The sequence below is a fragment of the Candoia aspera genome, chromosome 4, assembly GCF_035149785.1.
Source record: "Candoia aspera isolate rCanAsp1 chromosome 4, rCanAsp1.hap2, whole genome shotgun sequence".
In the NCBI taxonomy this organism is placed as follows: domain Eukaryota; kingdom Metazoa; phylum Chordata; class Lepidosauria; order Squamata; family Boidae; genus Candoia; species Candoia aspera.
The window spans coordinates 38042870-38103817 of record NC_086156.1 but is presented as its reverse complement, the minus strand read 5'-3'; the positions used below and the strand labels follow the sequence as shown (position 1 = coordinate 38103817).

The following is a 60948-nucleotide window of genomic DNA, read 5'->3' as shown; positions in this document are numbered from 1 at the left end:
GATAGACCTTCTCTAGGATGATCTGTCCCCAACTCTCCCCTTAGATCTCTACACAATGCACCATAATCTGAGTTTCTATCTTTGAAGTCTTTACAGATGTTGTAATACAGTACTGTTTCATATCTCTTCCAACAGTTTTCTGAAACTCTGTTAAGATTTTTTCTGGCTTTGGCTTCTCTTCTCTTCTTGGTAATATTCATGGTTTGTTCTGACATCCAGTCAGCTTATCTTCTGCCATATAGAGCTCAGTTCTCAAAGCAGTCTCAGTTCCCTTAGAAGACAGTTACAGGAATCTTACAATATTTGAGGGCTATCTGGTCTCAGTTGCAGAACTCTAGATAACCAATAGATGGAAACAAAGAGGTAGTGGAGTCTCTAACGTCTTTATTTTTGCAGCCCATGTTTGGTAGCCCTAAAAATTTACAAGGTTAGAGATTGAGGTTCATAATTCACATTCATTCCGACAGACACTGCTTCTATTACTAATTTGCAGCAGGGCTGCCACTATCTTCACATTCTTTATGAAAGCAAGCCAGCTTCCCTTATTTCTCCCTCTTTCTCTCTTTTAGTTTGGTCTCAATCTGTTTCTGTCTCCAGAATATTACAGAAACTGGCTGGCCTTGTGTTTAGATACTTGTAAGGCATTAATGGTTGGTTCATATACCCTTGATTATTGCTATCTTCCTCAAGATTGGTGGAAGGTATGTTGGCTGGAAAACTGCTGCCCCCTCAATATACTTCTTACTGTGCCTTCTTTCTGAGTGGGTTAAGTTAGGGCAGGAGTCTCTCAACAGATGGCATGTTGGAAGGATGAACAGAAGAGACAGGGGGTCAGCAAAGTAGCTGTTGATTCCTCACTGTCAGATTCCTTTAACTGTCAACCTCAGTAACTGAAATTAGTCCTGGTGCAATTCTTTGGTCCCGTTACTTGCTGTTGCTGCCCTTTGCTCTTTCCTCCTCTCTGGGGCTTCACTGGTTCACAGTGCTTGGGCAGCAGCAGGGCCTTGGGTGTCCTGTGTTCTGGCAGGTGACATTGAGTTTTGTGGATCAGGGCAGCTATCTGGGGAGTGGCAGTGTCACTGCTGTTGCTTATGAGCTCCTGGTGTTGCCTTGTTGGCAAGGGCTTTACCAAAGAGAAAGAAGGTTCATATTATCCAACCCAAAAGAACATAGGCATCAGGAGAGGATCTGCTCTTTCCAGCAGCCAGAATAGAAATGACCACCAAGATGCAGAGCCCTGCACTAACATGGGAGAAAGCAGCAAGTCAATTAGGACTCTGCACGTCATTGTTCACATTGTGGAGGGCTTGTTCCATTTTCCAATGGAGAACATAACTACCTGATAGATCGCCCTGATTTGGCTGTGGCCTGCCTCAGTAGCAGACTGGCACCAAGACAGAGTCTCTGTTGTAAGGACATGTCCTCAAGAAATGCTAAGCAGGCCATCTCAGTCCTGGGATATGTAGGGTGTGTGGATAAGTCCTTAAGACTCAACAGTTAACTGATCTCTATCAAGGGACATGCCTATAGGATATTATGTTAAATTAACAGGTTAAAATTATTAACTGTGTTTTTTTTAAAGGACAGTTAAGGACAATCAAACTGGAAAGAGTCCCAAGATTGAGACTAGTTTGGTACATGCATTGCATTAAGCTGTAAGGTGGCTTGCTTAGTATGCTATATGAATCTAGGGATTAAGATACAGTATAAAGTTAGAAGCTTTTTGTGATAACACTTTCTCTGTTAATGCACAGCAGAGAATTTTTACCTGGTACAGGTCCTTTAGTCATATACAATGCAACATGTGCTGTGATGCTTCTTTAAATGCAATTAATTTAATTCTATAAAGGTAACATGATTCATAGTATTGAATAATGATAATAAATGTTTATAGCAATAAGCTAACAACCTTATTGTTTCACTGAATGAATGATTTCTATTTTTATTGATTGTAGAGAAAGCATTAAGAACAGTAAATTCCATATGGGAATAAGCTTAATATTTAATATAATTCATTATTTTGCAATATATGAATGTAATGATGTCTTTTATTTCCATATCACTATTTTCCGACACACCTTCAGGTGTGGCATTAAACTAACTTGGCTAGTTTTCTATCCAAGCCCTAATCAAAGTGGGCAACATTTCTACAACATTTTCTAAGCAGTTCATCTATTTGTTCCATGGCAAATTTACAGGACATGATGCCATCTAGTGGTGAGAATAAAATCTAAGCTTAGAACAAAAGATCTAAGCTTGATTCCTATCCTCTGAACTACCATTAAATTTTAGTACAATTACCCCCCAAATAATGAGTGGCTGAGCTCATATTGTTGGAGTACCTTTATGCAGAAGAATAAGTATGGCAAAGAGAAATAAAAATAACAAAGCAATTCACAGAAGACTTTCTGGAGACTGATGTTCTTTTTTTAGGTCAATCTTTATTATGTTTATTTATTTATTTGACAATATTTAATATTTGCCCCAGTTAAGGAGAATCTGGCAGGAGCAGAACAAAGTGCAAAGAAGTACACTAAAAACTTGGCCTCTGGATAGCCTGTTGGTCTTCAGGAAGGCTGTTTAAAAAATTGGCTTTTTCTTCAGGCATTGGGCCCTGGAAGATTGGAGTCTGGAGGCAGGTAGGAATGTGAGTCCCCGGCCACCTATTAATATATGGTTGGATTTTAATTGAAATTGTTTATCTTGTTGTGTTCTTGTGCTGTCCAGAATCTCAGCACTCAAGTTGGGCTGTCATATAAATTCAATAAATAAGTAAATCTACAAATAATAAAAAGCAACACAAAATATACATCAAGGGTGCCATTCAATTAGTCTAAGAGTCAAATGCCCACGGGTACAACAATGTTTGGCTTATTTTTGGAATATCTGTATAGTAGTGGTCATCAGTACTTCCAGGGAAGAATGTTTCATTAAATGTGGACCAATACTGAAAAAAACCCTATCATTTGGCCCACACTTCATGAACTTCATGAGGAAGGGGGAGCTGCAACAGTCCATCTCTAGGAGATTGGGCAAATTCAATTTTGGCAATTAATAGAAAATTCCATTTAGATAGAAAGTCTAAATGCATTATCCATATTCTAAGTAAAAGAATCAAGAACTAGTCTGCCAGTTGGGAAAAAATCCAAGATGTTATACTTTAGAACAGGGTTTCTCAACCTTAGAACTTTAAGACATGTGGACTTCAATAAATAACAACTGATCCAAATTCATCCAGAGGTTGCATTCAAACATTGCAATCAACCACAGTGTGATCTAGCATCATATATCTTATGGTTTGTACTTACAGATTAGCAGCAGTGTGAACCCAGCCAGTGACCGTTTACAGCCTCAACTTGCTCTGCTCCCAGTGTCTGAGTTAAATCTTGCATTTTGGGGTGTAGTTGCTGCCAAGTATTTCTTTTGAAAGTCCGCAGGAAGTTGGGTTAAGTGTGATATATATTGGGATTGGAAGACCTGGATTCAGATCCCTCTTCTGTCACCAGGCACAAGGGATGACAGTCTCAAACTCTCAATCTTACTGTACCTCACAGGGTTGTTGTGCGAGGGCATTATCAACTGGTGGAGCAAGCCACATTAAATATGCCCAGTATTATCTGGACTGTAAAAATCCGGACAATCAGTAGACGGCAGCAGAGCGCAAAGGTGGTAGCCCGAGGGTTCAGCTTTTGGAGGGAAAGTGGTACAGTGCATGCATGGCTCAAATCGGCGCGCGCCCTGCAAATCTTTCAAGGTAGAAAGTATGTGCGTCCAGGGCTCACCTGCGGGGGCGGGGGAGCGGAGGGGGCGGGGCGGAAAGCTTTCCCGTCGCTAGGTTACCCGAGAAAACATCCTCTTCCGTCATTGGCTAAACTGTTCTCTTTGGCCAGGATGGTGGGCGGGCTGCCGGTTAAGGGGCTGCGCGGAGCCGTTAGGCAGGTGTACCAGGGGAAGTTTATCGACCGGTTTCCTGAGCTACCCACAGTGAGTATTTATGGTTTGTGCTCGTCCCTGCCTCCATCCCGCTGTGGGATTAGTTGCCCCGCACCGCTTTCGCGTGTGACTTGTTACCCAAAAGTCGCCCCTCTCCTGCCCTTTAGACCAGTGGTTCTCGACCTCGGCAACTTTAAGATATGTGGACTTCGACCCCCAGAATTTCCCAGCCAGCCACACATCTTAAAGTTGCCGAGGTTAAGAAGCACTGTTTTGGACGACCTTTCCCGAGGATCATTTCCAGGGATCTGAAGGACTTTCTTATGCGAGGGCAAAATGTATGAGGGGGGTGGGGGAGAGCGGGTGCAAGACCACCAATGCAGCCACTTTATAGCAACAAAAATCTGGATGAGTGGTAGGTAGTCTTGTGAGGTGGGACCCTCCAAACCTTATCAGGACCTAGTGAAAATTTAAAAAAAAATGCTTTCTAAGCAGCTTACTTACCTTGCTGAGCTCTGGAACTGTAATATGAGTGTTTTCTTTCCTGTCATTTTTACCTGTATGGTTTTATTTGTTTGCTTTTTGCAGGCTGGAAAGTTGATACCAATTGGAGAAACTGCTGCCACTTGTCTTATTGATACCCTACCCAGAGTGAGTATCTTGATTCTTCAGTCTACTATCTTTCCATCTAACCATCAAGTGTATGTGTGTGTATTGGCAGATGTTCACAACCCAAAGGTTGCAATAGAAGAGAATATATGAAGCTCAGAGTTGAACTGTGGAGTCCGTGGTGTTCTGAGCTTGGTTGTTTGCTTGCAGATGTTTCACTACCCAACTAGGTAACATCACAGTGCTAGTGAGTGTGGGCTTTGCTCCCTGTTTATATATAGTAGCTTGCCCTGCCAGTGTTTGTGGGGGGGGTGTTTTTTTCCTTGGTAGTTCCTTGATTAGGCATTGTTTTTCATATGATTGTTTGTCTGGTGTTAATCCCTGCTTATCTGTGTGTTGGCTGCTGGAAGGGATGTGTTCTGGGCTTTTTGTTTCCATTTTAGCTTTTTTATTGCCTCTTTTGAATGGTTTGTACAGTAAATATGGTTTATTTCTTTGTGTTTATTGATGACTGACCCAAAGGTTCCAAATATCCCAAACAACCCAGACAACCCAAAGAGAACACAATCCAAACCACCCAACCCAGACAACCCAAGGTTCCAGGTAGCCAGGGAGCTCCTACAAGCCTCCAAAGAGCTTTGCAATCCTTGAAGCCTCAAATGTTGGTACCAAATTGTAATTTTTATTTGACAGCAGGGGAAAAATTATTAAACACATCATAGTTAATCACATTAACTATATTTAATTATACTTGAAAGGTAAATTAAATGAGGCCAAATTAGTTTTGACCTGGACCCTCCCATTACTTTGCGGAGTGTGTCCCCTAGCATGCCAAGGAAGCTGAAAGGTGCTTTTAAAGACATATATAAATGTGAAAAAGTAGTTCATATGAAAAAAAGCAGTTCAGATGGAACATTTAGGACAGATTTAGTAGCTCCAGAATAGCCATTCCACACATTTAAGCTATCTTTTCAATGATTTACCAATGGTTCAGTTAAATCGCCCTCTGGGGAAAAAAATTCCAGAACAGTTTCATTTTCTTTTTAAAAAATATTGTGTCATGTTGTTTGGTACTGTAATGAAAGGTTATGAAGATACAGCTTCATCAAGATCAATCAAGATGTGTAAAATATCTTATTGTATCTTAGAAGATATTCCTGTTTTCACATTGCTAGCAATCCAGATCCTGTGTAGGCCAGCCATCAGTGAGAATGTTAATAACATTACAGACATTACTTCTGCTTGAAATATTTTAGCTATAAGTATGCTGGCTGATAATTATGAGTTGTAGTTTATATACTTGGAGGATACCAGATTGGGGATGACTATTGCAGGACATTAATATCATGTCTGTCTATTTCTCTTTACCTGCCCTTCTAATAACATTCCTCCTGATTAACTGCATTGTAAAACTTGACAACTTAGTGATATTTTAGTTAATTCTAATAAGGATGTTACTATTCTGTGGCTTTGGGGATATACAGTATTAATGAACTAATGCAGTTATCGCTAATTTTTAAATAAAGATATTTACAAGAATGTATATTTTAAAATGGCTTTCATGTTGCTTTACAGTCAGTTACTCCACCTGTTGTAAAAAAGTTTCGAAACACCAGCAATCCTCCTACAGGTAAAGAAAGAGTATTTTATGGCCGAGCAAATGATCCTGATATTGCATCATATCTGACTCATGGAATAAAATCCGACGTTTCAGAGAATGTAAGAATGTTTACATCTTTTCTTTTTTTCTAAGCAAAGAAGTTATATTCGATTTTACTGATGTGAAATATTTCAGCATGTTCACTGAACAATCCTTATTCAGAACTAATCAAGATTCTCAGTGAACATGCTGAAATATGATTTCCTTTTGTAAAACTATAGCTGATATTTCTGTAACATAAATCAGTCAAGTCTCTGCAATATACTGTAAGTGTGATAAACCAAAGTCAGGAGTAGTTTTGTATATACCTTGTTTATTGGAATGATTGGTCCATTAGGCAGCATAAGGAACGTCAAGAAAAATAAGGGTAACAGAAAGAAGAGGAATAAGCTGGGTAGAACCCTAAACTCACAAAATCGTAAGAGTTGGAAGGGGCCACTTAGGCCCTCACTTCCAAAACTTGTTCCATTCATAAATGCAAATGAAAGCATTCCCAAGAAGTGGCTGTCAGCCCTTTTCTCGAATATATCTAATAAACAAAGCCCATGATGTCTTTTACCAGTTGGGTTACAGTCAGAAGGTTGTTCCTAATGTTCAGTCAGAATTTGCTTTCCTGTAACTTAAATCATTATTACTGTGGGATGGCAAATAAAGATGTAACTTTTTTTGTTGTGCACTCTTTCAGGTACTTGATGGGTGCTATTATTTTTCCCTCTTCCCAACTGCTTTTGTTGAAAACTAATATACCCAAGTCCCCCAATTTAGTTTCCAATCCCCTGATCATACTTGTTAGCCTTCTGTGTACCTGTTCCAGTTTGTATGAATAATTTTTAATGAAAGACTCTCTTAAAGTAAAAACACCTGCATATATATCATTCACCTATTCCCCAACTTCTATGTTTGTAACACACATAGGTGAATACAATGGATTTTTTTTTTAAAAAGTGACCTTCTATAAAGTTGTAATACTATACCCATAACACAAATATCTACGCTGTATATTCCATGTCACTGGAGACAACTTTTCAGTCAGCCAGGGACTTATAATAGCTCTTTGCAAAATGGAGCATGGTTGATCCCTCCTCCTGTCTGTAATCATTTTTGAAAAGTAAATGATTGGTAACAACTTAATGGTGTTACAAGACATTATTCCCACTAGATGTTTTTTAATAGTAGCCAGTGTGTCCATGAAATTCTGGTTATTACATCTTTCATTGTATTTAAATGTAAATGTTTACAAAATATTTTGAATAATGCATGCTAAACATAGGAAGTAAGTGATGAACATGTATATGCAATTTCAGGTGTTAGTTTACACAAAGATGACAGTATCTTCAAGAAATCACTTACGCTTTTTCCTGTTCTAAATCACATTAGTAGCAGATACTGTGCCATAAAGTTAATGAAATTGATGTGATAGCGTAACAGAAGGTACTTCAGAACTGATACATTTCATGTGGTGTGAAACTTCTTCAGGCATCATCATTAGCAAATCCACCTCCTAAAACATGCTTTCAGCAAAAAATTAAAGAGAAGAAAGAATCTATCTACTTAAGCAGCCGTGAAGGTCCTCTTGGGAAATCCCATGATCAGTCAGTACGATTGCCTAAAGGATTCAATGTGAATCATACTCGATTTGGAATAGCAATCAAAAGAGGTAGGAAAATTAGTGAGGAAACACACTGTCACTTCATGCTATAATTTAACATGGAATTTAATAATACTGTTCAAATTGTTAGATTGTTTAAAAGCAATATTCTGAGATGAACACTAAACACCAAAAAGCAATGATCTAATTTGCTGTCAGTTATAAAATTCAATTGGATTAACCTCAACCAAGCTGTTGGCTCCAGATGTACTCACAGTCAGGCTGGATTGACATATGCTATCCCATAATTTGTTAACCCTAATTTGTTGAACACATCTTAATGGTATAGTTCATGCACAATGTTAAGCCATAAACAGTGATTTATAAATTACAATGGATGGGTTCACCCATCTTTCAAACCAAACCCAAGAAAGCACATTGTGGTTTAGCATATTCAGCAAATCCAGCTTTAGAGCTGACCTCAAATAAGTAGCCCCAAATGATCCTCAGTCTTTCATATGGCTTAGGTTGTTCCAGTCCTGCTGTGTAATGATTGCCCTAGCCCCAAATACTCAGACTCACAAGAGGCTGCTAAATGAAATCTGATTTATTAGAGTACTAAAGACAAATACAGAGAAAGCTGAGAATGAGCAAAAGCGCGCCAAATACAAACTTAAACCCTTGGTGCAAACGTATCCCGCCTCCCTCGTAACAGCCCCGCCCGGCACAGGTGCTAGCAAACGTCAGAGTTGCTAGCCTGGGAAAGTAACCTTGAGCGCAGTAGATAATACAAATACATTCCAAAGCAAAGCCAAAAGATAACCGTTCCCATCCTCCCCAGAAAGATGAAACACGCATCCAATTAATGACATGCGAAACGTTACGATGCATCAAAGACATTGAAACGGCGAACATGACATACCGCCTCCCTAAAAATACACTTAGGGACCTGGTTTTGTGGGATAAGCAGAGTGGAAGCGGGCCACCAAAACAGGGGAAGCTACATCTGGTGCAGCGACCCACTCTGGATGAGGGAAATGTTTCCAACGAACTAAATATTGCAAAGTATTGCGAAGGCGTCTAGAGTCCAGAATTTCTTTAACTTCGAAGTGTTGCTGACCATCAATCATGATGGGGGTGGGAGGTGGAGGTTGACGATGCCAGCGGTCAGAAGGAATAGTCGGTTTGAGTAAGCTGCAATGAAAAACAGGGTGTAAGCGTTTAAGGTTATGAGGCAAGTCAAGTTTAAAAGTCACAGGGTTAATCTGAGCGATAATCGGGAAAGGACCCACGAACTTAGGCGCAAGTTTCTTTGAAGGTTGTGATGACTTGATAAACTTGGTAGAAAGGTACACCGAGTCCCCAACTTGGAATGCAGGTTGGGGCCCCCGCTTCCGATCCGCATACAATTTATAATCCGCTTGAGCATCAGCCAATGCCTTTTGAATCATTGGCCAGGAGTCAGCCAGTTGTGTTGTCCAATCATCTGGAGTGACTGCAGCTGTTGGAGGTTGCGGTAGATCAGAGATAGGTACAAAGTCTTTACCCTGAGCTACCCGAAATGGGGTTTGGCCAGTGCTTTGATGCACTGCATTGTTGTAAGCCACTTCAGCAAACGGTAGGAGGTCTACCCAATTGTCCTGCTGATAATTCACAAAAGCTCGAAGGTACTGCTCTAAAGTAGAGTTAACCGCCTCAGTGGCCCCGTCCGTCTGAGGATGCCAAGCCGTGGACAGGGCTTGCTTTGTGCCTAACAGCTTGAGAAACGCCCGCCAAAATTGCGAGGTAAATTGTGTACCTCTGTCCGAAATCAAGCGGGAGGGACATCCGTGTAACCTGTACACGTGTACAAGGAATAGGCGAGCCAATTGACGTGCCGACGGAATGGACACGCAAGGGATGAAGTGAGCCTGTTTGGAGAAATAGTCTTTGACCACCCAAATGACCGTTTTGCGTTGGCTGGGCGGTAGCTCGACAATAAAGTCCATGGAGATTTCCTCCCAGGGGGAAGAAGGGGCTGCCACTGGTTGCAGCAGTCCTTGGGGCTTGCCCGCCTTGCGCTTGGACATTGCACAAACAGTGCAGGAGGCAATGTAGTCTTTAACATCTTTACGTAATGTGGGCCACCAGAATTGCCTCCGAACGAGGTGCAAGGTTTTTACAAACCCGAAATGACCTGCGAGTTTGTCATCGTGTGAACGTAGTAACACATCTTTTCTGAGGCTTTCAGGAACGTAGAGGCGGTCGGATTTCCAAGCGAAGCCTCTGTCAAAAGTAACATTGTCTTTATTCGCAAGCAACCAAGTATCCGTTTTTAGTTCTTTGAGAAACTTTTGTTGCAACTGGGAGGGAATTGACAAAGCACTTGGCTGAACAGCGCTGGTGGTGGGCGGCTGCTGCGCGCGCGTTTGGCTTCGCGTCACAGCCTGCATGCCCAATTGGGGCGCCGTCCATAGGGTGCTTACCACATCTGGCGCTGCCCCAGAGTCCTGAGGTTGCCTTGACAAGGCATCAGCCAAGAAGTTCTTTTTCCCTGGAATAAATTTGAACTGAAAATTGAAGCGATTGAAAAATTGAGCCCAACGAACCTGTTTGGGGCTCAGTTTTCGAGGGGTACTAAGAGCCTCCAAGTTTTTATGGTCAGTCCATACTTCAAAGGGATGATTTGCCCCTTCCAACAGATGCCGCCAAGCTTCCAATGCAGCTTTTACGGCAAATGCCTCCTTCTCCCAAACATGCCAACGCCTCTCAGTCTCGGAAAATTTGCGGGATAAGTAGGCACAGGGCTTGAGGCATCCTGCCTCGTCCTTTTGCATCAACAATGCCCCAATAGAATAATCGGAGGCATCTGCCTGTACAACAAACGGCTTTGAGGGATCAGGATGCTGTAAAATGGGCTCCTTGACGAAAGCTGCTTTCAGCTGCTCAAACGCCGTCTGACAAGCAGGCGTCCACCTCAACAGCGCTCCTGGATTCTTGACTCTCCTAGTATCTCCCACCCCTTTGGTTCGCAGCAGCTCAGTTAGGGGCAAGGCAATCTCAGCGAACCCCCTTATGAACAATCTGTAGTAGTTGCTGAACCCCAGGAAACTTTGAAGTTGCCTGCGGGTGCGGGGACTCTCCCAGTCCATGATAGCCTGCACCTTGGCAGGGTCCATTTCTATGCCTTTAGTTGAAATCCTATACCCCAAGTAGTCAATTTGGGTCTGATGAAAGGCACATTTCGACAGCTTGGCATACAATTCAGCAGATCTGAGTTTACACAATACTTGCTTTACCAGAGCTACATGCTCTTTCATGGTTTCAGTATAAATCAACACATCATCCAAATACACTAGTACACCTTTGAACAGATGTTCATGCAAGACTTCATTGATTAATTGCATAAATACCCCAGGGGCCCCAGCCAACCCAAACGGCAACACCTTATACTGGAAAGCTCCCAACGGGCAATTGAATGCAGTTTTCCATTCATCCCCCTCCTTGATTCGTACACGATAGTAGGCTTCTCTTAAATCAAGCTTAGAGAAGATCTTGCCCTTGGCCAGATGTGACAACATGTCCTTTATCAATGGCAAGGGATATTTGTTGGAAATTGAGACGGCATTTAATCCGCGGAAATCCGTACAAAGTCTCAATGTCCCGTCCTTTTTTGGGCGAAAAAGAACCGGCGCCCCCACGGGTGAATTCGCCGGCTCAATAAATCCGCGCGCCAGATTTTTGTCCACAAATTCCCTCAACAGAGTCAGTTCCTTCTGCGTCATGGAATAAATTTTTGGTTTAGGCAATTGGGTGTTGGGCAACAGTTCTATGGCACAGTCCGTCTTTCGATGGGGGGGCAACTGATCAGCTTCCTTTTCACCGAATACATCAGCAAACATCCAGTATTCGGCCGGCAAGCCTTCCAGAGGAGGGGCCGGGTAAGGCGGAGTCGCAGCTGCCGCAACCCCCACCATCTCCTCTGGGGCACCCTTCCCCTCTGCCGCTTGATAAAACCCATCCCTAAACGTGATAGTTCGGTAGACCCAGTTTATTTGGGGGTTTTGCTGCACCAACCAGGGTACCCCCAACACCACCAATGGTCCCCCAACAGGAGCCACGACAAAAGACAACCCTTCCTGGTGACTGCCCAGTTGCAAGGCTACACGCCCTGTAAAATGGGTGACCGGTTTGCCCCCTGCCACGGACCCATCCAATTGAGTAAAAGCGATGGGTCGCTGTAAAGGGAACGTGGGGAGCTCCAAAGCCGCCACCACGTCGGGGTGCATAAGACACCGGGAACACCCCGAATCAATCATGGCCCATACTTCCACAGTCTTGGATTGGGAGCCCAATTTCAATTTCACCATGAGTATGCGGTAAGTGCCACTCACCGATGGAGGCTCGCGCCCGTCCTCTACCACCTGCCCAGCGGCGCCCTTTAGAGCAGGTGGCTGGCGTTTCCCGCCGGCTGCGGGATTTCGGTCTCCCCCTCAATTTCGTAGAACATCACATCGTCTCCCTCGGTTTCAGCCACCGCAGCTTTCTGTTTCCTCGGCAATGCAGGGGACTTTGCTGGCGGTTTTCCGGGCCGTTCCTCTACCTTCGCCTTCGGGCATGCTGCCACTCGATGCCCCTCCTTACCACATCTCAGACACAAGCCTTTTGCGTACCGCTTCTCCCGCTCCTCGTCCCAGGGTCGTTGTCCCGGTTTCCCCCCGGTGGTCGATGGGCGGCTGGGCTTCACCTCCCGCCCCGACTTGGCGGTCTTCCGCTGGGCAAAGATCTCCTGGGCATGTTCAGCCCTCCCCGCCAGCAGGATCCACTCATACAGCGTGTATGGGTCATCCCTCCCCAGGGACCAGCGTAGCACTTCTGTATTCAAACCATCCTTGAAGAGCTTGATAATGGTTGCTTGGGACCAGTCATCCACCTTCCCAGCTAGCGCTTTAAACTCCAAAGCATAATCGGCCACTGATCTGAACCCCTGCTTGAGTTCCTTCAGGGCTCGCTTTGCTCTCTCCTTTGCTAAGGGGTCCTCGAAGTGTTGCTTCAACGCCCCGAGGAACTCCTCGAGACTTTCCAGTTCAGGCGCCTCCGACTGGCACATCTGGACATACCAGTCTGCCGCCCTCCCCTTCAGTTTGGTGGCAATGGTGATGATCCTTGCCTTTTCCGATTGGAAAAACGCCCCCCATTCTTCCATATAGGCTTTCGCGTTCGTCAGGAAGAACGAGAGTTTGGTCGGGTCCCCATCAAACTTGACAGGGAAGTCTCGCATGCCGCCTCCCGCCGCGCTGCGCCCCACCACCGGTGCTGCCGCGGCTTGTGTTTCCCTGGCTCGGGGCGGCACGGGGCCCCGGGGCGATCGCCCTGGCGATGCTGCGATTTCCATCTGGACCGACTGGTCCCCTTCGCGCCTCCGCACCACCCGTCGCCGTTCCGGGGACAGCCCCTGGGAAGAGGGGGTTGAATGCCTCTGGCTTGATTCTTCCCGGACCTCTCGCAACGAGGTCACATCCAAGCTCAGCTGTTTCAATATAGCCTCCAACGAATCCATTTTGGACTCCAACACTCGGATCCGATCCGGAGTGGGTGAGCCCTCCGTTGGCTGCACCTGCACCACGTTGGGGGATAATGGGTATCTCTGCCTCCAGGAGGGACCCCCCGCTGCCGTGGCATCTCCTTGGGTCTCATCCCAGGTGAGCAGCTCGCCCGGAGAATTTACGGTGGTCTCTGGGGCCGTTTTCAGCCCCCCGGCTTCACTCTCCGACTCGGAGCTCGCCTCCTCTCGGATGGCTGACAGCTCCCCCCCTTGGGACGGTCGGCCGGACTGCCTCACGGTCGAGTCCGGTTCCCCTTCCTCCATCATCATGATGTCGGGTTCAGTCATCGCGGGCTCTCTCCCTCACAGGGTTAGACGCTTGTCTTTCCTGGACAGGGGCCAGCGGAGTTAGGAACTTAGATTCTCAGCTTTATGTAATGATTGCCCTAGCCCCAAATACTCAGACTCACAAGAGGCTGCTAAATGAAATCTGATTTATTAGAGTACTAAAGACAAATACAGAGAAAGCTGAGAATGAGCAAAAGCGCGCCAAATACAAACTTAAACCCTTGGTGCAAACGTATCCCGCCTCCCTCGTAACAGCCCCGCCCGGCACAGGTGCTAGCAAACGTCAGAGTTGCTTGCCTGGGAAAGTAACCTTGAGCGCAGTAGATAATACAAATACATTCCAAAGCAAAGCCAAAAGATAACCGTTCCCATCCTCCCCAGAAAGATGAAACACGCATCCAATTAATGACATGCGAAACGTTACGATGCATCAAAGACATTGAAACGGCGAACATGACATGCTGCCTCCACCAAATTAGGAGGAAGATGTATAGAGAGGTATTCCATAGGCCTTCCTGTTCTTGTAAATTGCGTTCCTCTCAGCCCCCAAAAGCTGCCCCCGTAATCTCTTCTAGCTTGATGAATCTGTTCATCTAAATCCTAGCAGGGTTCTTTTAAAGTCAAGATTTTTTTCAGCCTGATGCCTTTCAGATATGTTTGAATCAAAACTTCCAGCTTGAATGGCCAAGTCCTGTTGGAGCTGTTCTATTCAGGTAAGGAAGTTTTCAATATCCTCATCCTTTTTTCCTGATGGACCTGGGGAAGAATAACCATATTCTTCCTGATGGAAGAATAAATAGATAAATACCCCTGCAGTGGTCTGCGAGATAGGGAATGTTGTTTCTTACACATGTTTTCTCAGTTTTTTTCTTTCAAATGGTGGTTGCTTTTGTCTGTCCCTAAATCTATGAGAGCCAGTTTGGTGTAGTGGTTAAGGCATCAGGCTAGAAACCAGGAGACTGTGAGTTCTAGTCCTGCCTTAGGCACAAAGCCAGCTGGATGACCTTGGGCCAGTCACTTCCTCTCAGCCCTAGGAAGGAGGCAATGGCAAACCACTTCTGAAAAACCTTGCTAAGAAAACTGCAAGGATTTGTCCCGGCAGTCTCCAAGAATTGGACAAAATTGAATGGATTTTTTTAAAAAAATCTACTATAGAACTTCTGACAAAAGCATGGATTTCAGAGAATTTTTTATTAACCAGATTCAAAATATAATGAATAATATCAATATTTAATTAGTCACAGACCAGAATTTATAATGAATAATATATATATAATTATTTCTTTATTTTAAAGTGAAGAAAATAAACCAATAGAGGAAATATTTAATTATTCTATATAATGAAACCCACCCAATATTAACATGAAATCTAAGAGCATGAGTCAAGAAAATTCTAGAAAGTGTTCTTGCCATAATGATTGTTGACGTCTATGGTGATTAAGAGCACATGAGCCTCCCCACTTTTTCTCTTTTCGTATTCAGGATTTTACTAATAATGCATTCTAAAAAGGAGTCATTATGATTCATACATACATACTGCATAATATTGCTGCTATTCTATGATAAACAAATGCACTGCACTGATGACTTGGCTATACCTTGTGGTCTTCTATAGCTCTGCAAATACAAAACTCTGGAACCAAATATGTAAATGGTCCTTTAAAATAACCTGTATTTGTAAATACCTATTTATATTAGATTGTTGTATTGATTGATTTTCAGAGACTTCTCCTGGAGACGTTGTAAATCCCCGAAAGACATTTGATGAAGTCCAAAAGGAAGCACAGGAGGGACATGAACTGTATGTTTTGACACACAATGATTATCATGTTGGTGAGTAAAAAGGACAAGTGAGTATCATGAAAAAACTTCTAGGTATAAAAAAAATGATCATATTTTTATTTTGCAAAGACATGCTTATTTTCCACTTTATAATAAAGAGTAAAACTGACACTTTTCTTGCAAGCTCTATTTTGAATTGAAGATTTTGTTAAATTGATACTAATATATTTGATAAATGGTAAGGGAATGGAGAATGGTCACAGGAATGCATAGCTCTGGTACTTCTTTCATAGGAAGATCAATTAAATCTTTTGGAGAAAACTTGATAGTATAAACTTGTGAAGTTGGAGTACAGGGCATGCTTATTTATTCCCTTAGTAAGAATTTTCATACGTTTTTGACTGTCAAAAATGTCAAGTTGTCTACCCTTGACATTACAAATATATTAGAAAACAATAAAAATGTTCTGCAGTCCATTATAAATAGTTGAAAATTACCCTCAGCAACAATTACCCTCAGAAATACACCCTCTCCTTGTTTAGGAACTGCCTCCTGTTCCAATGACTTGATCATTAAACAGAATAGTCACTCAGTGAACATGTGAGGGAGAGAGAGTGTATAATGATATGTGGGAATGACCTTGAGGTGTTCCACAAAGTGAAGGGATGCTGCCTAGGGAATGATCAGATAAAAGGAGGAGAAGCCCGTAGCTACATAATGGGCAAAGAAAGAGACTTTAAAAAGATCCACCCTAACGTATCAGGCTGTTAAAAGTGACAGCAGGAGATTTCTATTTTCAGACTTGCAAGATTCTGTTAATGTAGCCTTACACTAAAGTAGAATTAGTTCATCTGGTCATGTTTCCTGTCTGGTTTACCTGGGAGGGCTGACAGAGAGAGATGCTGAGAAGATCACTGGTTGCTGCCATCTCATTCAGATAAAGTTCTCTCATACAGGGTCCTGTGCCTGACCCATTTTCCCCCTTTTTCTGCCTCTTCGCAGGAGGGAGAGATTGCTTAAACAAGCAATCTCTTCCTGAGCTGCTTTTCTCCTCAGCACAGGGTGTCCCTAAAAAGTGCTAACCACAAGTTGACAAGCTCAGCTGTGGGACCTTAATTAGTTGATTAGAACCTTCCAGCCCACTGGTGCTGGTGGCTGAAACTGACTGCACCTTAATCAGCTTCACACTGAAGGGTTTTGTTGTCAGGTGCATGAAATTTGGTCATAAATGCGCACATTGGTTGGAAAATATTTTTTTTATTACCATTCATTACCGTTATATTTGGGGATGGTCACTAACCAAGGTAGTTGTTTAACGAGGAGTTGCTGTAGCAAATTGTCATTACTTGGTTCTGTTTATCTTCCCTCCATTAAGTTTAGGGTAGTGGTCTCAAGTATGTTGTGAGAGACCCTTCAGGTCTGTGACATATTGAAAAGGAGAACAGTGGTTGAAAAAGGGCACCAACGTGGTGATCTTGGCCAGGTGATATGGATCTTCCAGATAACAAGAAATCAGGATACATTAAGAGGCATCTGCACCTCTATCCCTGTAGTAAGACACCATCACAGCATGGGCTGAGGCCTAACAGCTTGCCACCAATGCAACTGGCAGAAGCCACATCCTTGTTCCTGCCAGTGATGCAAGGATGGCGCTTGCCATCCCTGTTGAAGCAGCAGGAATGAGGATGTTCTCCTGATGGAGCCTCCCCCCATTGTACTGTGTTGCTTAAGGCTAAGTTGAAGAAACTGCTGCAACCTCCACAGACCACTTCCTCTAGGACTCTTCCTAAGCTTTTGCCCAGAAGCTATGCTGGATAGGGGACCCAGCGCAGCCTGTCTCCTCTTTGGCACTAAAATAACCACCCCATGCATCCCCAAAGGTTGTTCCCAGTTTCTGCCCTTGGCTGTCTGCTTTCCACCCCTGGTCACCCAACAAGGGAAATAAAGCTTAGGTTCAAGCCCCAAACTCCCATGCTTTCCATTAATTAAAACTGGAAAATATGCGGCAATTGCTTTTATTCTGTATGATAGAATGTATTCGTTTAATCCATTTTTAGACTGATTTCCATTAAATGTAATCTGAAATTAAGCAAAATTTGCAGAAATTTATGATCTCTTATGAGAGGGAGACACATGCCAAATTGAAGACAAAGCATGCTTTTCTTTTCCTTTGAGAACTGCCAGTATCATTTTCATTTCTTGGCAGAACTGAAAAAATAATTTTCTAGCACAAGTGTCTCTTCTAAGGAAATAACTCCTGACAGGTTTCAGATGAGTAGGTTCAAGCGTTTTATGCTGTTACTGAACAACAACCAAATGAAAGATTTGTATTCTAGTTAATAAAAAATACTCGCAGGTAAGTGGCTCAAGTAAAATGGAGAAAAAGTAGCTGTGTTTTATTATACAGGTTTTTTTTAAAAAAAATTAAAGTAATGTTTAATAGCATACCTTGATCCTCTTAATTTTCTTTATTTTTTGTCTCATCAGACATTTTATATTAATGTATGAAAAGATTTCATTATTGCAGCCTTTGTGACAATCTGAGTTTGAGATTTGAGGCTTAGGGTGATATACATGGTTGTAGGTTATCCTTATCACTTTATCTTAAAATAATTCTCCAACCCAGTACCCTCTAGATTTGTTAGGTGCAATAACTAAGGGAGGAGCTATCTTAACATATTTGGAAGAAGGCTGCATGAAGACATTTGCACTATATGAGGGAAGGTACCCTGATGTCCTTCAGATGTGATTCATAATATTTCTAGGCTGATGATAGTGGGAATCTAAAGCACCAAAGGATCCATATAATGGACTGTCATGGGCACCTTTAGTGATCACCATTAGGTCAGCAATGCATCTACAGTTAACCTTTTTAAGTCTAGGGAATAACTTCCATGACCTTGAGGCTGAATAGTAAAAGAAGAGTTTATTGAAAACTTTTACTGTTTTGAGTTTCTCTGGTTGGCTGGCTGGCTGGCTGTGGGGAAGAAAAAGAAAAAGTCTCTCAAGTTGAGTTGTGAAATCCTCCAGGAGGAATCTAACCTTCCCAGACTTCTAGGTGCAGTGAATAACTAAATAAGAGTAACGTTAGGGTTTGTTTTTATCTTGTATGCGCTCAAGGCAAACCTCACTTGACTTCTTTCAAAGTTAGCATTTTTCTGAGGCCAAATCACCATCTTAGATGGGCCTACCCATTTCTCCTTTGTTTAGACTGCCTCTTTTAAAGCCTAATAATTTTCTTTAAGCCTACAACCCATCTGTGTTTTCTTTGCTGTTGTGTGTGATTAATACACTCTAAAGACTGTTTTCAACAGATATTTTTTATTCTAATTTATGTCTTATTAATAGGGTTGTAATCTGGTGACATGTCAGAAAACCTTGGCCTCTCTAGCTTGGCTACCAGACACTGTATTTAAAATGTCCTCTGTTTTGCAAGCAGCAGAAAGAGGAAGGCAATTTTTGTCCTTGCTCCTACAATCCTACTTGGTGGGCAGCGGGGTGGGGGAGAATGCAGTGGCATCTTCCTATAGCATTTTGGGAAGATCCTAAAACATCCTTAGAATAGTCTGGAACTAGTCTTGGGCCAGAATGTTTGTTTATTTTTGTTAATTTATAGAGTAAAATGCCTTTGCGTGAAACAGTTGAAGCTGGTGAGGTTGGAATCTCATGCCAGGAAAAGCTGGTTTGTAAACAAGGGACAGATGGCAGAATCTTTCAGGGCTAGAGAATGAGTGGCTACATGAATGTTGACTTAAAAAGATGGGAGGGAAAGGCCCCAGATTTAAACCTAAGGACTAGTGTATTTAAAGGGCAGGATTCCAGAATGTAGTTAGGTGGAGAGCTTCCTCATATGTATAGCTTCCTAATTCTCTGGAATAAAGCTGTTTATCTAACCTTACACATTTGGGAATGCTGAATAGGGAGAGGGTTTATTTACCCTACAGATAGAAAGCCTTGACAATAAATGATCATGTCCCATTTTCTTTAGGAGAGGCAGTGAATAGAAAATATAACCCATCTACATTCAACAGATTTAATCTTTACGGTAAAGAAACACCACATTTTAATGATGGTCGGAATATTGGTAGAACATTACGCTGGCTCCATGATCTGCAGATGTAAGTTATGCTTTGAATCCATAACTTTTCTGTTATCAATTAAGCAATAGGGATTCTTAAGACTTAGAAAGTATGATATTAAATGTAGCCAAGGTCCAAACATTTTTTTTTCCTGAAGCATAACAACGTATACTCTCAAAGTGCTTACAATCCAAGGTTGATCAGGTTATTTTAGCACAGAATTTCCAAGGTATCTTGTTCTCTCTACTTTTTCCCTGCCATTTAACTTAGAGATAAATTAAAATGTACTGCTTTCATCCAACAAAGGTAATTACTGTACCTGAGCTGCAAATGTATGCAACTTGCAACTCCTGGATTGTCTGTGGTTTCAAATCCTGGATGCAGCTCATTTTCTAAAAATTGTGATCAAATTTTAATTTTTATTCTGGTGGGAAAAATTAATATGTTAAATGTAATCATGCTGATTTTAATTTTATCCTTGTTTTTTTGGAGCACAACCCCTGGCTTACTAGTCAATGGCCAAGTGTGCCCTCAAATCCCTCAAAAGGCTGCATGTTTTCTGGCCTAATCTATACTGTAGCATGCTAAAATGTTGTCATATAACAGATTTATATATCAATTTGTTTGGATATTGTACCCCCTGGGACAGAACTGCACAATGTTTGGGAGGCTGAGGGCCATGCCTAGGCTTTGTGCTCTCTGCTGGAAGGCATAGTTCAAATATGTAGATGGAGAGAGGACAAATAAATGAAAAGGGCCAAGACAAAAACAAGTCTGATTTAATATTTGACGTTAATGATACATTAAATAATTTAAATATATGTAGCATGACTAATCCCCATGAAGTTAATAGTTTTTTCTTTCTGTCATATTAAAAATACAGTTTGAAAGAACTTGAGAGTCATATCAAAGACATTTTAGAATTGTGTGCTGTTCTGAGGTCTTACGTTGTGCATCTCTGCTCTACAGAAATAGTTGAGTATTTTCTCTTGCTCTTTCTAATGTTCAGCCCTTTTATATGTTGTATAAGAGCTGAAAAGTTGGATGCACTGAGAAATAGTATGATTTGTGTATGATAATTGGTACCTCTCAATCACTCCAGTCCTGGCTTGACAGTTTCTGTTCAGGAGATTCTGATGAACTGTATTAGAGGCCCAGTGATTTAAGATGCTTTGGCTTTCAAGATTCCCATTTTAACCCTGTCATCTTTTTGTTAGCGAGATTATTCATCTGCATGTTCTGTGCTTGTATGTTCTGATGAATTGACTTTGGTGATATTTGGGCTGGCAAAAGGAGTTTAAGACAACAAAATGAAACACATGCTTCATAGTAGAGGATTGCAGTTCCAAGCCAAGCACTTACGTACTTTATTCTCTACTTTACTTATTCCAGTTGATTTGCTGGCTTTGTCTAACACTGTTCTCTAGATAGAATGTTATCAAAATCGTTTCAAATCAATTATTTATTTAATTTATTTTTCAAATTTAATTACCGCCCATCTCCCCCAAAAGAGGGACTCTGGGTGGTTAAATTATATTTAACCCTGTCTGGTATAGCATTTTGATACTGCAAGATATTGAAAATTTACTCAAAATTTGAATAGTATCTCTCATCTGGTGGTGGAATTACACAGCCTGTTAATAACATGGTTTGGTTTTGCTTCTTGGTGAGAAATGCCAAAATTTATTATTTTCCCGTAGGACTCTTATCGAAAAAAATCCTTGATCTTCTATGCTATTGTGATTTAAGCATTTCTTTCGAATTTTCTTTCTTTTTACTACTTCAGGAAGAAATCAACAAAAATTGTGTCTAAAATAAGTGATGATTTCAAAGAAAAGTTTCAGCCTCAGGTTGGAAAAGTTCATGATCCGTAAGTGAACTAAGATAATGCTTTTACTATGAAATCTCCATTAGAATCCTATGTAAAGATTTTCTAGAAAGAAACTGGTTGTTTGTAAGAGCTTATTCCCATATTAGTCAGTAACAGTTTTGGGCTGGATATGTCTTGGTGAATTCAGATTGCTAGCATTCATAATCATGTAGCATACCACACAGCCTTATCCAGCTTGGTTCTCATTTTGAGATTTTTTTTCAGACAGGGACCCTACTTTTTCCTGTTCTCCTGTTGTGCATGCTTGTCCTGGTTGTATGATATCAATAGCAGTAACATGCTGCAAAGTCTTAACAGTTTGGGATTTTCACTGCCTGGAGCAGCCAGGGAATAACAAGAGCAACCACCTCCTATACCTCATCTACAGAGGACACCCACATTCTTTTGTGGACATTTGCTTTCTCTTGGACAGACTATCTGCCATGTTGCCATCTCCAGCTCCATTTCACTTAGCCTAGTTCAGAGAAAAGTCTCAAACTCTGGTATGTTATACTTGATTATACACTTCATAGGCTTGCAAAACCGTACCCTAGTGAACTGAATACTTTTTTACTTCGTTAACGCTGGAAGTCTGTGTGTTTGTGTGGGGAAGGTTAGTAAAGGCAGCTTGTTATGTTTCTAGCACCCCAGCTGCATTTCATTCATCCTAATTCAAGGGAAAATGAATAGTAGCATTGTTGGCTTGCTGCACAATAATGTACTATACAGAAGTTGCTAGAATAACACCATGCTTTACTTTTGGCTTCATGATTCATTGGAACTTTTCATGGGTGGCTTGGGGAGTAAACTCAACAGCTAGCAAGCATGAAGCAGAGAAAGTGAGCATTGACTGGCTGGTGATCTCACAGCTCAGTGTGGCTGAGCAGTGATTGGCTGAACATGCTATCTGAAACCTCCAGAACCACATTAACTAATGTTTGGGATCTGCTTGTGAGGATGAAATGGGGATCCCCAGCTGGACTGAATGTGCACAGGGAATAACTTGCAAATGAAACAGACAGTGATGTGGCTCTGAGGTGATAGTAATTATCCAAACTCTTTGGATGTAATCCACATGATGAGAAACCCCCGCCGTCATATGCCTGAGTATGAGCCTGTCTGGACACTAAAGCTGAGAAGTTAAGATGTCTAAATTTTCAGAGGTACATGGGAGAAGGCCTTCTCCTGTCTTGCTACCACATTGTGGGATGCAGTTTGTTGGGAATTGTACCATTCTCCTGTTTTAAGAAAGGAGTCAAGATTTCAGTCAGCCTTTTGTGTTGGATTAATAGGAATTTTAATTATTTTAACATACATGCATACATATATTCATACCCATTGTGCTATTCCCTGTTAGGGTTAATAACTTTATGCAAAATACAGAAAGAATAAGTGGTAGTAAACAAAATAAAAGCAGGTGATAAGAGCAAAGGAAAGGAAATCAGACTAAATTTGGTTAGATTTACTTTTTCTCAGCGTTGCCCAGGAATTACAACCTTAAACCAGTGGGCAAATTTGAAAATTTGAGAGTACTTTGTGAGTATGTTACAAAATTATCACCATGTGAGACCTTGGGGTTTGTTGTTGTTTCAGGATGGCTGCTTCAATGGCCATGTCCAATCATAGGGCACTTCCTGACATCCTATCAATTGCCATCTCTCAGGATTCTCTTGGAGGAAAAGCAAAATATGAACAAAACAATAAATAATTGGGCAGACCAACTGATGGTTTTCAATTGGTGAACTAAGGAGACAGAGACCTATAATAGATATTACCTATATTTTACTCTCTGTCTCAGTCATGGTTCGTGATAGAAATACATTGTAGAACAAAATCCTACTCAACAATTCTGCTGTGTTTCATTGGTTTGTAGATGAGGGGGTGGGGTGGGGAGTAGGCAAGAAAACCCAGGGCATGATGGCTTCACCATGACCTCTTTAACCATACTTCATTAAAGTTTTTCTCTGACAGAGAAAAAGAGCTTTTGTATCTAAAACAAAGATTACACTTCAGTGAAAATTGAAAGAGATTATTTTCATTTTCAGCATAGCAGATACGCTGAATGTTCCTCCGGACCACACATTTGGAATACTCATTCGCCCTGAAGAATACGGCAAGCATAAAAATAGCTTCTCCATATTTTACACTTTTGAAACATTTTGTTTATGTTGGCTTTATTTCATTATCTAAAAGTTAGTGCTCTCTTCTCTGTGAAGAGATTGGTACATCTATTCCAAAGTGGGCAACTTTGTGTCTTCCAGGATTTCATCTTAAGTCTTTCGACATTGGCCATGCTAGGATAGGATTGATGGAAGGAGCTGAAGTCCAAAATATTAGAGGGTGCCAGGTTGCTTACCACTGATGAAGACCCTGACAATGGGTCTGACTCAATACCATAGGATAGCTCTTACTAGAGCAAGATTTGAGCAACTAGATTCTATGGTCAAATACGGACGATTCCACCAAGTGCCTTACCTTGAGAGGACATGTGTTTGTGGAGCACCCCAAGTAGAAGACATTGCACATGTCCTATTGAACTGCCAACTATATGCCCCAGCAAGGGCTCAGTACCTTGAGACATTAATTGACAGAACCACATACTGGGACCGTAACAAAAGACTATGTTACTTCCTCAATACATATGTGGTCAATAGAGCTGTTAAGTTTATAATTAGGGCTGTCCAACTGAGAACGCAATTTATAGAATACATTGGGGTGGCATGTAAAGGTGATGAATTCATTTAAACTCACATTGTTTCTGTATTTTATTACTCATTTTATTATATCTTGCATTTTTATCTTACAATTTTATCTCTATTTTACCCTACTGTATTTTATCGTATTTTATCTCACCATAGTATATTTTAGCTAATTTTACTGTATTTTAGCTGTTTTATGGTATCATATTATATATTTTATATCTTATAGTGGCTGATGCCCAACTTTCTGATATGGTCATTTGACTAATCAATAAAGTTATTCATTCATTCATTCACTGATAAAGACAATTCAAATGTTAAAGGAGATAATTCAGACCTTTCATAACCTCAGAATCTTTTGCTTCAGTGCCTTATCTGCAAGTCTGCTTTGGAAGACTGTTCAGAAATTTGGAAAAGCAGGGGGAATATATTGTGCTGTTTAATTTATTGTTAATTCACTCCTGAGCAGAGTTCCAAGGACTGATGCTTGCCTGTAAAGTTCTGAATTATTTGTGACCTGGGTATCTGAAGATACATATGTCTCCACATGGATCTGCTTGCATGTTAAGATTATTCTCAGCCTTTTTAGTGTGTGTTTAGTGTGCATTCCTTCTGAGATGAAATAGGAAGCAACCAACAAAAAGATATTTTTGTGGTGATGGCCTGCTTATGGAGTTTCCTGTCCAAGGAGCAATGCTTGCTATGATGACCTTCTTATTTTCTGTATAAGATGACCTTTTTTCTCAGCTTGAATTCACTAGGCATTTCAGCTTTATTCTTTGAATCTATCCCTGGATAGTATCTTATTTTTCTTTCTGATATACTTGCTTTTTTCAAATTTTGCTATTTCCTTTATCTTTTTATTACTTTTAACTGATTTACTTTAATGTTATTAGTGGTCTCTTTTTTATGTTCCTTGTACATTTATTGATGGAAGAATGTGATTTAAAATAGACAAACAAGCAAACGGCATCATGGCTATTGCCTAGCAGTGAAGCCAATCTGCATATATTTGTGATATGGTGCAATTCACTTTGAGAACAGCATTGTGGAAGTATCACAGTGCAGTTAAAATATGGTCAAGCAATGTTTTGATGGAATATATCTCTTACATAGGTGTTGGGGACCTTCTTCATTATCGGCTTCCGAGTGAGTATCTTAAGGGTAAAGATAGAGAACGGGCTGTCTTTACTGCAATTCGACAAAATTTGAAAAAGGCAAATTACCACAACTTTGATACTTTGTTGCATGCATTCCACCATTATGATAAGGTAATTGGCTTTATGTTAAAATAACAGCTCTTTATGTGAATGATGTATGAAGCTTTATACTTCAGTATCTTAAATCCTGCAATCTAAAACTTGAATAGTTTTTTTTCTTTTATTTATTACTCAGATTTACATCTTGACTTTCTTTCAGAAGCTTAAAGCAGCATACATACTACAAAACACTCTTGCCTCTAAATGTTATCCCCATTACAATCCTGTGAATAGGTTGGGCTGAGAGATAGTAACTGGCTCAGATCTCCCTGATCATTATCCATGATTCTAACTACTTCACCACACTAGTTCTGTGTGTAGCACAGAACATGATGTGAATTTCATGTCACCACTTAATACTGTAGATGGTTAGAGATATACAGAAGCACCTTCTACATACAGATGCAAATCTTTTCCTCAATAGGCTATGCCCCAGTGATGGGGTATGCAAACATGAAAAATGCACCAGCTCAGAATAAAATACTGTTGCCTAGAGAGGAAGGGAGAGGAGCCACACCCCAGAAAACACATTTACATCATCAACAAACAGTAGCATACAGAACAGAAAGATAATAATGAGTGTCACATACATCCTTGCTTAGCAAAGCAATTCTTTTTACACTTGAAGTGATAAAGTGCTAAAAAGACTGAGGAACTATAACAAACAAGTCAAACTAATAAGTTCAAATGTGGCTTTCAGCAAAATGCATAATGTACTGCATCAACAGTGCACAAGAGAAAAACAAAGTACAACTAAACTTAGGCCAATTAACACAGAATCTTTTGTATTTTTAAATGTAAACAGAGGCATCCTCAAATAGGACAAGAAAATACAGAAAGTGAAGATAAATGAATAACCTCAAAACAGTAAATCCAAACCAAAGCAAGCCATCAGCATAAAATTTTGGGGGAAAATTATAGCTAAATCAAGTTGATCATAACTTGCTGAATTTAGCTGTACATGTGCATGTTGTTTTGTCCAGTAGATTGGGGAGCTTTCCAAGTCCATTTGAAGATAAGACACTCACTACACACATAACTAATAGCACACACAGAGTGATCAGACACTGCATGCACACTCTTAAGCAGACCAACTGAATGTCTAGCTGGACTGGTCCCATTCATGAGAAGAGGTTGGTAAATCATTGGACACATTACAGCTAAGCTAAAATTCACATTTTTCCTGCTTTGCTTGGAAAATCTGGTTAGCCAGACATTGTGGAAGGAAAGCCCAGAGTGCATCTTACAGGAATGAGGATTTACATGGATAGGCAAAGTCAGAGATTTGACAAGATTGCACTGTGTACTTTCCAGAGAGTCAGCTTGTCCAGGCACAGAGGAAAATGAGTTTATATTCTGGTTCTAGTGGTATGCTTTCATACTATGCTGACTCTAGGCCAGCAGTGAACCTGCTTTGGCTGTAAGGGACAGTTTGCTGGTATAATGGTTATCACTACCACCCTGTGGCATGAACTCAAATTCTAAGAGGAAGCACAACCTTCTCCTGAACTTTGCCTTCGACTGCTGGGTTGCTAACGGAGAATAGTGGGCTAACTACATGAAGCATGAACACCACCACCTCCTCAGCTTGTGGGGGTGGGGGAGAAAGAGTTCCTCCCCCAGCACTGGCTCCCTCCTCAGCCTCATCCACTGCAATGCTGCCTGGTGACACCAATGTTGCCTCAGGAGAAGTGGTCATGGTATCATGCCCCAGTACAGCAATTATCCTCCCCCTACCTTGACCAACAAACCTTGGCACTGCCCTCCCATTGGCTAGCCCTCTAACCAGACCAGCTGTTCCAACCATGGCTTGTTCAGGGAGGGGTTATAGTGGCGGGGGGATATAGAAAAAGAAAAAAGAACATCACAGCATCTTCCAACAAAATGGATACCTGCTCAACTTTATCAAAAAGTGCCTCACAACCCAACCCACTACAACCCAACCGAATGGAAACTATGAAAAGGATAACATTGCCATATCAGAAACATCTCAGAAACCACCAACAGACTGTTACAACCACATGGCATCACCGTAGCACATAAACCAACTAAAACTCTTCAAAACATATTAAGCAACCCAAAAGACCCAATAGCCCAAGAAGAAAAAACAGGAGTTATTTACAACATACAATGCAAAGACTGTAATAGCCACTATGTAGGAGAGACAGGCAGAAGATTAGCAGAGCGCATCCACGAACACCAACTAGCAATCAGAAGACATGATGAGAACTCCTTAATCTCACAACACATGGACAGACTCAACCGTAGTTTCAACTGGGAAATGGTGAGCATCCTAAACCAAGCCAAATCCAAAAATGCCAGAGAATTCCTGGAAGCCTGGCACTCAGACAAAGCAGCCATCAGCAGACATGTAGAGGTAGACAACATTTACATACCGTTCAAAAGAGACAATAGAAAAGCCAAAAGACCAGTACACTCCCTTGCCAGCAATCAACACCCAGATATGCAAAAATCAGCACTAGGATTAACACCAGATGAATCATCAAACAGCACAATACACCCTAATCAAGGAACTGTTAATCAATCAAGCCCAATCAACTCCCAAGGAGAGAACAACACCCTACCAACACAAGCAGGGCAAGCCACAGTATATAAACTGAGAGCAAGGCCTACTCCCTCTTTGCACTGAAGATGTTGCCTGGTCTGGCAAGAAAACAAGGCTCAGAGAGCACCAAGGACTCCACAGTTTAGAGAAGTTACCTAGCTAACCCTAAATGGGCTAGAGGTAGAGAGAAGCCTTAAAGGCAAGCCTTTTTTCAAAAGTAGAAAAAGAAAGGTCTCTATTGAAAGCGGTAGGCGTGGGTGTCTGTCTCTCTGTCTAGCAAGCAACAGTGCTGTCAGTTTCAAGCTCAAAAGGGGGCTGAGTTGAAACAAGGGAATGAAAAGGGGAATCTCTTTTATCTCACTAAAACTACTACCTCTCCCCACTACACTTAATCAAAACTGAAAAAATCTAGAAAGGTTCCCTCTGTACTATGTGTTCCTTAAATGCCTGCTGCTTTACTCCAAAACTCCACTCAGATCACCCCCAACCAAGCCTAAGTGAATAGCAATAGGGACGTGACTACTGTATTGCCCCGGAATTCAGAAGATCACTACAGTTGGCAAGAAACAAGATAACTCTCAATCATAGCATCTATAACAGAATAAAACACTCAAAATGCTTCTACGTGGGACAACCATGTTTCAGTCCATACCTGAAACAAAACAGCTCCATTCTGATCTGTGTCCAGAATAAAACATTTGAAATACACACTTCATTTTAGACTTGGACCACCCAAAACCAGCATTCCATGCACAAGCATCTTCCACATCCCTATTCATTGAATACCAATTGCTGGGAGCAGCAGCGAGAGCTTTTCCCCTCATTTCCCATTTGTAGGCTTCCTTAAGCTATTTCCCTGGAACAGAGACACTTTTTGCTGTACATGCATTATACAAGCGATCATTTGTTCATGCATCATACAGGCAATCATTTGTTGAGCAAGCCACAATGGTTGGATTTGCACATGGTTTTAATCTATAAATCACATCTAAGAAAACACATGGGTAGGTGCAATGTAAGAAGCCAGCCATCAGGTTTTGGTTACTTCTGTGTATCTTGTCCAATCCCTTACACTAAGATGAGGTTTACTGCATCTTCTGTCTATAAATAGCTAGGAGAGAGGTTATGCAGATTAATGAATCTTGGTATCTTAGACATGATATCCTGGTGAAGAGGATGATTTCCTCCTGATTTATGAGGATTGCATGTTCAAAATACCTATTGATTATGTTCATCTTTCTGTTCCCCCTCCCCTCCAGGTGTTAGATCTCTTAATAAGAATCATCAAATGAAATGTTTTTTATTATAATGTCTGTTTATTTATTTTTAAAAAAAACTTGTATAGCCCTCATCTTAAGAAACACAACTCTGGGCAGCTCACAACGGCAATAAAACCCCAAAACAATTTTTTAAAAAAGCAAAACTGTGGCACCTCAACCCATCCTTCTCCATTGCCTCCAACAAAACTATCCCTAGATTCCAACCTATCCCAGTATTTCAGGGAAGCAGCTCTTTATGGAAAACTAAAGGGTGGGGGTCTGCTGGATCCCAGGGGGAAAGGGGTTTTCCACAGGGCAGGGGCTGCTATGAAAAAGGCACATTTCCTAGGTCCCACTAGATGGCAATATTTAAGGGAAGGGACCTGGAGCATGCCCTCCTTATCCAACCTAGTTGAATGAGCAGATGCCCTCAGGGAAAAGCAGTCCTGCAAATGTTGGAATGTTGATGTTAATTGACCTATTGGCTTGTCCTGTGCTCATATTCTGTTTTAAATTACCTCTAATTGAGTGAATGCGATTTGATATACAGTATTTATGAGTATTGTACTTAAACTGTTGTATGAACTAATTGGAGAACAAACTATGGAAAATGTGATATACAAATTGACAACATTGACTAACGGGATGTTGGATTACATTAGAGTTGGGGAATCTGTTGCTATCCAGATGTTGAACTACAGTACCTAGCATCAGTCATATTTCAGAATGATGGTTGGCGTCACAGGTTTCTCAACCCTGAGTAGATGGATCTCTTCTTATTTCATCTCAGGCATTGACTTGTTCAGTGACCTTTGTCTAAGACTTATAAGTGTGTGAGGGACTGTCTATCTCTGATAGTTTCTGCTCACCCTGTATGATCAGACAGAATGGGTATGCACTGTGTTTTGCCAATTAAATGATGTCTGATGTGACCCAGGAACTGGGCCTTCTCTGTTTGAGAAACACTGGAGTAGAGCATATCTTCCTTCTTGAGATAAGGAGAGGGAAGACAAAAGAGAAGCTACCATTCAGCTTCTCTTATCACCACTCAGGAGAGAGAGGGAGGCTGGGGAAAGCAAGGTGTGGTGCCATGCAAGCGAAGGGAGGCCGGGGGGTATGCCTTTTTGAAGGGGACTATGAAAAAAAAAAGACATTAAACATATTGTAAACATCACAATGGTTTTTGAAAACAAATACACTAAGTTTCTTTGTAATTAGAATGCCTTAAAACATGGTATTATTATAGAACAATATTCAAATATATTGCCTGTCTCTAAAAAAGACTTGCAGTTTTTAAAAAGTATGAACGTACATTCATAGAATGGTCACATAACTCATGACATAATGTTTTTAAGCAATTGCAGTCTTTGGGTTTTTATGGATTCCAGGACTATAGGCTAGGCTGGGAAAAGAAAGGGAAAAAAAATACCCCCAGAAGAAGGCAATGACAAACCACTTACTTAGTACTGCCAAGAGAATTACACAGAGGTAACCAAGAAATTGACCTTAGCTTGAAGGGGTCTTTACCTTTTTAATGTTAAAAGAATTCAGTTTACCCAAGCAGAAAAACGAAGTTATTTGTAAGCAGCAATCCTTCAAATAGTTAAACTCGGTTTGCCTCAGTTTGAAAGAAGACATTTCCTATGTCATCTGTGGTATTCCTTCACACTGACCTGGTAAAGTACATTACTTTGTCATTAGTTCATCTAAAATATTATTTCAAATGCCCACTTAATTCAGTTTAATTTATGTTTGCAAACTGTGCTGTAGTTTATTACACTCAGTCTCTGCAGTATAATTTGTTGTATTATTTAGCAATTTTAACAGGAAATTGGCCCACAGGAATTTGTTTATAAAATTCATATTATCATATTTAATCAGGATGGTGATCGAAAAATAAGCAGAGAGGACCTGAAAAGTACCTGCTATCAGCTTAATTTGGACTTGGATGATGAACTTCTGGATTCTTTATTTAATTACTGTGATTTGGATAAAGATGGTTTTATAAACTATCTGGAGTTTGTAAATTTTCTTAACTGGAAAGACAAAATGGCTATTCAGGAATATGAAGAAAAAATAATAACAAAAGGTATGTGGCAAACATTTAATGACTGTTTGTGTGGACTGGTTTCTTGAATATCTCCTAAAATAAACAATATTTAGAATCTTCAGTAATCGAGAATATTCATTTACTCAAAAAAAATGAAATCATATCTGGATTTGATCATTAGAAATAATAATGGACAATAGAATTAATGAAAGCTATGTTATAAACTTAGGGTAAGAGTTTAATGCAAATATATACTTGTATCTGTAGCAAAGAAAGTCGGGAGTCATTCTTTTTCTGTACTTTCTTTCTTTCCTTTGATTTTTCTGCACTTTTGACTTGGTTCTTTTTCCATTTTTTCTAATTTGTTCTCTTACTTTACTTTTTTCATTTCCTGTTAGCTTTTATCTTTTTATCTTGAAACCTTAATAAAGTTTAATTAAAAAAAGACAGATAATAACAATTTTCCCTTTTGGATAAAATCTGAGACCTTGCATGCAGACTTGCATAGGATTTCTTACTTTCAGCTTTTGACAATGGCCTAAGATGGCCGTGCCCAACTTTGGCATCCCCAGGCTATATGGACTCTGATAATTCCCCAAGGTGAAGAATGCTGAGAATTGTAATCTGGACATCTGGAAGTCTCTGAGTTTGGGGAAGGCCTTTGAAAGCCCTCTTTCATTCTGTCTTTCCTTTCTTTCCATTAACTTGAGGTGACCAATGCCCTTCAGCAACAGCAGAAAAAAAGATTGTTCCTGGCAAGAATCACTGATAGTTTTATTTATTTATTTATTTGATTTCTATAGCTGCCCATCTCAGCAAGTGACTCTGAGCGGCTTACAACAATAAAAACTATAAAACAATTAAAACAATTTCAATTAAAACAATTAAAATACAGAATAAATATACATGGTCACCAAGTAAGCAATGCATGGATGTTAATATAACATGGTTATATATTTTAATTCCCCACAATGACTCTGCGGCCTGTAGAGGGCACTTATCAGCATAAGATCAGCATTCTTTTTCTCTTTATTTTTCTGTTGCTGTTAGAGCAGAGCAATGTTTCTCAGCCTTTAAGATGTGTGGACTTCTAGCATGGTTGGCTGAGGAATTCTGGGAGCTGAAGTTCACACATCTTAAAGTTCCCAAGGTTGGATTAGAGCGTATCTTCCTTCTTGAGATAAGGACAGGGAGGACGAAAGTGGAGCTGCCATTCCCCTACTCTGTCACCACTCAGGAAGAAGCTTCATCTAGGAGGAGGGATTCACTGGTACCCTAGCATTAAGAGGGCACCATTAGCTCCCTGGCAGTTAGGGGTGTTCCAGTACCACCTGAGGAACTGACAAGTAAGACATGCTTGACCACCACCCTGGCCGTGTTCATGCTTGCTCTGAAAATCTCCTTCCCCAGGCCTTGGGTTAATGTAGGTGGTGTGTTTAATTGACTTTTAATGGTTGCTTTTCTTCTGGTGTTTGGGTGGATTGTTGTTGTTTTACTGTACTGTATGATTGTTTTTACTGTATGCCGCCAGAGTCATTTTAGAGTTGGGCAGCCTTGTAAATTTCTAAAATAATTTAAATAAATAACAGTGCTAGTATTGTGTCTATATGCAATTTCAAGTTTTTTCTTCTTCTGACATTGTTGAAATGAGCCTGACCTTTAAGTGTTCATAACCCTGTTATTTCTTCATTTTTTTTAAAAAAATGTGTCTTGTTTATGTCCTTAGACTTTATTGCAGAGGCTTCCTAAAACTACTCTCTCACAGAAGCTACTTTTGTGCTATTGTGTAGCTTTGTGTCACTCTGTGAAAGTAACCTTTAAACATTTTATTTTCACTTATTGTTCACAGGGAAAAGACCAGATCCTTTTGATCTTATTCCACCAAATGATCCAGAAATTAAAGCCAATGAAAATGCTTTGCTAAAGCAGGATGATATTGTACCTATGGAACCAGGAAGTTTAGAAAAAACAACTAGAACACTGTCAAGACCGACAGATCGTGTATTTTCTGATTATCGCACAACCTCTTCTCAATATAATGCAGTTGTAGGTGGCATTCCCTCATCATGTATGTACAGCAGATATTTATTCCTTTACAACCGGGTTATATATGTTTACTGATGTTATTAACGTATTTATTAATCGGTCTCCTAAATGTTTGCTTTTTGCTTCCTTTAGCTGTTTTGAAACAGAATATAGCATCTATATGATAGTTCTATAGTCTTTTAAAGGTACATACTCCCTCAAGTTAGGCTTGATTCCATATGCCTTCATGGATAATTTCATCTTGTTTTCTTGACAATAACATGGAAATGGTTTTTCATTGCCTTCTTCTGAGATGTTTTGTGAACTTTCCATTTTATAGCCTGGGATTTACTGATGGTCTTTCATCCAAGGTTTTTTTTAAAAAATCTGTTAAATCTTGTCCAATTCTCGGAGTCTGCCTGGACAAGTCCCTGCAGTTTTCTTGGCAAGGTTTTTTTTAGAAGTGGTTTTGCCATTGCCTCCTTCCTAGGGCTGAGAAAGAGGGACTGGCCCAAGATCACCCAGCTGGCTTTCTGCCTAAGGTGGGACTAGAACTCTCCATCTCCCGGTTTCTAGCCTGATTTCTTAACCACTACACCAAACTGGCTCTCTCCATCCAAGTAGCAGTATTTAATTGATCCTGACGTCCCCAGGAGTCAAGCATAACTTGAAGGAGACCTTTACCTTTCATCTCTAAGGATTTTTAAGAGAGCAGTTGCTAATCTGTTTCTTGAGGCATCATGGTTTGTCACTGGGAATGCTGGAGGCCCTTCATCATGTATATTTCTCTGTACCATATCCATATCAAGCTTTAGCCCTATAGTCATCTCCATAAGCCCTCTGCAGACTGGCAATTGAAGTATCCCTGAGACACATTCGCTGTAAGAATCAGGGTATGTTTGTAATCAAGTATTACGTGCATTTATCCTCAAAACATCAAGTAAAATATTCAAAAATTAGATATCACTGTAGAGTTAGGTCAAACATTTGAAATACATACTTTCAGGAAAAAGAAATACTAATAGCATGAAGCTGTGTTGGGTCAGGTTGCAAATATAGTCCATGATCCATCCAAAATTTAAGAACTATGAAAGTTCTGACTTCTGAGGAACATTAAGACTGCAGTCCTATGTCCACTAGCGCTTAGGATCCTATGACCTCCTCTCTCTCTGGAGGAGGAAATCCAAGGGCCCTAATTTCAGATATAGAAATAAAATATCCTTCCCACCAATCATCTATCCTCCCCATAAGCCTGTGAGGCTATCCGTGTCTGACATCTGGAATGGCAGGGATAAAGCAGCAGGAATGATGGGAGAGATTTTAGATGTAAAATCTTCCTAATCATCCACCTCACTCTGACCTAGATCAGCCTTTTGAACTGGTATAGATTACTTTGCTCACAGTGGGAAAATGTTTTTAACTAAAAACAAAAAACAGGAAGGTCACTGATATGCCTCCTTCCAAAGGGGCCTTGATCATGTTGGAGCGCTCTAACTGGGTAGTGGGGTTGTTCTACCCACAAGATTTCATTCCCTCCTACTAAGATCAGTGTATTTTGAGAACCTTGTCAGTTCACTGCTGCTTCTTTAGTTAATGCCTCTAGTAAGAGGTGTCTGCAGCAATGGCTACTGGTTGCAAAATTGGGGACCTGACCCAGTGATTGAGGCATCACCTCTTTTTATGAGTGTGCAATAGGTGTGCTTGCTGTTTGAAGCCACTGACTGTCACTGCAGATGTCCCTACCTCTAGTTGTAGATAGACATCGTAGTAACAAAAAATTTAGAAGCATACAAAAGTAAAAAGAGCAGATATTTATATTATCTTCAACAAGTTTCAAGAAAACCTGGTTTGGAAAAGGAGCTTTGAAAAAGGATTTGGTGTAATCTAGTTCTGTTGTTCCTACCTGCAACATAATGTTTTTCTCCATCTCTCTTTTTACAATGTGCTTTCACACAGTTTACCCCCTATATGGTGTTCCAACCATTCGTTCAGATATTTCCGCCCCACGTTTTCGCCGCATCAGTGACAACACTAATTATGGGGATCAAGCGACTGCATATGCACTATTATACCCCTCTATCTGTAGTAATAAAGGAGTGTATGAGAAAGACTTCTTCAAGATAAGATCAAAAGAAGAGGTAGGAGACAGTAGTCTAGAAGTCTGAGTACCGAGATTGTATTCCAGTTACATTTCTGTGGAATATCTCAAAGAATTCAGTATAGTCTGTCTAATCAGATGCTGAAAAATCATAGAAAGTAGCAGACATTTCTGTTAAAAATGTATGATTGGTATCTTCTCTAATACCATTCTTGGGTACAACTATTTTAACACAAAAAGTTTCATATTAAAAGTTAAATCAGTCCTCAAGTGCAGGTTCATAATGTAATAAGCACAATGCAAATGGAGCAAGAACTGAAGAGCTAAAAGAAAAATGATGGATAGGGCCAGGCTTTTCTTCTCCTTATCCCAGATGGTCTTCCTTCATTTTAGTTATTCATAGTCCTCTAGCCAAAAACAAACTATTTCGGGGAAGGAAATTGCTTCCTTCTGGTCAATTGGCAGGTGGAGCATCAACTTCTTTTTGATGAAAGAGTGTGGGAGTGGGGGAAAGCTGACTATAATTACTCCTTTCTGGATGATGGATAGAGGTTGGCTAATCTTAATCTTTTTAATAGGGCCTTGGGAATTGGGTTTTTGTAATATTGTTTCCTCTGGTACAGGATTTTGGGTTTTGGTACATTAAGTGATGCTCCCAGTATTTATTTAAGTTGATATACATATATAGATGTTTTTTGATCTTTATGTTTTTAATCTGGTTTATGGATGTCTGGTATGTACACCACTCAGAGACATTAGTTTTTGGAATGGCCAAATATGTAAGTAAGTAAGTAAATAAAGGCATGATTTTGTTTTTCCGAGAGCTGGGGCGCATACTCACCCAATTGCCCTTTGTCATTCAGTTTGGAGTCAGCTATTCCATGGCTATCATCCTGGTAATAACATAATCCCAGAAGGCTTTAGTTTTTGTGTACTTTTGAGATGGTGCCGGACTAGTACTGGGGAAACCTACATGGGTGACTCTGTGTATGTGTGTGCATGTGAAAATTCCAGGGACTAACAGTAGTATACATCATTTCACAGATTGCAGCTATTTTGCGCAACATTGGGGTGGAACTTTCAGAAGAAAGCTTTGATGAAGTATGGAGGCAGGCCTGCCTGAAAGATCACAGAGGAAAAGTTTGTGTAGAATCCATCAGAAATGTACTGGATGAGATGCAGGCATTACACATGACAAGCTAATAACGTTGCTCCGTTGAATTATGTAGTATTTATTTAATATATGATTGAATATGTTTCTTACTGCAGGAAATTCTCCTGTTATGACATGGTTTGGAGAGAGAGTGTGTGTGTAGTGCATATAAAGACATCTATTTACTGAAAAATATTAAATTGTGTTCCACATTATCGCCACAATGGATCTTATTGATATATATAAATATATCTATTTATAATGATAGTCTGTATTGTAAATTATGTTTTATGGTTTTTATTTGTTTATTTTGTTGTAAACCGCCCAGAGTCCCCCTTTGGGGGGAGATGGGTGGTGACATAAATTTGAAATATAAATAAATAAATAAATAAATAGGTATTCAGGCGCTTTCCAAGTTTGTTGTTTTTAGAAAAATGAAGACTGACAGAATAGCCAATTACTGTATGCTGATACTTAACCAACCAATTGTGATATTTTCTATTGTTTTGATGTCGTTCCTAATTATTTGTATAACTTACATCAAACTTTATATCATAGTCCACTTCAGATTTCACATCTTGTTATTTCAGAGGGTTATTAATCATAGTTGTGTTGCTCCATGCAGGATGGAGAGTAGAACTCAAATCCATTGCTGAAAAACAACTTTCTTTAGGACCAATCAAAATGCCAGCAAAAAGTGTTTAAGCTTTGTGCTCTTCAGAATTCTTCATCTGACAAACTATTTCAGAAAACAGGAGTCAGAGTAAAAAAAAGTCTAAACATAGGGATAATTGTTTTAGCCATGAAGTTTGGGCTCAGTTTAGTGTGGTGTTTTTTATTTATATTGCCAACAGGAGGCAGTACATGACTGGTTTTGTCCTATATTGGTTATTTAAAACCTTGTATATGGGGACATGACATGATATTTATTTGTATGTTTGTTTTATTTGACTTAGATGCTGCCAGACTCCAATCAACATATAATAATATAATAATATAATATATGTATCTGTTCTGAGAGCTTAAGGGAAGGTGGAATAGATATACTATTTTTTAAAAATAATTTTATTAAAGATAATAATTGCAATAGTAAAACTAATACAAACTAAAAGGAAAAAGAGTAGAAAGAATAAAAAGTGCAAAGGAAAAGAAAAAAAATGTGAAGGAAGGGGAAAGGAAAGGAAAGGAATATATAAAGATATACCATTCTGATCGATTCTGCACATCTCTTCCTGCAACATTGCTAAGCATTAGGATATGGACAGTTCCTAAAGTTTAATGTACCATACTTAGTCATCTAAAGTACAATGCTTCATGAGTTCAAGTCCTCAGAGAGGGTTTGAGCTCCAAAGATAGGTCTGGCTATGCATGTCTGACAAGTCCCAATATTGGATGAAATGGGTCACATACTGCCTCCTGGTAACTAGTACCTACAATGATATCCATGATAGTATACAAAGGACTCCAGGCCTTTCCATCTTTTTTTACTCTACAGTGTTCTCTTTTATTACCATTGAGTGATTTTATGTTGCATTGTGTTTTATATTTTTCTTTTAGTGTACAATTTTATAAGCTGCCTTTCCTCCTCCCTTGCATTCCCCATATAATTAAGTCAGGCTTAACTGTGCTGTTTCCTTAAGGTCTGTGGAAGTCACTGATAAGTCTCATGCTGTATAGAATGATACAATATGGAAAAGGAAAAAATCAGAACTTGAGATACAGCTGCCAATTTTGGCAGCAACTCTCTGTTGTGGGTTGCATGTAATCCTACTTTCACAGAATTTTTGTGCCCCCCTTTTAGCTGCTTCGATCAAACCACTGTTGAATTAAAACAAGAAGCTCAAAGGATATGCTCAAGAGACTGATATACTAAGCCCATTAGATTCTTCAAAGGGCTGCTGTAATTTTGTGTAGCTTCAGAAAGCTCCCAGTTTTGTACTCATGAGGTTATCTGAATGATTTGGGAACTTTTTGAGGCTATTCACAGCTTTCAAGCGTGAGATGTTACTAGGGATTCCTTTCAAAAGCAATCATCCCAGAGGGAAGAAACAAGGACCATTTACATTATCCCTCCTGGGCATCATGTCACTGAATAGCAAAGTATATTGATTTCACTCCTGCTGTTTCACTCCTGCTTGGGGAGTTATTGTCAGCATCAATAAGACTAACCTGAATCAATTGATAGGTTATTTCTGACCAGATGGTCAGATTTATTTGTCCAGGTCTGCTGATATGCCCCCTCAGTAGCTGGTGGTTGCTTGCAAAGCAGTTATAAACCTCAAATATGATCTTCACAATCCAGTCAGAGGCAGTTACTTCCACATGCAGGATTCCATTTCTGTACCTATTGGACCTTGTGCAAATAACCTACCACATCAATATATGCTGAAAGCTAACTTCTGTATATGATGGCACTTGCTCATGAAAACCCATAATACACAGTCTTTTCTCCAGGCCACTCTGTACTAAGACAGATGAGTGAATCATGACAATCTCCTTTAATGCAATGGATGTGTAATCATGTTTCTGTTGAGTGTGGTGTGCATCCAAAAACACTTCATATGGTGGGTGAAGCTGAAGCAAATACTGGGCAGAACTAGAGTCAATAGTCAATATAATCAGTGTTTCCTCTTTTTGAGCATCCTTTTCCCTCAGTATTTTTTTCCCACTCTTCAGACAACAAGGATTTTTTTTTTTTTTTGCCAGAAGTTGTTTTGCTGGAATTTGCCACTTCTAAAGAGTTTTTGAAATTAGGTTTTGGTCTGCCTGAATTTAACTGAATTTGGGTAGGACTGCAGGTTCCCCACCTGTTAGTACAACTACATTTTAAGTTCTTTCTCTAAAGTTACATCATGATTCTCTTCTTTCTATAATCTATCCTGTATAATCATCAAAGCCATAAATCACAAGTTCATTTTTTTCATTTTTACCAAAAAGGCCATAAGGGGTTTCCAGTCACCATTAAAAGGAGATAATGTATTTTCTCTAATCAAAGAAGTTACTATATCCATCTCAGCAAGATCTGTCAATTTCACCAACAATTCCTCAGTTAATGGTACATCTAGGGATCACCTCAACATTCAAGCCCTGAATGCCTTCAGACTTTAATGAGTCCTTGTGAAGGCTCGGTGCCTTCACAACTGTTAAATCTGCAAAGCATTCCAAACACACCTTAAACCTGGCTCTCATTTTCACAGTTTTATCCTTACTGTTTGCAGATGATGATGTTGCATATATGTGGTTCTTGCAGAGAATATCTCCAGATAATACTTGTTGAACATGAGTTAGTCAATAGCTGAAAGCAGAGAATATGAGACAGCCAATGCTCACTTTTACCACTATAAAGTTGCTCACTGCTCAGTTCAATCCCCCTCCTCCCATGAGCTCCCATTGGGGCATGAAAAAAACAAGAGCACTTCTCCTTTTCATAAAAAGTTAATAACAGATAATAACAGATCTAGCTTCTCACGATGTAATGGCATGTGGGAATGACCTTGGGAGGCAGGAGGAAGAGCCACAGACAAGACAACAGTCCAATAAGAGGCAGCTGAGTCTGCAGAAGGAATGAGGATGTGGGAAATGCCTCAGAAAGGACCCTCCCTAGTTTCTTGGACTGTAAAGGGGACAGGGGGAGAGATGTACTTTCAGACTTGAAAGATTCTGTTAATGTTACCTTACAATAAAGATAGAGCTAGTACTCCTGGGTGTGCTTCTTACCTTTACTACCTCACTAGGCTGACACGCCATCCCCCACAACACTGCCATTTGTCCATAGGTCTGTGTGTTCACTTGACTGTTTTTTGCAAAAGAATTCTTCCTGGTAGACTGCTAATGGAGGCTAGCTGCAAATGGAACTTGCTTTTTGAAACTATTCACCATTACAGAGAAGTCTGGAACCTGTTCTGTCAATGTGGTTACAGATTAACCAGCCTTGTGAAGCACGTTAAACTATTCCAAAATGCATAAAAGCTTTAAAAAACTTATGGTAATAGATCAGCACGTTCTGTGTTACCCCAGCAAATCCTGAACTTTTTATACCCTGGTGACTGAACTTCTCCTTGAATCTGGCAATACCTTCTAGGCTTCTCCCCTGGGCTGGGCTGAGTGAAATGTGAGCTGGGAGAGGTGAGTGTGACAGTTTTTCCAGTTACAATCAAAACTCACACAAGCACAAGAGAAACACACTGGAAATGTGTTTTCCATCCAGGCCAGTAGTAAAAGGCGGAGGACAGCTGGTTTTATGAATCAGATTTTTGTGGTTGTTTGAAACGAGCCAGCAATAGCCTGATGTGGGCACTGTGTGACAGGCAGAGCAGAGTGTAGGATGAGGCTTGAAGTGATGGGGGAAATGAAGTTACCTAACTGGAGAATTTGGGAAAGGAATTTCACTTTTTAAAGAAGTTTTCCACAACGAAGCATCCACCGGATAAGCTACAGCAGCCTATTGGAGTCTCTACATATCTGAAATTAAGATTAAAAGAAGTTTTTTTCTTCCCTTAGCTAGCATTGAAGCTGTTCTGTAGCAAAGGGCTTTTTGGGGGTGGGGGCTGCTGACATACTATTTCAATTTCATGGGGAAAAAATGGCTTTCTCAATTTTATCTTCAAGATTCTTGCACTTATTTTAGTCAAAAGGTAGGTGCATACTCTGCCCTTCATTGCCTAATAATATTTCCAACACTCTCCAGCCCTCTGGATTCCTACATTTCAGTTTAATGTCAGTTTGGAACTTCTGAAATAGGGGGTTTTCAACTGCAGAAGATGAGCAGCCAGGTAGCCTGCAGCGTGATAGAGAGATGGGTAGCCAAAACCACACCCCCAATCCTTTCTGTCACTTTTGATCAGTAAGGATTTTTTTTTCATTTTATTTTTATCCCACCTTTATTATTTTTATAAATAACTCAAGGCGACAAACATACCTCATACTCCTGCCTCTTCCAATTTTCCCCACAACAGCAACTTTGTGAGGTGAATTGGACTGAGTGTGACTGGTCCAAGGTCACCCAGCCAACTTTCATGCCTAAGTGGGACTAGAACTCACAGTCTCCTGGTTTCTAGCCCAGCACCTTAACCACTAGGCTAAACTGGCTCTCAAATCTCGAAAATATTACCAACATAAATGTGAAAGAAATCCAAAGGCAACTAAGAATAGAATAGAACCTCTTTTTTCTGGGTAACAAGAGTTCCAGAGAATTGGAAGACAGATTTCAGCACAATATTAGTACACAGGCATATGAAAGTTATATAGCCAGTCTGGTGTAGTAGTAAAGTGCTGGCCTAGAAACCAGGAGACTGTGAGTTCTGGGCCTCCCTTACATAAGAAAGCAAGCTGGGTGACTTTGGGCCAGTAACTCTCTCTCTGCCTAACCTACCTCACAGGGTTGTTGTTTTAGGGAAAATAGAAAGCAGGAGTATTAGGTATGTTCACTGCCTTGAATTATATATACAGTATATAAAAAAGGTGGCATAAAATGCTGACGCTGCTGATGCACATGAAAATTATTTCTGAGAGTTCTAGGATGTGCCAATTTCCTTTCAGAGTCTTCTGGGTCAAAGAAGTAAAAAACTAATCCTGATTTTGGAGAATGTAAAACCTAAGTCTCTCTCTGTGTCATTCTTTCCTTTTTTCCTTTCTTTCTGTGGGGTGTTTTCCAGAAAAAAAATATACAATCTACAATGTACTTTTACCCAGTTATCAGAGGTGAGTGTGTGCCTGACTGTTTATATGAAAAATTAGTCAGAAAGATAAATCTTTTCTTGGGATTCATTAAATTCCTAACATATAATTCACATTCTTAATTCATCATGAATGAAGCTTTTGGTACCTTATTTAATTTCATTCCAAGTACAAATAAAACCACTTTGATTTTATTTGAACAGAAGAGGGCAGCCTAACCTTTCAACATCAGGCAGAAAACAGCCTGTAAAAATATAATAAAAGTTGCTTGGCAGGAATTTCCAGCATATCAAGACTTGCAAACAAAAATAGGAACTTGATGGAAGGCTAAAATGTTTTCATAGCAATTGTCTAAGTGGAAAACATCAGACAAGGCAGTGAAACATAATTTCAGGTACGGATTCCATATAGTAACCCCCCAACCCAAACTAATATTTAGTAAGTCATATGAGTTAACATTCCCATATGAACAATAACAGTTATTAGGCCTATACAGTACTTAAGATTTTATTCTGAAAAAGTGCCCCAGAACATGCAGGAGCATGAATACAGTACATGACTCAATAAAGCAGCCATATCTTTCTCCAGGATCATGTACCAGGAACACTTCTGCTGTAACTATGGTTTAATGGACACATTCACTTGTCCCCTTAACTTTGACTTGAAGATACCTGGCTAACTGTTTCTAAGGTCACTTCCTCATGATGCAGCCTTCTTTTTCATGCTTGGCCCAAAACTGAGGCTGCCACACCTTGGAATGTTATGATCTGGTATGAAAATGTTCTCCATGTGCTCTTGACACAAAGCCTTGCTATATGTAGTGCATGCAGTGCTTTGCTGGTGATTGTGGTGATAATTTGACAGAGTCTGGAAGGAAACGCCCTCTGATCCTGATCTCAGTCCATTGCTTGGTTTATTAGACTATATCTGCTGCTAATTAGGCAGAACCAGTGTTACCTTCTAGATGATGTTGAACTATAATTCCCAGCAGTCCTCATTACTAGCCAGTAGCTGAAAATGTTGGGAGTTGTAGTTCACCCATATCTGAAGGACCAAAGGTATCTCCCACCCCCACCCTCTGACTTTAAATTCTATGATTTAAAGAGAAATGAGCAAAATGTTCTCACTCTTTAAAAGGATACCCTGGCAGCTATGGAGCTTATAAGGAGTATTTAAGCCAAATGTTGGTGGAAAATTAAGAGGAAGGTCAAGAAAATGTTCATGCATCCAAGAAGAACACAAGAAACAGCGTGGAAATCAGCCATATTAGCTGTGGTAATAAGGATGGGCAACAACTTGTTACAGGATCACAAGCTGCTCCCAAAGAAATATTTGTGACTCATGGAACTCCCTACCACTCTCCTACCATGGTTGCTCATCATCAGCAGGGCAGTTTCCCATCATTTTGTAGTCTTCAAAACTGTAAAAAACCCAGAAAATCCAGTTCCCATCTATACATGATCACTCTATGTTGTTGTCTCATCCCCTAATGGAGTTAGCAATCCAATAAATAATAAGTGAAGTTCCCACCAAAAGATTGCCATCTCTAACTTATAGAATACACTAATATGATGACAGAGATAAATTAATGTCCTAATAATATTAAAAGGAAATAGATGACTCAAAAAACAATCCTTAGTGGTTAGCATGGGATTGTCTGACCACAGACAATAGTTTTCTTCAAGTCATGCATGATTCTGGGTGATTTCATGGAGTCGTCCATGTAATTTTCTTGGCAACAATACAGAAGTGGCTTTGCTGATTCTTTCTTCTGGGACTTTTTTTACTTTCTCTTCTAGTCCACAGTCCTGATATTCCCTAGTGGCCCAAAATTATGAAGAGAGAAGAGTATCCTTTTCCTCTAATTTTGCAAAATACCAAAGTAAAACATTCATGTTTGGCACATTTCCAAAATAATTTAGAAACAAGAGTTTATAAAGGAGAGAGGGCTTTATTCTTTTTGAAAGGAGATGGCGAAATGCTTATCTTCAGACTCAAAGAGTACACTCTGAAGGACGTATGGTAACAAATGGAATCTGAAGATGTGATGGATGCATTTTATACCTTAGTTTTCTTTATAAAAAAGATTCTCTTCAAATCTCAAGAAATTCCAGTGTACTGCAATATTTTAAGGACTTCAGTCGAAAATGACTTACATCCTGGGTTTCTTGCTCTTTTATTTGTATCTTACCTTGTAATGTACAGAATTGTTGAAATCATGATAAAGTGGGGAAAGATAAAGACCTTTTTTTAAATTACTTTTTTATTTTAGATTTTAGGAATTGTTTCCTAAATGTAAGAGCAATTCAGCATGGGAATCATAGGATCATAAAGTTGGAAAGGGCCATTTAGGTCACCAGGTCCAATCCCTGCTCAGGGCAGGAATCTAAATTAAAGCATCTCCAGCAGATGGTTGTCTAGTCTCTGCCTGAACACATCTAGTGAAGGAATATTCACATCTCCTTTGATAATTGATTCCACTGTCAAACTGCTCATACCGTTAAGAAGCTTTTTCTAACGTTCAAGCAGAATCTGACTTCCTTGTAATGTAAATCCATTATTCTGTGCACTCTGGAATGATAGAGATCAAGTCCCGACTTTCTTCTGTGTGATATTCTGTCAGGTATTTGAAGGGTGCCGCTACATCTCTCTCCCCCAGCCCCCCAGCCCCCCCCAGTCTTTTCTTCTCAAGGCTAAAAATACCCAGCTCCTGTATTCTCTCTTCATAGGATTTAGTTTCTTTCTTTGTCTTTCACTGAATCCAGTATTTCTGAATCTTTCTTCAGAATGTGATACCCAGATCTGAACACCCTTTTTTCAGGCTTTGATCAATGCAGGACGAAGAGGAACTATCACTTCCATGAACTGAAAACTATATGTCAATGATGCAGCCTAAAATTGCAGTTGTCTGTTTTGCGAGCTGCTGACTCATATTCAGTTTGCATTCGGTTTCCCAGATCTTTCTCACAAGTTCTGTTAAGAAGCCAGGTATCCCCCATACTGTACTCTGGGTTTTGTTTCCAAAGTGAAACATGTTTTGCATTTGTCTCTGTTAAATTTCATCCTGTTATTTTCAGTCCATTTCTATAAGTACCAAGATCACTTTGTCTTGTATTTTCATCTTCTATAGGAGTAGCTATCCAATTTTGCGTCATAATTATTCCATCCATCTTTTCACCCAAGTCAGGTCCCGGGATTCAGCTTTATGGCACCAGAAAGATAATTCTCTTCATGTTGATAAGGAACCATGGATGAAGAATTTTTTAGTATGATTTTTGAACTACTTTTCTATTCACACTTAATTGTCAGACCATCCAGCCCACACTTAATTAGCTTGTTAATAAGTACTTTGTAAAAGGTTTTTGCTAAAAAGAAGATTTATTGGCTCTACAGCATTTCCACAATCAATTAAGAAATTACCAGATTTAGAATAAGGCAATATTAATCTGGCAAGACTTTGGAAAAATCTGTGCGGCTTTCTTGTAATTATCACATTGTTTTCAAGGTGTTTACAGAATTATCACTTTATGATCTGCTCTAGATCCTTCCTAGACTGGTAGGTCTGGTCTGTATTTTCCCAGATTCTCTTCCCCAGATTCACTTTTGAAAGGAAGGATGCTAATCTGATACTTCACCAATTCTTCAGGATTTCTCAAAGGAAGTACAAAACCATTCAGCTGCATCCTCAGCCTTCAGAATTGTAGGATGCAACTCACCTGACCCTGGTGAGTCAAATCTAAATTCAAAGCATATAGATCTTACCTGACTATGTTTCTAACATTTCAAGCTTCAGTCTTGCCCCTTCGTCTTGTTCCTTGAAATTTTCCTGATGCAGCACATACTTTCTTCTTGGAGAAAACTGAACCAAAATAGGAACTGGCTAGTTCTGATTTTCCTTTCTTACTTGCTAGAATTTTTTTTCTCTTAATTGAGCAGCTGATATCCTGATTCTTTTCTCTTCCTTTTATTTTGAATATGTACCAAAATTTTCTCTTTTTTGGTAAGGAGATTGTAGAACCTTCTTCCTTGAAGATGCTAGAACAAAAATGGAACAGACATTCAGCTTTGGGAATCTGGCAGGATCAACACTGGAGCTCCTTCCATTTATGAGGTCTCACAGTGGCAGTAGCTTTCCTGCTGTTCACTGGACATACCACTGACCTCACAGTATATCACTTGTTGGGTTTATAATGTGACCATAACACACACTTCCTAGCAATAGGAGAAATAGAAGTTTCTAAAAATACCATGTGTTATTAGTGACCTGTAGAATTGCAGTTGTTGGTTTCAGTTACTACTATAAATATTTCTTTGCTTGTTTTCTGTCCAATTCTACATTTGTGAGAATTCACAAGTATGACCAATTGTTCTTTTGGTTCCAGGCATTGCATATAATTTTAAGAAAGAAGAAATTAATTAATTTCTTTATACCAGTCTCTTGAGAGAAGCATGGTGTTTCTTCCTGCCCATTCTCACCTTGGTGATTTATTCACCATTTAGTTGATTTCAGAAGCTGATTTCCCCCCCCAATCATTTTCACAATATCTATAAACAAACATCTCAGTTTGGATTTCTTTGCTTATGTGTGTAGCATTCATCTTCCCCGAGCAGCATCTCACAAGTGAAATTCATAGTACTGCAACTCTAAAACAGATTACACTTGGCAAAGCAAGGACACCATGCTTGCCTGAGATGAAAACAGCCAGGGGAAATACAGATTTATGAAGAAAATGGCAAAACATTCTGTACTGCTATAGGAAACTATATGGACATGTACCTATAGTCATTGGGAATTGAACTCGACCTCAAAAGAATTTTTACTTTTTAATCATTGGGTAGACAAGTGGAATACCTCTTATATGTTATTATGAGGCACTTGACACATTGGTGGTATACTGTAGCCATGTAAATCCACCCTGGCCAAATGTTTTTAAATTGTGTCAGGAAACCTTAAAACTCCTCAGAAAATTTCAAGCATGTCTTAGACCTTGAAGACATGGTTTTTCCAGCAGGCTTGGGGATCCCAGGTTGATGTAGAGCCCATCAAGTGGTTTTTTTGAATTAGTTGTTGCCGCCGGAGGGGGGGTGTAGTGGGTTTTTGTATTGGGGGTTTTATTTTTGTAAGCTGCCCAGAGTCACCATGAGTGAGGTAGGTGGCCATATAAATCTCATGAATTAATTAATTAATTAATTAATTAATGAAATTACAGCAGCATTGGATAATCCTCCCTGAAAGGAAATCTACGTTCACCATTTTTCTTGCAATATGCAACTACTGAACAATTTAGAATATAGTGTAGAGTACTTTTCACTCAGAGCAAAGAGGTAATACACCCTGCACAAACTGAGTGCGCAGATTCTACAGTGCCTTCAAAGGTTTTCCAGCAAATAGCCTGCAATTTCTCAGCTGATACTTGAGAACAATTTAGATTATATTAATTGGACATCTAGAGGGCTGGCTGTAGCAAATAATAAGCCAGCTGGTATCATCTACATTGGGCAACACCTATCAGAAAGAGAATCCAATTGACTCAAGGTTATAAAACTGTTTCAGGGATAGGTGGAGAAAATTCCAAAAGGAAGAGAGAAATTAAATTAAATTAAATTTCATCCTGGATTTTGTTTATTATGTTTGGGGTGCCTACAGGCAATACATATAAAAACTGGCAGATTGCACCATTGTGTTTTTTGGCCATACCCCACAGTCACTCCTATGTTGTTTATAAATAGAAGATGACGGATACAACTGTATTTAATGCAGGATTTGTGGAGTTTGGCTACAGTATTAACTTGTTTGGCTCTGGAACCAAACAAGTTAATACTGTAATATATTATTTCCATTCAACTCTCCCCTGTAGTTTATAATAGAGCAGTAATAATATTGATTATAGTATTTTAATCAGAACACAGACATAACCCTTTTACTGCAACAGTTCAAAGAACATATGAAGCCACTATCAAATGATTAAGTCCATTAGTCCTCTTTGTTCAATGCTGCCAGTGTGACGAGTAGCAGCTCTCCCAAATCTTCCACGGACCTAGTAATGGAATGATTGCAACTCAAACATTGTTAAAACCCGGAAATGCCTAGGATTGAAGCAGAAGATGTGGGAGGCAGAACTTCTTGATCCTTCTCTCCCACAAATACAGTATCCTCTTGCAGCAGCTATTCCACCTGACTGCTGCTGTTGGAGAGATATAAGTCCATTCAGCCAATACTGTCTGCTGAAAGGCCAACTCTATTTGGATCTTCTGCCGCAGTTTCTGTGCAAATCAGTCACTATAAGAATATAACATAGTGCCTCTTTCCTCTTTCCTCGTGTTTTCTTACGTCTTTGAGCTCATAAGCCTGATTATCATGGATGATTGATCTTACAGTTGCTATTATAAAATCTCTTTCAAATTCCATGATGACAATATGGATATGTTCAAGTAGCTATCTTACTAACAGTACAGAAGTGGTTTGCCATTGCCCTTATTTTTTGTTAAATGAACTATTGCTATTTTATAGAAGGAAGAGCTGGGAAAAATGCTTTATATAAATAATATTATGATCTTCATGAGAAAAAAAAATTATATAGTAGTTTTCAAAAAACAATTTGAATTATGGATTAAGAGGAAAAAGCAATGCAATAACTCACCCAGCTTTGCATTACTGCTTTTTATTCCTTCAGTTTAGTGCTAAGCCAGACTAAGTCAGTAGTGTGGGAAGGGTGTCAGTAGTCTACTATTGAAGAAAATATCTAAAGGACAGTAAATATTGCTACTGCACCTGGAATGGGCCACAAGTTGGTTGGTCATTTATTACTGGCAAACAAGAAAAAGACCTTAAATCAAGCCACGTATATATGAATCTGCATATTTATTGTAGGTTTTGGGATCTTTTAAAATGTTTTCTTCTTACAAGCCAGCAGTCCTAGAGTGTAGTACTGATACTGGAATACACAAAGTCACTAAAATTTCTTAAAAGCAAAGATTTCAGATTTTTTTCCCCCCAAAAGCAATGTTTTCTGTTGAGATTATTTATTTATTTATTTATTTATTTATTTAGTTAGTTAGTTAGTTAGTTAGTTAGTTAGTTAGTTATTCATTCATTCATTCATTCATTCATTAGATTTATATCCATGTAAAACAGCTGGGTTCACACAACAGATTAAACCAAAATGAAAGAAAACATATTTTGGTGTAGTACAATGTGCAAATCCATCCAACAGAGAGATTTGTACTCATGTCCAAGAGCCCATTAATTCTTATGGAATTAAAATCATAAAGACCCATGTTAGCCTAGCTTTAAGAAGGTCTAAAACTATTCACTTCAGGGATATTTGATGATGATGATATTGCTGCTCCACTCTCTGGGTGTTCTGAAGCTGTTGTTTAATAATAAATGAGATGGTTCATTTCAGTGGCTCCCAGTTTAGTTCTGAATGAAGATACAGCATCCTGCTGACTGGTATGTCTTGTTTCTCAGTAGGAGAGAAAAATTGCATGTTTTAAATCTTGTACACTTAGAAATTGGATATTCTTTATATAAATAGGCCCTGGCAAAGGGCTAGAGAAAACCACTAAGGGTGTCTGGAGTCTGCCTCCATCTATCCCCACTCACTTATATCCAAAAAACTTAATTAAAATCTTCTATTTTTCAGATTGCAAAGAGCGATCGTTTAACCCTCCTTTCCCAATACTCAGTATCACAGGAAGATATCACAGATAAATGAAAGCTCATTAGACAGTTCTTCTTTCTAATTTATTGCTCAGACTCATATTCCTGGGATTCTTCTCATTTCATTGCTTATATATGCCAACTTTTCTATACACATGGGGCAGCCATTAAATGATCACATGGTATGCAGATGTTATTCTAAGTTCTTTCTTCTACCAGTGATACCCTTTTATTTTTGATGAACTGCCACTGACTGTGCTCCCACATCTAAATTTTTGACCTCCTGCCTAATAAAATTGCTGTCAGCCCTTCAAGACATACTAGACTAGGAAACCAAGGTTATGAATGCTAATACTACTTTTATTATAAGGTTACAGTAAGAGAATCTTTCAATTCTGAATACATTTCCACCCCACTTTATCTTCATGAAAACTAGGGAGGACCCTGTCTGAAATGTTTTCTCAAATTACATTTCTGCCCCAGACTCACTGCAGTTCTTCTTCCTTTTCCTCAGGGTTATTTCTTCTTCCCATTACAAATGGTGATCTTAAATACCTCTGTTTCTCTTACTGCCTGTTCCTCTTGTGCTGTTATCACATTGCTGTGCTCTGCCCCCTGCGTTGCTGTATCTTAAGGCATCTTTTACACATCTTCTGCTTCCTGTTCATCTTCATGGCAAAACTTTAGTATTTTTGCCAAATGTATATACAGATCACTCATCCATCTAATCATCCATCTAAATATGCATTTTTTCGCAGCCCAGTATATATCAATCCCTGTGATGCTGAATATCAATGCTTTTGGCTGACAATGAACCAAGTTCTGATTTTATGGAAGGGAGAGCAAGCTTTGCCAGTAATTCATTTCCAAGATGTTCATCTTTCATTCTCTGACTTATGCAGAGTCTGGTGCATTTATGGAAATAGATGCTTGTTCAACAGTTTTTGAGATGTAATATGTGATGTGTAACTATGCAAGTATGATATGATGCTGTCTGTTCTTCATGCTGTTGAGCTGAACCTAGATGGTTAGAAGAATGAAAGGTATCAGAGATCTAAAGAACTGGTCATGAGGAATAATATGAAATACTGACAAAACTAAGTTGATATAATGCCATTTGAAAAGAAATATTATCTAGCAGGAAATCGTTAGATAATGATTTCTATACTAGAAAGTAAACCATAGAGGGTCATTTTATATTTAATTACTTAATATTGGAATTTAGCATTTTATTGCAGACCACCCAGATTTCATTTTTAGACAAGATGCAAATGATGTAAGCAACATATCTAAAATTTATATTTTGAAGTGCCTCCTACAATTATTTCATAAATTCATTTTATATATATATATACACACACACATACACACACAAACACACACACACACACACTCCAGGTCCAACACCCAGAGACTGTATACCAGGCGGAAAAAGGGAGGGCGGGGTCTGGTGAGCATCCAAGCCACTGTCCTGGATGAGACCCAGAGCATCCAGGAGTACATCAGCAGGATGGCACCTAAAGATGAGCTGCTGAGAGAATGCCTGATGCAGCAGCAGACATGGGAGGAAGATCAAGCAGAGGAAGTGCCATGGCAAGACAAGGCCCTGCATGGGATGTACCATTGACATATAGCTGAAGTGGCTGACATTGGGAAATCCTACCAGTGGCTGGAAAGGGCTGGACTAAAAGACAGCACTGAGGCATTGATCACAACACCACAAGAACAGGCACTAAGCACCTGATCCATAGAAGCAGGGGCCTGCCACACTAGACAGGACCCAAGGTGCAGACTGTGCAGAGAGGCCTCAGAGACAGCCCAGCACATAGGGGCAGGGTATAAGATGCAGGCAGGAACAGCATACACTGAACAGCACAACCAAGTAGCTGGCATTGTATACAGGAACATCTACACAGCATATGGGCTAGACCCTCCCAAGTCCAGATGGGAGATTCCACAGAAGGTTGTGGAGAATGACAGGGCTAAGATCCTGTGGGACTTCTAGATCCAGACAGACAGGCAGGTACTGGCCAATCAACTGGACATCGTGGTAGTAGACAAGGACCAGAAGACAGCGGTGGTGGTAGACTTAGCAGTGCCAAGTGCAGCAACATCAGGAAGAAGGCGTATGAGAAGCTGGAGAAGTACCACGGCCTGAAGGAGAAACTAGAGACTATGTGGAAAGTGAAGGCCAAAGTGGTCCCATTGGTGGAAGGGGCACTTGGGGCTGTGACTCCTAAGCTGGGAGAGTGGCTCCAGCAGATCCCAGGAACAACATCAGAGCTCTCTGTCCAGAAGAGTGCAGTGCTAGGAGCAGCCAAGATACTATGCAGAACCCTCAAACTCCCAGGCCTCTCATAGAGGACTCAGGGTTGAGGAAGACACATACCACCCATAGGGGTGAGAAGGGATTTTTTATATATATATATATTTATAATTTTGGTGGGTTTTTTTTTACATAACTAATAGAGACTATGGCAGCTGCTATTTTCTTAGCTTGCACTCAGCTGATGTTGAGACTATTGTTTTGTATTTATTTATTTACTCTGGGTTTTATGCCACTCCAGTGCTAGAGACTTGGAGCAGCTTACAACAAATCCATAAAAAGTAATATAAAAACAATAAATAAAATACTAGCAACAGCAGGTAATAACAGCCAGCCTGATGCACCCCCACTCAGATAGTATGATCTTCACTTGTCCCCACATGCCTTCTTGAAGATATGTTTTCATTGCTGTTTGAAAATTCAATTAATTATTACCTGTCACCATTCCCTTGCCAGTGCCAGGGCTCCATGGCTTCTCTTACTTGTAACTGTTTGAAAAGCTACATTGTGACTGGCTGACATTAGCTGATCCATACTAAAATGTCATATGATCACTTAGGCTTGCAAGAGATTATTGTTAGGTCCACAATTGTAATTGAACTGACTAGACTGATGTGAATTGAAGCAGACTGGAATGTTATTCATTTCTCCAGATTAACTGATTATAGATTTCAGTTAAACATTGTATATAAAGAATAATTTAGTAGACAAGATTGTGTGCAAGTAACATAATATTATGGGAAATGTATACAAAAATATGCAGTGATTGCATTTTATGGGTGTATTTTAAAATCACAAAATAATGTAAAAAGATGGCAGGTGTAGAGAGTAAAGGAAGATACCCTTGATGGAGATATGCAGGCAAAAGGAGCTGAAGCATTTTTAAAGTCCAGAATGAGTTAATAGAAATGGCTTAGGCAGACACCCCCCTAATTCACTGAACTATAAGTAGGAGCAAGTACAGCACAATTAGACTTGCAAGATTCTGTTATTATAGCCAGCCTCAATAAAAGTAGTTTTAGCCTTCCTATGGAGTTGATTTCCTGGTCTGGTCTATCTAGTGGAGTTGACAGCAGGATGGGTTTATGACTGAAAGTACAAATAGCACACTACAGACTAATTCATACATTCCCTTCACCAGCTAAGATGTGTAGATCAGTGTAAATCTGATTCATATCAATGACGTATGTATTCATGTTTTTCCATTCCATTTTTTTCAGTGAATCAGTTATATTCTTTTAATGCCAGTAAATCTGAAATGGTCATAAAGATCTTGGTTATGGTTCCTCAATACACTCATTTTTGCATTCAGATTATCCAAATTATCCATAATTTATACTTTTTCCTAGTATCTACCTTAATATATTGCTTTTCCGTCCAACTTTTTTGACATATGTTTTATGCAAAAGTAACTATTCTAATTTATTACATGCAACTTCTTCCACTGAACCTTAACTGTATTAAACAAAGAACTGTCCTTTAACACCATGTATCTAATTCCTGATTTGTTGATCAGCCAATAAAGACAAAGAGAACAGAAGACTGGGTGAAAGGAAAGCACAACTCGGATAATATATCAAACTAATCCATAATTTGTTTATTCATTGTTTACTGAATAAACTTAGTTCCCTGGGTATGCTCAACATCCAGAGCCATAAACCATGGTTTATAAATCACTGTAGCTGAATTCACACAACATAGTAAGGCAAACCAAACATTACAGCATGGCTTTGTATGATATGTGAACCTAGCTATTATATATATAACAGAAAATTGCCTCTTTGTTCCACCCTACATCAATCAAGAGCCAGCAATTCCCAGATGTTTGACTTGGCAAGACTTCCATTAAAGAGTGTCAATTTCACTGGAACTGTCTATTCTCCAATAACACAATACTTGAAAAAGCAAGAGGAGCAAGGGGACCCAAGCTGTATCAAGACACAATCTCATGGTATCATATTCCTGATTATTCAGCATAGGTGTCTACAGAGGGCAAGTAACAAAACGCATGTTGTGATGCAAACTCTGCCCTTTATGTACAGTATTTACATGTGATTTTGCAATACAAGTATGAAAAGACAGAGCTTGCATGACAATATCATGGCACATGTTTCACCATCTTAACATGTTAACATTGTTGTGGTTAGAAATGGATGCCTATGTTTCCCACGTTTTCCAAAACAGCTCACTGGGAAATTCCAAATTCATAATGTGGATTCTGCTCAATAGTATTCTTTACTCCAGGCTCCTGAATTAGTTCCTATGAAACAAATTCCCAAGTATCACAATTATTTTGTGTTTAATGCCATACTCTTCCTTCCTCCCTCCCTCCCTCCCTCCCTCCCTTCCTTCTGATTGTAGGCTAATCTAAAATGTTTAAAAATAAAAGTAAAAAGCAGACTGTAATAGCAGTGGTCTGGCTAACTGAACTGATGTTGATGATACATAAAAAAGCAGAACTTTTAACATTTTCTAAAAATATACAATGAAATAAATTGATCATTTTTTTTTCTTTTAGCCTTCCTTCTTTAACTTTTGAAATAAGATAAATAACATTTTCCCTAAATATGAGGAGCTGAAAAATGAATTAGATTCGCCTGAATTGACTGCAGAACTATATCCTAAGAATGGTTTTAATACGAATTTTAGGAAGGTATAATTTATATTGTAAATTATATTTTGGTGGTAAATTGCTGAAACTGATGGCCCAATCTAGCAAAATGAAATATTTACAACAATTCTAGGAAACACAGCTGTAAAAATGTTTGCAACCTCCTTTCTATGAATGAAAGGAAATTTATCAATTTCGCTGGAATTAAAATCTCATACAAGCCTCTGGGATATACAGATGCAGAAGCAGGAAGAACTGGGATGAAACCACAAGAGATGCCAGCACAGAGAAGGAAGGATTCTACAGTTGTTATAGCTGAAAAGGCCTAGGCAGAAGTGGACTGAAAATAAATGGGAGGAGGAGGCCTTCGTGAGCAAAATGACAAACTGTCTGAGCCAGTGTTTTTGAACCTTGGCAACTTTAAGATTTATGGGCTTCAACTCCCAGAATTCCCTAGCCAGTTTGCTGGCTGGGGAATTCTGGGAGTTGAAGTCCACAAATTTTAAAGGTGCCAAGGTTCAGAAACACTAGTCTAAGCATAGAGGCTCTAGTTCAATGAACCTAACTTTAAAAGAGGAGACAAATAGAAGACTAAGTACTATATATAGAGTGATATAAGAAGGTCAAATGTCTAAGCAGTCCTCCAGTTGAGACTCACAGCAATAGAATTCTTGTTCAAATATAGAAAGAAAATTGACAGAAAATACATATCTTTCAATTTTCATAATATCAGCAGCTCTGGAATCAAACTTCAGCAAAGGATCGTTACCTTGTCGTGGTGCTGGAGCTTGAGCACCTCAATGATGCCATGAGCTAAACCGTGAAGGGCCACCCAAGACGGGAAGGTCATGACAGAGAGGTCAGACTAAATGCGATCCCTGGGGAAGGTAATGGCAACCCACCTCAGTATTCTTGCCGTGAAAACTAAATGGATCAGTACAACCAGAGATATGTCGGTATACCATCGGAAGATGAGACCCCCAGGTCGGAAGATGGTCAAAATGCTACTGGGGAGGAACAGAGGATGAGCTCAACTAGCCCCAGACGTGATGACGCAGCTAGCTCAAAGCCGAAAGGACGGCTAGCAGCCGACGGTGCTGGTGGTGAACGGCGAATCCGATGTTCTAAGGATCAACACACCATCGGAACCTGGAATGTAAGATCTATGAGCCAGGGCAAATTGGATGTGGTTATTGGTGAGATGTCAAGATTAAAGATAGACATTCTGGGCGTCAGTGAACTGAAATGGACTGGAATGGGCCACTTCACATCAAATGACCACCAGATCTACTACTGCGGACAAGAGGACCACAGAAGAAATGGAGTAGCCTTCATAATTAATAGTAAAGTGGCTAAAGCAGTGCTTGGATACAACCCAAAAAACGACAGAATGATCTCAATTCGAATTCAGGGCAAGCCATCTAACATCACAGTGATCCAAATATACGCCCCAACCACAAATGCTGAAGAAGCTGAAGTAGAGCAGTTCTATGAGGATCTGCAGCACCTACTGGACAACACGCCTAAAAGAGATGTTATTTTCATCACAGGAGACTGGAATGCTAAGGTGGGCAGTCAAATGACACCTCGAATTACAGGTAAGTATGGCCTGGGAGAACAAAACGAAGCAGGACACAGGCTGATAGAATTTTGCCAAGACAATTCACTCTGCATAACAAACACTCTCTTCCAACAACCTAAGAGACGGCTTTATACATGGACTTCACCAGATGGACAACACCGAAATCAGATTGATTACATCCTTTGCAGCCAAAGGTGGCGGACATCTGTACAGTCGGTAAAAACAAGGCCTGGAGCTGACTGTAGTTCAGATCACGAACTTCTTCTTGCACAATTTAGGATCAGACTAAAGAGATTAGGGAAGACCCACAGATCAGCTAGATATGAGCTCACTAATATTCCTAAGGAATATGCAGTGGAGGTGAAGAATAGATTTAAGGGACTGGACTTAGTAGATAGGGTCCCGGAAGAACTCTGGACAGAAGTTGGCAGCATTGTTCAGGAGGCGGCAACAAAATACATCCCAAAGAAAGAGAAAACCGAGAAGGCAAAATGGTTGTCTGCTGAGACACTAGAAGTAGCCCAAGAAAGAAGGAAAGCAAAAGGCAACAGTGATAGGGGGAGATATGCCCAATTAAATGCAAAATTCCAGAGGTTAGCCAGAAGAGATAAGGAATTATTTTTAAACAAGCAATGCGCGGAAGTGGAAGAAGACAATAGAATAGGAAGGACAAGAGACCTCTTCCAGAAAATTAGAAACATTGGAGGTAAATTCCAGGCAAAAATGGGTATGATCAAAAACAAAGATGGCAAGGACCTAACAGAAGAAGAAGAGATCAAGAAAAGGTGGCAGGAATATACAGAAAACCTGTATAGGAAGGATAACAATATCGGGGATAGCTTTGACGGTGTGGTCGGTGAGCTAGAGCCAGACATCCTGAAGAGTGAGGTTGAGTGGGCCTTAAGAAGCATTGCTAATAACAAGGCAACAGGAGACGATGGCATCCCAGCTGAACTGTTCAAAATCTTGCAAGATGATGCTGTCAAGGTAATGCATGCTATATGCCAGCAAATTTGGAAAACACAAGAATGGCCATCAGACTGGAAAAAATCAACTTATATCCCCATACCAAAAAAGGGAAACACTAAAGAATGTTCAAACTATCGAACAGTGGCACTCATTTCACATGCCAGTAAGGTAATGCTCAAGATCCTGCAAGGTAGACTTCAGCAGTTCATGGAGCGAGAATTGCCAGATGTACAAGCTGGGTTTAGAAAAGGCAGAGGAACTAGAGACCAAATTGCCAATATCCGCTGGATAATGGAAAAAGCCAGGGAGTTTCAGAAAAACATCTATTTCTGTTTTATTGACTATTCTAAAGCCTTTGACTGTGTGGACCATAACAAATTGTGGCAAGTTCTTAGTGGTATGGGGATACCAAGTCATCTTGTATGCCTCCTGAGGAATCTGTATAACGACCAAGTAGCAACAGTAAGAACAGACCACGGAACAACGGACTGGTTTAAGATTGGGAAAGGAGTACGGCAGGGCTGTATACTCTCACCCTACCTATTCAACTTGTATGCAGAACACATCATGCGACAAGCTGGCCTTGAGGAATCCAAGGCTGGAGTTAAAATCTCTGGAAGAAACATTAACAATCTCAGATATGCAGATGATACCACTTTGATGGCTGAAAATGAAGAGGAACTGAGGAGCCTTATGATGAAGGTGAAAGAAGAAAGTGCAAAAGCTGGTTTGCAGCTAAACCTCAAAAAAACCAAGATTATGGCAACCAGCTTGATTGATAACTGGCAAATAGAGGGAGAAAATGTAGAAGCAGTGAAAGACTTTGTATTCCTAGGTGCAAAGATTACTGCAGATGCTGACTGCAGTCAGGAAATCAGAAGACGCTTAATCCTTGGAAGAAGAGCAATGACAAATCTCGATAAAATAGTTAAGAGCAGAGACATCACACTGACAACAAAGGCCCGCATAGTTAAAGCAATGGTGTTCCCAGTAGTAACATATGGCTGCGAGAGCTGGACCATAAGGAAGGCTGAGCGAAGGAAGATCGATGCTTTTGAACTGTGGTGTTGGAGGAAAATTCTGAGAGTGCCTTGGACTGCAAGAAGATCCAACCAGTCCATCCTCCAGGAAATAAAGCCAGACTGCTCACTTGAGGGAATGATATTAAAGGCAAAACTGAAATACTTTGGCCACATAATGAGAAGACAGGACACCCTGGAGAAGATGCTGATGCTAGGGAGAGTGGAAGGCAAAAGGAAGAGGGGCCGACCAAGGGCAAGATGGATGGATGATATTCTAGAGGTGACGGACTCGTCCCTGGGGGAGCTGGGGGTGTTGACGACCGACAGGAAGCTCTGGCGTGGGCTGGTCCATGAAGTCACGAAGAGTCGGAAGCGACTAAACGAATAAACAACAACAACAACAACAACTGGAATCAAAAGGCTACGTGTCTATTTCCCTTGTCCCCTTGCTAGTTTTCTCAACACTGATATGTAATTCAAGAGAACATGAGCATCTGCAAAACCTAGGGAGTCTTCCAAAATAATATTAAAATATGACATAACACGAGAAGCAACTATGACACACCACATCATATGCACCAGAACTGCGCAGTTGTGTAAAGTTTTTTTTAACCTTGTGCATTTTATTATTTATATATTTGATTGTTAGTGGCTTAGGGTTATTTATATATAATATGGGGGACCTTATAATTTTTTCTAATAAATAAATTTTGGGCACAACATCTCCAACAAATAGCTGAATCCTTCAGCTCCTTCTTGAAAACAGACATGTCCAACATGAAATAATTTTGTGGAATGAAACATAAGTTTTAAATCTATAGAAATATTACTTATATTTGTCAAAATAGTTTTTAATCACTCTGGAAGCACTGGGAATCCCTGTTTGCTATTTCATGCCTTCCTGTATGCTTGAATATTTAATATAGTGTAACAGAACAACAATGTATAAACAATAGTTGTAGAATTTTTATTTTGCAATCCCTTGTAAATAAAGGGGAATTCTGGTGCACATGTTCTTTGGACCAAAACTGTAAATCTCAACCCTCATCTTTACTGGCTTAATTAGGCTGCTTAGCTCAAACCTGGCAAAAATCTCTCAGATAATTGACACAGAGTAGCTAAATAAGGATCTTTCTTGCAACTAGAATGAAGCCACATTAGCCTGTTGATTGTCCTCAGTATGAAGGTACAGTTCTTTCTTTTACCAATGACACTTTAAACTCAAGGCTTCTTTTTCCTGCCTTTCCTACATTTCAATGACTCTGCCCTGTCCTTCATGGCCTTGAGGTCTAGCAGTTGTTGGTTGTTGACACAACTGTCATATCTGCCCTGAAAACTGCTGGGTCCCAACTTATCCCTCACTCATTGGACTGCAGGCCCATATATGTCAAAAGTTATTTTAACCAGAACTATTTCTGCTTGTACTGTTTGGCAAATTATACTAATTTTGCAGCTCTTCAAATGTAAAAAATCATCATCTGGCTCTAATAATTGATCTTAAGCATACACTTCACATTTATACTTAGTATAAATGATCTGCTTTGCATGTGAAGTCCCTGTGGTGTGGCTCCAGTTATTCTACAGTGTGACAGCAAGACCATCTTGAGAGAGAAAATAAAACCATTTGGAGAACATGAGAAGGAGGAAATGTAACTTATTGTTTGATCTAATCATACATTACCTGTTTGCAATTGTCTAAGAAAAGTACATTCTACAATATTTAATGTCTGATTAAGGAAAACTCCTGAGGTAATATATCCACTGCACTTTACTGTTAAAATTCATTTTGATTACTTTCATTTCTTGTTTTCAAGGATCTGTGAGATATGAATATATTGACTCAATGTATTGATTTCTAGAAGCACCCTATAGAAGTGTCTGTGCGTAGTTTGCTTTGTGGTTTCATGAGTCTGCTGGGAATAATTCATTTTTAAAATAAAGTTCTCCTTACTGGGTCAACACAACCCAACAGCTTCCATAGCTACATGGACATTAATACCCTGGATTCTTTATATAATTAAATACATCCTTGTTTTATGTTTATTATTATAATTTACACATGTCCAACTATACTTATAGTTGGAAGTTGGAAATGGGCACACTTTGATTGTAAAGCTCATAATACTATAAGGAAAGCCAAAAAAAGAAAATTACTCAAGCCTTGGCTGAAGGAGGGAGAACAGGCTTAAGAAAAGGCTGAATAAATAAAGACAGTGACTTGGAGAAGAAACCTTTTCCTCCAAATCTTTTTCACAGAATGCTGCCAAGAGAAAATGGACTTCTCCTTTTTAAAACTCTGCAATAGATCAACATCTCTGTTGGTAAGAATGGGAAAGGACAATGCTTATAATACATGGGTTATCACTACTTATCCTACAGCATGTTGAGTGAAATGCTAAATAAGGCTGATACATCCATCCATGAAAACTGATGGTGTTAGAAGAGAAGAAAGTGTCAGCCTTCCCAGATGGACCAAACAGAAAACAAGACCAGATGAGCTAATTCTACTTTATTGTAAGGCTACATTAACAGAATCTTACAAGTCTGAAAGTACAATTCTCCCGCCATCACCTATATAGCCCAATAACTTAAAGAGG

The 60948-nt window shown here is 39.7% G+C and overlaps 1 protein-coding gene across 1 annotated transcript; it reads left to right on the top strand.

The window, feature by feature from the left end:
* The first annotated feature begins 3874 nt into the window (after positions 1 to 3874).
* Positions 3875 to 36729, top strand: EFHB (EF-hand domain family member B). Its single transcript, XM_063303873.1, has 13 exons — positions 3875 to 3984; positions 4522 to 4584; positions 6118 to 6261; positions 7679 to 7859; positions 15385 to 15495; positions 19433 to 19562; positions 21310 to 21393; positions 23439 to 23506; positions 25209 to 25363; positions 31058 to 31265; positions 33076 to 33294; positions 35208 to 35389; positions 36394 to 36729. Exons 1-13 carry the CDS (start codon positions 3892 to 3894, stop codon positions 36550 to 36552), a joined length of 1797 nt encoding a protein of 598 aa, XP_063159943.1. The 5' UTR covers positions 3875 to 3891; the 3' UTR covers positions 36553 to 36729.
* The last annotated feature ends 24219 nt before the right edge of the window (positions 36730 to 60948 follow it).

Excerpts from the sequence above, each read along its gene's own strand:
- EFHB (XM_063303873.1), top strand. The coding sequence starts at position 3,892 with ATGGTGGGCGGGCTGCCGGTTAAGGGGCTGCGCGGAGCCGTTAGGCAG. Across the intron at positions 4,585-6,117 it reads TTATTGATACCCTACCCAGA|TCAGTTACTCCACCTGTTGT; the intron begins GTGAGTATCTTG and ends GTTGCTTTACAG. Across the intron at positions 7,860-15,384 it reads TGGAATAGCAATCAAAAGAG|AGACTTCTCCTGGAGACGTT; the intron begins GTAGGAAAATTA and ends ATTGATTTTCAG.